Here is a 72,089-nt window from a genome sequence, read left to right as displayed (position 1 = left end):
TTCCCTCATTCTTGGTGACTTCAACATCCCTCTTGACAATCCCACTGCCTCCTCTGCAAAACAACTTCTGCAACTCACTTCCTCTTTCAGTTTGTCACAATAGACTGATTCTCCCACTCTCAAAGATGGTCACTCCCTTGACCTGATCTTTAGCTATCGATGCACTCTCTCAAACTTCACAAACTCCCCCTTTCCTCTTTCTGACCACCATCTCCTTACTTGCAACATATCATCCCTCCCTACAACTCTCCCTCCTTCTGCTCCTCACACCAAACTTCACAGAAGCATTATGTCACTAGATCAACAACAGCTTTCTAATTCCCTCAAACCTCTCCTCTCATTCTTCTCCTTTTCCTGCCCTGACCAATCTATCTGCCACTATAATTCCACCCTTACATCCGTCCTTGACAATCTCGCCCCTCTTACCATAGCTCAGAAATCAAACACTCATCCTCAGCCCTGGCATACTCCTCTGACACGATACCTACGCAGATGTTCCCATACTGCTGAGCGGCACTGGACAAAATCTAGGAGTTCAGCTGATTTTCAACATTACAAATTTATCTTGAACTCCTACTACTCTGCCCTTAATTTCCATAAGCAACACTACTTCTCTACTCTTATCTCTAATTTTTCTTCAAACCCAAAACGTTTGTTCTCCACTTTCAATACTCTTCTCCGCCCTCCCCCACCTCCTAATACAACTTCTCTGTCAGCTCAAGACTTTGCCAACCACTTCAATAACAAAATCGACTCCATCAGAAATGAAATCAGCTCTCAATATAATTCCATTCTCTCACCCCCTCAAATGCTCTCAATCAACCACAACCCACATAACCTTAAACTTAGCTCATTCTCCCCTGTTACTGAGGAAGAAGTTTCGGCACTTATACTGTGCTATCACCTCACTACCTGTCCCCTTGACCCTATCCCCTCACAGCTACTCCCCTCCCTCTCTGCCACCCTTACCCCTATACTCACACACACTTTCAACCTCTCCCTCAGCACCGGTATATTTCCCTCATCGCTGAAACATGCACTGGTCACACCTATCCTCAAAAAACCTTCCCTTGTTCCTACCTCCCCATCCAACTACTGCCCTATTTCCCTCCTCCCTCTTGCATCAAAGCTTCTCGAAAAACTAGCTTATGCACGCCTATCCCATTTCCTTACAATAAACTCCCTCCTTGACCCATTGCAATCTGGATTTCGTCTCCATCACTCCACAGAGACAGCAATTGTTAAGGTTACCAACGACCTACTTACAGCAAAATCAAAAGGCCACTTCTCTCTGCTTATCCTTCTTGATCTGTCCGCAGTCTTTGACACTGTTGACCACCCTCTTTTGCTCCAAACCCTCCAATCCTTCGGCATCTGTGGCACAGCTCTCTCATGGCTCTCTTCCTACCTGTCAAACTGCACCTTTAGTGTAGCCTTCTCTGGGGCCTCCTCTGCCCCGTCATCACTTTCTGTCGGAGTACCGCAAGGCTCTGTCCTCGGTCCCCTTCTCTTCTCAATCTACACGTCATCACTAGGTTCCCTAATAAAGTCCCACGGTTTACAATATAATTTATATGCCGACGACACCCAAATCTACTTCTCTGCACCAGACCTATCTCCTTCCTTCCTAACCCGTGTCACTAACTGTCTCTCTCATATCTCTAACTGGATGTCCTCTCACTACCTCAAGCTAAATATCTCCAAAACTGAGCTCCTTATTTTCCCCCCTTCTTCTAAACTCTCCACCCCCAATCTCTCTATAACTGTCGACAACTCCATCATTACCCCTACCCCGCATGCCCAATGTCTCGGCTCATATTTGACTCAGATCTTTCTTTCACTCCTCACATTCAGTCATTGGCTAAAGCCTGCCAATTCCACCTTAAAAACATCTCTAAAATTAGATACTTCCTTACACAAGACACACCTAAGATTTTAATCCACTCTCATTCTTTCCCGCCTCGATTACTGCAACTCTGTCCTCTCTGGTCTCCCCACCTACCGCCTAGCTCCTTTACAATCCTTAATGAATGCCTCTGCCAGACTCATCTTCCTTACACATCGCTCTTCATCTGCTGCACCTCTCTGCCAATCCCTTCACTGGCTTCCTCTAGGATCAAACACAAAATTCTCATTCTGACATACAAAGCCCTCATCTGCACTGCTCCCCCCTATATCTCAGACCTTGTCTCCAGATACTCTCCCTCCCGTCCCCTTCGCTCTGCTCACGACCTCCTACTCTCCTCCTCTCTTGTCACCTCATCACACTCCCGTCTACAGGACTTCTCCAGACTGGCTCCCATCTTGTGTAACTCTCTACCTCGCTCCACAAGACTCTCTTCTAGTAGGGACATTAAACCCAAAAAATTTATTTCATTATTCAGATAGAGAATACCATTTTTAAAAAGTTTCCGATTTACTTCTATTATCAAATTTGCTTTGTACTCATGTTATTCTTTGTTGAAGGGATACCTAGGTAGGTAGTGTGCACATGCCTGAAGCACTACATGACAGGAAATAGTGCTGCCATCTAGTGCTCTTGCTAATGTATAGCATTTTTGGAAAAACTGCTGCCATATAGAGCTTCAGACACATGCACACTCATGAGCTTACTTTACTGCTTTTCAACATAGGATAACAAGAAAACAAAAAATGATAACTTAAGTATATTGGAAAGTTGTTTAAAATTGTATGTTCTATCTGAATCATGAAAGAAAAAAATTGTGTTTTATGCCCCTTTAAGAGAGATGGGCTAATGAGCAGTGCAGGTGATGAGGGGTAAGGAGTAATTGAGTAAAGTAGTTTGTTAAACAGACAAAAGGTGGCAAAATGGATATTAAGAGTGTGCATTTTTACAAAATAGTGTATAAAACTCAGTATTAAAACAGAACTTGCCTTGTCCAATCATTGTATAATTCGTTGTGCCTCACTTATAAATGTTCACTTAAAGGGACAGTCAAGTACAAAAAAAACTTTCATTTTTCAAATAGGACATGTAATTTTAAACAACTTTCCAATTTACTTTTATCAACAATTTTGCTTTGTTCTCTTGGTATTCTAGTTGAAAGCAAACCTAGGAAGGCACATATGATAATTTCTAAGCTCTTGAAGGCCGCCTCTTTTTTATTTGCTTGTCACAGCAGGGGAGAGCAAGCTCATGTAGGCCATATAGATAACATTGTGATCACGCTCGTGGCTAGTGGCAGACACTGCACTAATTGGCTAAAATGCAAGTCAATAGATAATAACTAAAAGTCATGTGATTAGGGGCGGTCAGAAGATGCTTAGATACAAGTTAGTCACATAAGTAAAAAGTGTATTAATATAACTGTGTTGGTTTTGCAAAACTGGGGAATGGGTAATAAAGGGATTATCTATCTTTTTAAACAACAAAAATTCTGGTGTTTATTGGCCGTTTAAGAGATGTGAACAGATGATCTTACAACACTGCTACCTAAGCCTGGATTGCTACCCCTGCATTGCTTTCCCCATAGCAGTGTTTACATTTTTAGGCCAGAACATTCAGCTGAATGCAATAAATTAGGTAATGACATGATCAAAGACAGTCAAAGGCCAATTGGGAAAATTTGATTCAGGGTGAGATGAGTTAAAAAAAGACAATAGAATTTGGGATAGTCTTGGGTTATACCATTAGTGAAATGATAAATTTATGAATCATAACAAGTATTTGCAAGGTTTGAACATCACATAGATGAAGACAAGATATCAGCAGGGTAGATACAAAAATTATTATACAGACTACAGGCAAATGCAAAAAAACATAATTTATGCTTACCTGATAAATTTATTTCTCTTGTAGTGTATCCAGTCCACGGATCATCCATTACTTGTGGGATATATTCCCTTCCCAACAGGAAGTTGCAAGAGGATCACCCACAGCAGAGCTGCTATATAGCTCCTCCCCTCACATGTCATATCCAGTCATTCGACCGAAACAAGACGAGAAAGGAGAAACCATAGGGTGCAGTGGTGACTGTAGTTTAATTAAAAATGTAGACCTGCCTTAAAAGGACAGGGCGGGCCGTGGACTGGATACACTACAAGAGAAATAAATTTATCAGGTAAGCATAAATTATGTTTTCTCTTGTTAAGTGTATCCAGTCCACGGATCATCCATTACTTGTGGGATACCAATACCAAAGCTTAAGTACACGGATGATGGGAGGGACAAGGCAGGAACTTAAACGGAAGGAACCACTGCCTGTAGAACCTTTCTCCCAAAAACAGCCTCCGAAGAAGCAAAAGTGTCAAATTTGTAAAATTTTGAAAAAGTGTGAAGCGAAGACCAAGTCGCAGCCTTGCAAATCTGATCAACAGAGGCCTCATTTTTAAAGGCCCAGGTAGAAGCCACAGCTCTAGTAGAATGAGCTGTAATCCTTTCAGGGGGCTGCTGTCCAGCAGTCTCATAGGCTAAGCGTATTATGCTTCGAAGCCAAAGGGAGAGAGAGGTTGCCGAAGCTTTTTGACCTCTCCTCTGTCCAGAGTAAACGACAAACAGGGCAGATGTTTGACGAAAATCTTTAGTTGCCTGTAAGTAGAACTTCAAGGCACGGACTACGTCTAGATTATGTAAAAGACGTTCCTTCTTTGAAGAAGGATTAGGGCACAATGACGGGACAACAATCTCTTGATTGATATTCCTGTTAGAAACCACCTTAGGTAAAAACCCAGGTTTAGTACGCAGAACTACCTTGTCTGAATGGAAAATCAGATAAGGAGAATCACAATGTAAGGCAGATAACTCCGAGACTCTTCGAGCCGAGGAAATAGCCATCAAAAACAGAACTTTCCAAGATAAAAGTTTAATATCAATGGAATTAAGGGGTTCAAACGGAACTCCTTGAAGAACTTTAAGAACCAAGTTTAAGCTCCACGGAGGAGCAACAGTTTTAAACACAGGCTTAATCCTAGCCAAAGCCTGACAAAAAGCCTGGACGTCTGGAACCTCTGCCAGACGCTTGTGCAAAAGAATAGACAGAGCAGAGATCTGTCCTTTTAACGAACTAGCTGATAAGCCTTTTTCCAAACCCTCTTGGAGAAAGGACAATATCCTAGGAATCCTAACCTTACTCCATGAGTAACTCTTGGATTCGCACCAATAAAGGTATTTACGCCATATCTTATGGTAGATTTTCCTGGTAACAGGCTTTCGAGCCTGTATTAAGGTATCAATAACTGACTCGGAGAAGCCACGCTTTGATAGAATCAAGCGTTCAATCTCCATGCAGTCAGTCTCAGAGAAATTAGATTTGGATGATTGAAAGGACCTTGTATTAGAAGGTCTTGCCTCAGAGGTAGAGTCCATGGTGGACAGGATGACATGCCCACTAGGTCTGCATACCAGGTCCTGCGTGGTCACGCAGGCGCTATCAGAATCACTGATGCTCTCTCCTGTTTGATCTTGGCAATCAGTCGAGGGAGCAGAGGAAACGGTGGAAACACATAAGCCAGGTTGAAGAACCAAGGAGCTGCTAGAGCATCTATCAGCGTCGCTCCCGGGTCCCTGGACCTGGATCCGTAACGAGGAAGCTTGGCGTTCTGGCGAGACGCCATGAGATCCAGTTCTGGTTTGCCCCAACGATGGACCAGTTGAGCAAACACCTCCGGATGGAGTTCCCACTCCCCCGGATGAAAAGTCTGACGACTTAGAAAATCCGCCTCCCAGTTCTCCATGCCTGGGATGTGGATCGCTGACAAGTGGCAAGAGTGAGACTCTGCCCAGCGAATTATCTTTGAGACTTCTAACATCGCTAGGGAACTCCTGGTTCCCCCTTGATGGTTGATGTAAGCCACAGTCGTGATATTGTCCGACTGAAATCTGATGAACCTCAGTGTTGCTAACTGAGGCCAAGCTAGAAGAGCATTGAATATTGCTCTTAACTCCAGAATATTTATTGGGAGGAGTTTCTCCTCCTGAGTCCATGATCCCTGAGCCTTCAGGGAATTCCAGACTGCGCCCCAGCCTAGAAGGCTGGCATCTGTTGTTACAATCGTCCAATCTGGCCTGCGAAAGGTCATACCTTTGGACAGATGGACCCGAGATAGCCACCAGAGAAGAGAATCTCTGGTCTCTTGATCCAGATTTAGTAGAGGGGACAAATCTGAGTAATCCCCATTCCACTGACCTAGCATGCACAATTGCAGCAGTTTGAGATGCAGGCACGCAAATGGCACTATGTCCATTGCCGCTACCATTAAGCCGATTACTTCCATGCACTGAGCCACTGACGGGCGTGGAATGGAATGAAGGACACGGCAAGCATTTAAAAGTTTTGATAACCTGGCCTCCGTCAGGTAAATTTTCATTTCTACAGAATCTATCAGAGTCCCTAGGAAGGAGACTCTTGTGAGTGGTGATAGAGAACTCTTTTCCACGTTCACCTTCCACCCATGCGACCTCAGAAATGCCAGAACTATCTCTGTATGAGACTTGGCAATTTGAAAGCTTGACACCTGTATCAGGATGTCGTCTAGATACGGAGCCACCGCTATGCCTCGCGGTCTTAGAACCGCCAGAAGTGAGCCCAGAACCTTTGTAAAGATTCTCGGGGCCGTAGCCAACCCGAAGGGGAGAGCTACAAATTGGTAATGCCTGTCTAGAAAGGCAAATCTTAGGAACCGATGATGATCTCTGTGAATCGGTATGTAAAGGTAGGCATCCTTTAAGTCCACTGTGGTCATGTACTGACCCTCTTGGATCATGGGTAGGATGGTCCGAATAGTTTCCATTTTGAATGATGGAACTCTTAGGAATTTGTTTAAGATCTTTAGGTCCAAAATTGGTCTGAAGGTACCCTCTTTCTTGGGAACCACGAACAGATTTGAATAAAATCCCTGTTCTTGTTCCGTCCGCGGAACTGGATGGATCACCCCCATTACTAGGAGGTCCTGTACACAGCGTAGGAATGCCTCTTTCTTTATCTGGTTTTCTGATAACCTTGAAAGATGAAATCTCCCTTGAGGAGGGGAAGCTTTGAAGTCCACAAGATATCCCTGAGATATGATCTCCAACGCCCAGGGATCCTGGACATCTCTTGCCCATGCCTGGGCGAAGAGAGAAAGTCTGCCCCCCACTAGATCCGTTTCCGGATAGGGGGCCGTTCCTTCATGCTGTCTTGGGGGCAGTAGCAGGTTTTCTGGCCTGCTTGCCCTTGTTCCAGGACTGGTTAGGTTTCCAGGCCTGTCTGAAATGAGCAACAGTTCCTCCCTGTTTTGGAGCGGAGGAAGTTGATGCTGCTCCTGCCTTGAAATTTCGAAAGGCACGAAAATTAGACTGTTTGGCCTTTGATTTGGCCCTGTCCTGAGGAAGGGTATGTCCCTTACCTCCAGTAATGTCAGCAATAATTTCCTTCAAGCCGGGCCCGAATAAGGTCTGCCCTTTGAAAGGGATATTCAGTAATTTAGATTTAGAAGTCACGTCAGCTGACCAGGATTTAAGCCATAGCGCCCTCCGCGCCTGGATGGCGAATCCGGAGTTCTTAGCCGTTAGTTTAATCAAATGTACAATGGCATCAGAAACAAATGAGTTAGCTAGCTTAAGTGATTTAAGCTTGTCCATAATTTCATCCAATGGAGCTGTGTGAATGGCCTCTTCCAGAGACTCAAACCAGAATGCCGCATCAGCAGTGACAGGCGCAATGCATGCAAGGGGCTGCAGGATAAAACCTTGTTGAACAAACATTTTCTTAAGGTAACCTTCTAATTTTTTATCCATTGGATCCGAAAAAGTACAACTATCCTCAACCGGGATAGTGGTACGCTTTGCTAAAGTAGAAACTGCTCCCTCCACGTTAGGGACCGTCTGCCATAAGTCCCGTGTAGTGGCGTCTATTGGAAACATTTTTCTAAATATAGGAGGCGGGTAAAAGGGCACACCGGGTCTATCCCACTCCTTGCTAATAATTTCTGTAAGCCTTTTAGGTATAGGGAAAACGTCAGTACACACCGGTACCGCATAGTATCTATCCAGCCTACACAATTTCTCTGGAATTGCAACTGTGTTACAGTCGTTCAGAGCAGCTAAAACCTCCCCAAGCAATACACGGAGGTTCTCAAGCTTAAATTTAAAATTAGAGATCTCTGAATCAGGTTTCCCCGGATCAGATCCGTCACCCACAGAATGAAGCTCTCCGTCCTCATGTTCTGCAAACTGTGACGCAGTATCAGACATGGCTCTTACAGCACCAGCGCGCTCTGCATCTCTCCTAATCCCAGAGCTATCGCGCTTGCCTCTCAATTCTGGCAATCTAGATAATACTTCTGACAGGTTATTATTCATGATTGTAGCCATGTCCTGTAAAGTAATTGCTATGGGCGTCTCTGATGTACTTGGCGCCATAATAGCATGCGCCCCCTGAGCGGGAGGCGAAGGTACTGACACGTGAGGAGAGTTAGTCGGCATAACTTCCCCCTCGTTGTCTGGTGATAATTATTTTATAGATAAAGACTGACCTTTATTATTTAAAGTGAAATCAATACATTTAGTACACATATTCCTATGGGGCTCCACACTGGCTTTCAAACATAATGAACAAGTAGATTCATCTATGTCAGACATGTTTAAACAGACTAGCAATAAGACTGGCAAGCTTGAAAAACACTTCACAATAAGTTTACAAGCAATATAAAAAACGCTACTGCGCCTTTAAGAAGGACAAAACCTGTCTCAAGTTGAAATAACAATGAACCAAAGCAGTTATACCAACCAAATTTTCACAGTAAATGTAGTAAGTCAGCAGAGCATTGCACCCACTAGCAAATGGATGATTAACCCCTTAATACCCAAAACGGATAAACAATAGAGAAAAACGTTTTTTAAAACAGTCAAACACACTGTCACAGCTCTGCTGTGACTGATTACCTCCCTCAATATGACTTTTGAAGCCTTTTGAGCCCTCTAGAGAAGTCCTGGATCATGCAGGAAGAAGCAGGAAGTCTGAGTCTGAATTTTTACTGCGCAAAAAAGCGCTAAAATAGGCCCCTCCCACTCATATTACAACAGTGGGAAGCCTCAGTTAACTGTTTCTATGCAGAAATTAAGCCAGCCATGTGGAAAAATTATGCCCCAATAAGTTTTATCACCAAATGTACGTTAAAAAACGATTAAACATGCCAGCAAACGTTTTAAAACACATTTTTTGAAGAGTATATATCTCTATTAATAAGCCTGATACCAGTCGCTTTCACTGCATTTAAGGCTTTACTTACATCTCTATTAATAAGCCTGATACCAGTCGCTTTCACTGCATTTAAGGCTTTACTTACATTACGTCGGTATCAGCAGCATTTTCTTAGTCAATTCCATTCCTTAGAAAAATATTTTACTGCACATACCTTAGTTGCAGGAAAACCCGCACGCCATTCCCTTTCTGAAGTTACCTCACTCCTCAGAATGTGTGAGAACAGCAAGTGGATCTTAGTTACTTCTGCTAAGATCATAGAAGACGCAGGCAGATTCTTCTTCCAAATGCTGCCTGAGAAAAAACAGCACACTCCGGTGCCATTTAAAAATAACAAACTTTTGATTGAAGAAATAAACTAAGTATAAAACACCACAGTCCTCTCACGACCTCCATCTAAGTTGAGGGTTGCAAGAGAATGACTGGATATGACATGTGAGGGGAGGAGCTATATAGCAGCTCTGCTGTGGGTGATCCTCTTGCAACTTCCTGTTGGGAAGGGAATATATCCCACAAGTAATGGATGATCCGTGGACTGGATACACTTAACAAGAGAAAGAGAGACTAATGACACAAGCAACAGGGAAATTGGCAGGATTTGAATGCAGGGACCCAATTCACATACCAGAGAGAGACTTGCAGTACAAATGACACATTCCACTGACTCAGTTACATGCAGACATGGACAGACTGGGGCCTGTAACCAGACATCACAGGAATTGGTGCACACCTGAAGGATCACCTGCTCTTCCTGAGGCGCCACACGCTCCTGTTTTCCTTTGTACTTGATATAATGTAGTGGGACATGCTTACCTGAGGCAATTTCACCGATTTGCTCCTGGCATACACCAAACAGCTAAATTAATTGTATCCAACTGTGTCACCTGTGCACAATTTAATCCAAGGGGGAAATTAAAGGGGCCTCCAGGAGGCTGCCCGTGGGCATTTCATCTCTTTGAAAGACGGCAAATTGATTTTTCTGATATGCCCCATTCAAATGCTCAAAGAACTCATTCCATGCTTTAGTGTCCCCAGAGTAAGATAGGGGTACCCATTTCACTAGTGGTATTGTGCAAGGGACAGCCAAGTCCAAAAATACATTTCATGATTTAAATAGGGAATGTAATTTTAAACAACCTTCCAATTTAACTTTATCACCAATTTTGCTTTGTTCTCTTGGTATTCGTAGTTGAAAGCTAATTCTAGGAGGTTCATGTGCTAATTTCTTAGACCTTGAACGTGAATTTACCGAGGAGTGAGCACTGATTGGCTAAAATGCAAGTCTGTCAAAATAATTGAAATAAGGGGGTAGTCTGCAGAGGCTTAGATACAAGGTAATTACAGAGGTAAAACGTGTATTATTATAACTGTGTTGGTTATGCAAGACTGGGGAATCGGTAATTAAGGGATTATCTATCTTTTAAAACAATAAAAATTCTGGTGTTAACTGTCCCTTTAACTACCTTCCTGATGTTAACTGTGAAGCTCCACTCTCTGCTAAACCCAGAGAGCTCAGAACAGATTGAAAGAATTAATTAAACGTTAAAGTTTTCAGCTGCTAAGCTATGTACAGGCAGTACTAAAATGGGTTGATGCACTCCCATTGTCTTTGTTATATGTAAGAAGTAGTCCTAGGGAGTAAACTCAAAGTCTCACCCTTTTAACTGTTGAGTGGGTAGACCAACTCCTTATACCCCTGCATGTGCCAGCTTTTGCTGTAGCAGATTTGTTGTTAACCTCTTATCTTTTATAATTACAGCAGCAGCTCTGCTTCCTTCACAGATAATCAGAGTTTCCAGCCACTGCCATTGGCTACTGCTGCACAGTTCATCCAACCCAGAATCAAGTGCTAGTGATAAGCAAAGACTTATCAAAGTGTATCTCTATAGCCACTGTAGAAAGGTCCCTACCTTGTGCTGCTAACTCCAAACACTGTCAAGGTCGCCAAAGCTGACTATTGGATCCACTACAAAAGGTGCAAGCATTTTGTCACACCATGAAGTAGATGATGTCAGACGAGGATGAGACGTAGATGACAGTACTGCAACCAAAGCAGCGGGTGACAACATAACAGGATGAGAAGCAGACTGTCATAGCAGCCCAGCCCTAGCGCAGACAAAGAGGACAACAAAAATGGCTCATCAAGACCCTTCCTGGCTTAATTATTAAGCTCCACAAATACAAAGCCACTACCAACCTGGCTGGCCTATAATGTGTACCAAGTGCACACAAGATTGAACATTTGGGAAGTATCTTTCTTTGTCTTACAATTCATGATCACTTTACAAAATCACTTTGAGCCAGTGAGAGTACTTTTGTACTGAGCATGGTTGCTGCAATACTCACTATTGTTTTACTAATATATTTGCTGGATTACAAAGTGTGCCTTTAATTTGCTATTACACATAATAGCATACTGCGTCTAACTGATGCAAACACAACACTCACAGTGTTTTGCTTTGTCTTATCCTTTTTAGCACACTACTCAGTTTTGCAGACTTCCAGATTAGGGTGCCTATTTATCAAATGTCTGTCCGACATGATCCGATCAGCGGATCATGTCCGACAGACATCGCTGAATGCGAACAGCATACGCTCTCCGCATTCAGCGTTGCACAAGCAGTTCTGGTGAACTGCTGGTGCAATGCCGCCCCCTGCAGATTCGCAGCCAATCGGCCTCTAGCAGGAGGTGTCAATCAACCCGATCGTATCTGATCGGGTTGATTGCTGTACGCGGGCTCAGAGCAGGTGGACAGGTTATGGAGCAGCAGTCTTTAGACCGCTGCTTCATAACTTGTGTTTTCTGGCGAGCCTGGAGGCTCGACAGAAACACGGGGCTTCAAGCTCCATACGGAGCTTGATAAATATGCCCCTAGGTCAGAAGATTGTCTCTGCTATAGAGAATTATGCTCAAGTCACACTGGCCAGGTTTATCCTAAAAATGTAACCTCTGTGAAACTTTCTCTGCCATATCCAACCTATAAACATAAACAGCTAATTGGCAAACTCTGTTATACTGGTATGTACACCACTGCTTGTATTACTGGACAATCCAGCTGTGGTCAGCTTATTATAGCCAACATTTCTGAAAGAAAATTGTCCCGCAGTAGGGTACATGCCATTCACATGCCAAATAATGAAATTCCTGACAATAACAAGATTCCTATATCCTCTGCAAACCTCGACAGGACTTAGGGACAGTGTGTTTTATTCCAAACTCCCTAGAGAGGCCAAAAAGCAAAATCTGTAACATGCTTTTCAAAATGCTGCAAATTGTCTAAACTAGTTATTTGATGTATAGTATTTGCAGGTTACAGAATTTGCTTTTTGGTGTCCTAACAAGCAAAAGCAAGATCACATTCCAATTGTAAATTAACAACTAGTAGTAACAAAGATACGGCTAGATTACGAGTTTTGCGTTAGAGGCTATGCGGTGCTAACAAGCAGTTTATGCTCACCGCTCACTTACAGACAGCGCTGGTATTACGAGTTTTTACAAACCAGACAAGAAGTGAGCGTTGAGCAAAATTTTGCTCATTACCGCACTCCAATACCAGCGCTGCTTACGTTAGCGGTGAGCTGGTGTAACGTGCTCGTGCATGATTTCCCGATAGGAATCAACGGGGAGAGCCGGCTGAAAAAAAGTCTAACACCTGCAAAAAAGCTGCGTAAAGCTCCTTAACGCAGCCCCATTGATTCCTATGGGGAAATACATTTTATGTCTACACCTAACACCCTAACATGAACCCGAGTCTAAACAACTCTAATCTTACACTTATTAACCCCTAATCTGCCGCCCCCGACATCGCCGACACCTACATTATAATTATTAACCCCTAATCTGCCGCTCCGGACACTGCCGCCAGCTACATTATACTTATGAACCCCTAATCTGCTGCCCCCAACATCGCCGTACCCTACATTATATTTATTAACCCCTACTCTGCCGTCCCCAATGTCGCCGCCACCTACCTACACTTATTAACCCCTAATCTGCCCTCCCCAACGTCGCCGCCACTATAATAAACATATTAACCCCTAAACTGCTGCACTCCCGCCTCGCAAACATTAGTTAAATATTATTAACCCCTAATCTGCCGGCCCTAACATCGCCGCCACCTACCTACATTTATTAACCCCTAATCTGCCGCCCCCAACTTCGCCGCCACTATACTAAATGTATTAACCCCTAAACCTAAGTCTAACCCTAACCCTAACACCCCCTAACTTAAATAGAATTAAAAGAAATCTAAATAAAAATTCCTATCATTAACTACATTATTCCTATTTAAAACTAAATACTTACCTATAAAATAAACTCTAAGCTATCTACAATATAACTAATAGTTACATTGTAGCTATCTTAGGATTTATTTTTATTTTACAGGCAAGTTTGTATTTATTTTAAACTAGGTAGAATAGTTATTAAATAGTTATTAACTATTTAATAACTACCTAGCTAAAATAAATACAAAGTTACCTGTAAAATAAAACCTAACCTAAGTTACAATTACAAATAACACTACTCTATAATTAAATTAATTCCCTAAATTAAATACAATTAAATAAAATTATCTAAAGTACAAAAAAAACCCCACTAAATTACAGAAAATAATAAACAAATTACAAGATTTTTAAACTAATTACACCTAATCTAATCCCCCTAACAAAAAAATAAAAAAAAATAAAAATAAAAAAAAAGCCCTACCCTACACTAAATTACAAATATCCCTTAAAAGGGCCTTTTATGGGGCATTGCCCCAAAGTAATCAGCTCTTTTACCTGTAAAAAAAATTACAAATCCCCCCTCCAACATTAAAACCCACCACCGACACAACCAACCCTACTCTAAAACCCACCTAATACCCCCTTAAAAAAAACTAACATTAACCCCTTGAAGATCACCTTACCGGGAGAAGTCTTCATCCAACCGGGCTGTAGTCCTCAACGAAGCCGGGAGAAGTCTTCATTCAAGCCGGGCGAAGTGGTGCTCCAGAGGGGCAGAAGTCTTCATCCAGACGGCATCTTCTATCTTCATCCATCCGGCGCGGAGCGGGTCCATCTTCAAGACATTCGACGTGGAGCATCCTCTTCATCCGACGGCTAAGACTGAATGAAGGTTCGTTTAAATGACGTCATCCAAGATGGCGTCCCTTCAATTCCGATTGGCTGATAGAATTCTATCAGCCAATCGGAATTAAGGTAGAAAAAATACTATTGGCTGATGCAATCAGCCAATAGGATTGAGCTTGCATTCTATTGGCTGATTGGAACAGCCAATAGAATACCAGCTCAATCCTATTGGCTGATTGCATCAGCCAATAGGATTTTTTCTACCTTAATTCCGATTGGCTGATAGAATTCCATCAGCCAATCGGAATTAAGGTAGAAAAAATCCTATTTAGTAACTATTCTACCTAGTTAAAATAAATACAAACTTGCCTGTAAAATAAAAATAAAACCTAAGGTAGATACAATGTAACTATTAGTTATATTGTAGCTAGCTTAGGGTTTATTTTATAGGTAAGTATTTAGTTTTAAATAGGAATTATTTAGTTAATGATAGGAATATTTATTTAGATTTATTTTAATTATATTTAAGTTAGGGGGTGTTAGGGTTATACTTAGATTTAGGGGTTAATAACTTTAATATAGTGGTGGCGACGTTGGGGGCAGCAGATTAGGGGTTGATAAATGTAGGTAGGTGTCAGCGATGTTAGGGACGGCAGATTAGGGGTTAATAATATTTAACTAATGTTTGCGAGGCGGGGGTGCAGCGGTTTAGGGGTTAATATGTTTATTCTAGTGGCGGTGATGTCCGGTTCAGAAGATTAGGGGTTAAAAATTTTATTTTAGTGTTTGCGATGCGGGAGGACCTCGGTTTAGGGGTTAATAGGTAGTTTATGGGTGTTAGTGTACTTTTTAGCACTTTAGTTAAGAGTTTTATGCTACGGCGTTGTAGTGTAAAACTCTTAACTACTGACTTTAAAATGCGGTACCAGTCTTGACAGGAGAGGGTGTACCACTCACTTTTTGTCAGACTCTTAATACCGGCGCTATGCAAGTCCCATTGAAAAAAGAGGATACGCAATTTACGTAAGTGGATTTGCGGTATTTCCAAGTCTGGTCAAAAAAGTAAGCGGTACATCTGTACCTGCAAGACTCGTAATACCAGCGGGCGTTAAAAAGCAGCGTTAGGACCTCTTAACGCTGCTTTTTAAACCTAACGCACAACTCGTAATCTAGCCGATAATTTCCAACTCTTTAAAGGGACGTAAAGATGGAATAAGAATTGTACATCATTGCTTTCCAAACTCCCATTTGAAGAACTTTAAGACTTTTCTTATGTTTGCAAAGATGCTTCTTTGAAAAGTTACCAAAATGGATATTAAAAAGCTACCTTCCATTTAATTAATTACCTCTGTCGTTTATTTCATTTAAATAGTTTCCAATCACTTTTTTGATTCAATGTTAGTAAAGGCTCAACAAAATAGGGGCATATTTTGCAGCCTGTCCCTAAGTAGAATTTATTTAATGTCTTGCTACATACAGACTGGATTTGTTTCCTGAATGTATTAAATGTATGCTAAGCTACCAGCATGGTGATCAAGTCCCCTTTGTCTGTGTGTGGACATGGTGAGATTGGTTGCTGCAGTCCCGCCCTCTCTGGCACCTACACCTACACCGTGCCAGCACATAAAGGAGAAGCCCTGGGGAGCTGCTTCACTCCCACTGATGAGCTGGAAGACTGAACACATGATGCTCTGGGCAGTCTGTGAGTGATCTGTTGTTACCTAGATACAGTGTCATGTAACATGCATGATAGCAATAATATCACTATCAACTGAATGACTTAAAGGGTTATAAAAGTCTTTTTTTTTCTTGTATTTGTTGCATTTGTTTTACGATGTATAACAGTTTTGAATTACAAGTTTTTGTTCTTTGTAAAATGGGTGTTACTCTGCTGAGGTTTTTTGTTGTTTGTAAGTTAGATCATTATTTACTAATAAGTCAGTAGTATTTGTGCTTAATGCCTAGTAAGCAATCAGTCCTTACAGGGATAGAAGCGTGGAAATTGAAATGTGTATAGGTACATTTTTAATTTTAAATAGAAGCATGTTTACAATATATCTCCCATTGCAAAAATGCTTCTAGTAAAAGTTATTACTGTTTTTCAGCAGCATATTCACATATGCCGTGAGGGCCCATGCACCAGTATTCAAGCAATATGTCTGCTCAGAGAGGTGGCATTGGGGTTTATTGCATCTGTGAAGAGTAATGCAGGGAAGGCTTGTATCAGTGCAGTTCTATGATATCTATACTCAAATTAATAATAAAGAGCAGCATGTATATTATTACTATTGCTTACTATAGAGTTACCCTTGGGGGGTCCCCCAAATAAATTTGCACATGGCCCTCTGTTGAGTAGGTACCGCATACTACTAGCTATTGCTGACTCTGAGCAGGCATGGTGTTTGCATACTGATGCATGGGCCGCCCTTTAATATTGTGTGTTGTCACCAAGTGTTACTTGATAAATATTTTACATATATCCTTGCAGTTAAAAAGCAAAATCACAGAAAACTACTGGAATAGCATTGTAATAAAAATATACAGATGCATTTTACAATATACTGTGTAAATTAATATTAATGTTTATATTTCAAAGTAAAATAAAACCTTAATTACAGACTTCAGCTTTAAACCAGGCAAAACACAACACAGCATACCAGGCTATTTGTTTATGTGGGCAATATGCTGTCATATTAAGAACTAAATCACCCAGGCCAGTAGGTAAGTCTCTCAATATATTGATTTGAGGGGGTAAAGTCCACTTTGTGTCTTTAGTTGTTTTAAAATGAGTTGCATCTAGTTTACAATAGTGTTGTCCAGTCATTTCAAATGATGGGCCACCTAAAAAAAATATATACTGGGCGCTTGAGCAAGAATTAAAAAAAAAAATATTCAGATCTCTATGAACAGCCTTTGCTTGCACTTGAACAAGTATATTAAACACGGATTCAGAAACATACTTTTGGATAATCCCAGAGGGAATACTAATGAGCAACGTATGTGAACAAATTAAGCCCTTCCACAGTTTCACCTGTTACATACAAGGGTGTAGTGTAAATAAATTACAGATATAGTATTGTGATTACAACCAAATCTTTCACAACTTGGTTGTACATTACAAGATATAATTAGCTGTAGAAAACCTATGTAAAAGTGGTGAACAATCAGTGTCTTTCTTCTTCTACGTCACCTTAAAGGGATGGTGAACACTATGTGATTGCTATATAAAATGCTTAGATATACATATAAGCCAGCTTTGTAATAGACTTTCAATATTTATTTTGCCCACTTTTCCTTAAGTCTGCAAATTTGTAGATTTTCCAGTCCTAAAAACTGAAATAGCACATGGCAGTTTTCACCTTGCCACATACATCTCCCTAATTTGCAGTGTCACTATTTCTGCTAAAACCAAACCATTGAGATTTTGCTAAAATAATGACAGCGACGAGACGTCACCTCCAGACTCAAGTATTGATTGGTTCTTTTTAAATAAGCAAAGTGAAGGGTTAAATTTGACCACTGACAAACCATTGCAGCAAGAAAAATATCAATCTGTTTTACTAGATTTCAAATTAATCTACTGGAAGATTGCAGAAATTGTAGTTACAAGGTGTTTACTTTCCCAGACTAACGTCTGTGTTTTGTGCAGAAAACCTTGATTTATGAATTATGTTAAAATAAATAATAATAAAACCAGGCAACCAGTGACAGTCCTGCTAAATAATTCCATTGTAAAGACAAAGTTTTTATACTTTTTATTTTTTTAAGACTTGAATCTTATTCTTCATATGAAAGGGTACAATTTAAATAGATATTGTATTCAAAAATATATAGCATCCGTATGAAACACTAGACTTTAAATGGGATCATGTTTGTTGCAAGAATAAAGTAAAACAATGTACATTTAAACCACTGGTTTCCAAATCTGTTCTCAGGTCTCTCTAACATTCCAGATTTTGAGGATATCTAAACTAGAGCACAGGTGTAACAATCAGTAAACCTGTTTATTTTACCTGCTCTCACCCACGGTAATCCTGAAAATCTTGACTGTTATGGAGGCCTGAGGACAAGTTTGAAAACATAAACTAACATGCTTTTAAATCTCATAAAATAAAGTTCAACATATTTTGAAGCAGATCTTTGAAATGGATGACAGATATTTATTTATTTTTAAAGGGACACTGAACCCATTTTTTTTTCTTTTGTGATTCAGAAAGAGCATGCATTTTTAAGCAACTTTCTAATTTACTCCTATTATCAATTTTTCTTCATTCTCTTGCTATCATTATTTGAAATAGGCATCTAAGCTTTTTTTTGGTTTCAGTACTCTGGACAGCACTTTTTTATTGGTGGATGAATTTATCCACCAATCAGCAAGGTCAACCCAGGTTGTTCACCAAAAATGGGCCGGCATCTAAACTTACATTCTTGCATTTCAAATAAAGATACCAAGAGAATGAAGAAAATTTGATAATAGGAGTAAATTAGAAAGTTGCTTAAAATGTCGTGCTCAATCTGAATCACGAAAGAACATTTTTGGGTACAGTGTCCCTTTAAGTAATGGAATAGTAAATATGCAATATTTAAAAATAAATAAACTTTGGAAAGTGTATTGTGATCCTTCCCCCTTTAATGTGATCCTATTGATCCATTTTACCTGCTGAATAGTATTAAAGGGACATGATATTTAAATTATTCAGACTTGGCCTCGCACGATTATCTAAGAAATCTTGTCAGTACTACAAGGTCACTTTAAAAGATTTTGGAAAGGCAAATTTTAGCTTGAGATTTGTTTATCTCCCTGTGAAAGTTTCTGGATTTGAAGGAGAGACAACTACTAAGATTAAATAAATTGCGTAATTTTTCTCCATTGCAGTGATTGTTGATCACTGGGTTCTTGATTGGTCTGTGTATACAGTGAGTGATAAGGAGGACTTTAAATGGTCTGTGGTTTCAATAAGTAGAAACAGCTATTTCATATACAAAAATATCAGGACATTCAACTTAAAGGGACAGTCAAGTCCAAAAAAAACTTTCATGATTCAGATAGGGCATTACAGCGGTAAAAAGTATATTAATATAACAGTGTTGGTTTTGCAAAACTGGGGAATGGGCAATAAAGGGATTATCTATCTTTTTAAACAACAAACATTCTGGTTATTAGAAAGAGCAAGAAGGGACTTCCTCTTAATAAGAATACACTGGTTAGCACTCAAGGTTTATAAGTTTCCAATAAAATTCATATGGAACAGCTGATAGTAATGAACTTGTGGAGCTAAAATAAAACTTAACTTTTAATAAGTATACTAGTAAAATTAGGAAATTAATTTAAAAACGCACCTAAGTATCCCTTAGTAGTCAAATTAATTATGTATGATGTGACATTTTGTGTCAAAATAATGAGAACCATAAGTTGGAAATACATAGAGTACCTTAATGATGTAACTTTAATCAAGGGTCTGTATATTGCACAGGCCCAATACAACTGTATACAGTGGTGGCATTTTGAGAGCACAGTACTTTGCTCTTGATATTTATCAATCGGTAAGTAGCCTTTTAGTATTCAAAGAGCAGCTATGGTATGTAACGTTTGGCACAGTGTTGCAATCTGGCTTTATTGTGCTTTACTCTTAATATTGTCAGTTAGTAAGTAGCCTTTAACATTCAAACAACAGCTGAGAGGTATATCGTTTTGCACAATATTTCAATCTGATTGTACTTGATTGGGTTATGTAAGGATACAAATCCAATAACGATTCTAGACACTTAGTCTTATGTTGGTATAGTAAATATTTTTACAAACAACCCTTCTTTAACTAGAATATAGTGCACAAGATATTACTAGAGAGGAACCTCTTATTGGTTAGCTTAAAGAAGGTACTGTATATACGAGGATTTGTAGTTTTATTCCTTCTATCGTTAAGTCTGTAGCACTCAAATAATCTTAACTGAGCCTTAATTACGGCTTGTGACAATTAACTCTTATTTATGTGCTTTAAACAACAGTTTAATGTATTCACTATAGCAAATAGCGTAATGATTCTTCCAACCCACAATGGTATGTTTAGTTGCTATAATTGTACATATATTATCTACAATCTCTTCTCTCTGATATCTTGTAATAGTAATATTGAGGATAATCACCTCTTAATAACTGCCAGTTATTTTCTTACTAGCTTGTTCTTATTCAAATTATGGCTCTGTGCGGATCCTTATTAGTGCTCGATACTTGGAGTGTTTAATATTGGCTCTGACTTGTACTAAGCTCAAGGGCCCCCTGAGTACACTGTGTAACAGTAAGGTTACTTTTTATCCAACCTATACCGTGCCCGTAAGAATGACACTGATAATATTAATAGTAAAATATCAGCATTGACTACAGTAAGAGAGGGATAGCTTAAGGCTAGCTAAAAACACAGGAGCTCCTAGGACTCCTCACCAAGACCCTGACCTTCCTGACATGTTTCGCCGTGGACCGGCTTTATCAAAGGCATTCTGGTGTTGACTGTCCCTTTTTTATAAAGGGACAGTTTACTTGAAAGCTTTTATTGTTTAAATAGATATATAATGCCTTTACCACCCATTTTCCAGCTTTGTACAACCAACATTGTTATATTAAAGGGATAGTAAACCCAAATTTGTTCTTTCATGATTCATAGAGCATTACATTTTAAGCTATTTTCTAAGTTACTCCTATTATAATTATTTTTTCTTTTCGTTCTCTTGCTATCTTTATTTGAAAAAGCAGGAATCTAAGCTAAGGACCTGGCCCATTTTTAGTTCAGAACCCTGGAGAGCGCTTGCTGATAAGTGGCTACATTTAGCCACCAATTAGCAAGCACAACCCAGGTGCTAAACAAAAAATGGGCCGGCTTCTAAGCTTACATTCTTGCTTTTCAAATAAAGATAGCAAGAGAATGACAAAATTGATAATAGGAGTAAATTAGAAAGTTGCTTAAAATTGCATGTTCTTTCTGAACAATGAAAGAAAAAAATATGGGCTTACTATCCCTTTAAATTACTTTATAACCTCTAAATCTCTGCCTGTTTCTAAGCCCCAGCAGGCTGCCTCCTATCTCAGTGCATTAGCGTTTCACAACAGACAATGCTAGCTCATGTTTGCCATATAGATAACATTGTGCTCACTCCCATTGAGTTACGCATGAGACAAAACTAACTTTCTAAAATGCAAGCTTGTAAAAATCACTGAGGTGAGGGGCAGCCTGCAGAGGCTTAGATACAAGGTAATCACAGAAGTAAAAAGTATATTAATATAACGGTGTTGGTTATGCAAAACTGGAGAATGGGTAATAAAGGGATGATCTTTCTTTTTAATTAAGACATTCTAAACAGTGTTTGCTTAAGTGCAGGAGCTCAGTTATTTGTCCCTAAATATCTAAAAAAAAAGTAGTAGTGCTTAGTTATATTATACTATGCACAATATCACTCTTTTGATGTAAATCAATACATATACACAATTCTATCTATTGGGTACTTATAGAGTGCAAAATAATCACCTGTGAGGATCTGAAGGCGATAGGGGAGGGGATGGGCATTCAGTCGAAGAGCCAGGTTTTGAGGTCCTTTCTGAACTTTGTAAGGGAGGTGGATTGTCTGAGGTGCAGCGGGAGGGTGTTCCATGTCTTTGCTACCATGTGGGAGAAGGATCTTTTGCCCGCTGTGGATTTGCTGATGCGGGGGATGACTGCGAGTGCTTGGTCGGCCGATCAGAGTTGTCTGGCGGGGGTGTAGAAATTTACACGGTGGTTGAGGTATTCGGGTCCGATATTGTGTAGGGCCTTGAACGCGTGGGTAAGGAGCTTGAAGGTAATTCTCTTGTTGATGGGAAGCCAGTGAAGGTTCCTTAGGTGTTCAGTTATGTGGAATTGGAGAGGGATGTCAAGGATATGTCTGGCTGAGGCGTTCTGGATACGTTGGAGTCTCTTTTGGAGTTTGATGGTGGAGCCGGCGTAAAGTGCGTTGCCGTAGTCTAACTGGCTGCTGACGAGGGCGTGGGTGACTATTTTCTTGGTTTCAGTAGGGATCCACTTGAAGATTTTTCGTAGCAGGTGGAGAATGTGGAAGCATGTTGAGGTGATGGCATTGATTTGTTGGTCCATGGAGAGTGAGGAGTCCAGGATGAAGCCTAGATTTCGTGCATGGTCGGTTGGGGTTAGAGGGTGACCGAGGGCTGTGGGCCACCAGGAGTCGTCCCATGCGGATTTATTGGGTTTGAGGAGGAGGACTTAGTTTTGTCTGTGTTCAGTTTGAGCCGGTTGTCCTTCATCCAGGCAGCGACTGCTGTCAGGCCTTCATGGACGTTCTTTTTGGCGGTGGTGGGATCTCGGGTGAGTGAGATGATTAACTGGGTGTTGTCGGCATTGGAGACTATGTTGAGGTCGTGGCGTCTGACGATGGCGGCAAGAGGGGCCATGTAGATGTTGAAGAGGGTGGGACTCAGCGAAGAGCCTTGCGGTACACCACAGTTGACTGGTGTGGCTTTGGAGGAGAAAGGCGGGAGTATGACTTTCTGGGTCGTGCCCGTAAGGAAGGAGGTGGTGATCCATTCCAGGGCTTTGCTGCGGATACCGGCATCGTGTAGGCCGGTGTTGTGGTCGACAATGTCGAAAGCTGCTGAGAGGTCTAGAAGGATAAGGGCGGCTGTTTCTCCTCGGTCGAGCATGATGCGGATGTCGTCTGTGGTGGCAAGGAGGGTGGTCTCGGTGCTGTGGTTGCTTCTGAAACCGGATTGGGAGTGGTCCAGGGTGTGGTTCGCCTCAATGTGGTCAATAAGTTGCAAGTTGATGGACTTCTCTATGACTTTGGCCGGGAAGGGGAGTAGAGAGATGGGGCGGTAGTTATTCAGGTCCGTGGGGTCTGCCGACTGTTTCTTCAGCAGGTGTTTCAGTTCCGCGTGCTTCCAGATATCTGAGAAGGTGCTGGTTTTGATTGAGCAGTTGATAGTACGGCGGAGTTCAGGGGCGATGGTGTTGCTTGCTTTTGTTGAATATGTGATGGGGGCATGGGTCCGAGGGTGTGCCGGAGTGGATGGATTTCATGATTCTGACTGTGTCGTCTATGGTGACGGGCTCCAGATAGTCTGGGTGAGGTGGGGCGAATTTGGGAGGGGTGTCATTGGGTGTAGGGGAGTGGGCGGTGGAGGATGATGTGTGAACGTGTCATAGATGTCGAATCTTGCAGTGGAAGTGTGTAGCGAGGGTATTGCAAAGGTCCTGGGATGGTGGAATGTTGGTGGTGTCACTGTTGGGTTTAGAGAATTCCTTGATGACTGAGAACAACTCCTTGATGTTTTGTGCATTAGAGTTGATTCTGTCTTGGATGGCTTTTTTTTTTTTTGGCGGTTTTTATGAGGTGGTGGTGGGTGGTGATTGCTTCCTTAAAGGCAGCTTTATCAAGAAGGGTCTTGCTGGATCTCCAGGTTCTTTCCAGTCATCTGCAGTGGCGTTTGGAGGGCTGGGGTGAACCAGCTGGCTTTGTTGGTGGTTTGGCGGCCAGATGGGTTTTTGAGGGGGCGAGGGTGTTGGAGCAGTCTGTAATCCAGCGGTGGAGGTTGCGGGCGGAGGAGTTGGTGTCTGTGGAGGTAGGTGGGGAGGATTTGTTTAGGGTGCGGTGTAGTTGGTCTTGGATAATGTGGTACTGTCGGAGGTGGGTGGTGGGTTTGTTGAACTAGAAGTGTATGCAGTGGTGGTCAGTCCAGAGGAGTTCGGTGATGTGATTGATTGAGATGTGGTTGCCTGAGGAGAAGATTGGGTAAAGGGTGTGGCCGACTGTGTGGGTTGGGTAGTTTACAAGTTGCTTCAGTCCGATTTAGTTCCGAGGTTTTTCAGGAGGGTGGAGGTGTTGTGATCGTTGCGGTTGTCAAGATGGAAGTTGAGGTCACCAAGGAGGATGTAGTCAATTGAGTTGAGGGCATGGGGTGCGATGTGGTCGGTGATGGAGTCGCAGAAGGCGGGACGAGGTCTGGGAGGTCTGTAGATGAGGGTGCCGCTGAGGGTGGTGTTGGGGTTGACCTGGATCTTGAAATGTAGGTGTTCTAGGCCTGATGAGTGGTTGTCGGAGCTGGTTGTGACTTGGATGGTGTGTTTATGGATGATGGCGATGCCTCCTCCAGGTCGGTTGCTGCGGTCTTTGTGGCAGATCTTGTAGCCGATGGGTATTGCAGTGGCGATGTCTGGCGCTTATGCAGGGTTTAGCCAGGTCTCGGTGAGGAAGGTGACGTCAGGAGAGGTGGAGTCTAGCAGTTGAGGAGGATGCAGTTGAGGTAATTGCTGCTGTTTTTGGGTTGGTTGGGTTGGGGTCCGGAGGGAGCAGTTGCAGCAGGTGAAAGGTCTGAAGGTGTTGGTCGGGGATGCCTGGTGGCAGGCGGATAATCTACCGGTGTTGAGTGCGTGGAGGGTGCTGGTGTCGTGGCGGCAGTTTCGGGAGCCAAGGTTTGTGGCGTTGGGTGCAGTTGGGGTGTGACTGGGCGCTGACAGGCTTGCCTTTGGTGTGCCTTCGGCGCACCAGCGGCACGCCCACTGCGCTAGTCTGCTGCGCAGTCGTGCATCGATCACCATTAAATACAGCAGGAAGGTGGGCGGGCTGGTTAGCTGGGTAGGGGGTAGGTGTGAAATAACAGAGCAAACAAAATACAGAAAGATACAGCACAAATACATAGGGATAAGGGAGAGAGAACTTACTTTAGTGGTGCAGTGATGACCATTAAATACAGCAGGAAGGTGGGCGGGCTGGTTAGTTGGGTAGGTGTGAAATAATAACAGAGCAAACAAAATACAGAAAGATACAGCACAAATACATAGGCATAAGGGAGAACTTACTTTAGTGGTGCAGCGATCACCATTAAATCCAATTAAATAACAATAGTGCTTGTTAGACTCTGTTTACAGAGACTAAAGCTTATATTGATTACATACTACACTGAGATTACTTAGATGTAACACTGATAAAAGTTGTTTATGGCCCCTGCGTGCGCTTTCATTATATATATATATATATATTTATTATTATTAGATATTATTATTATTATTATTATTAGATATTATTATTATTATTATTATTAGATATTATTATTATTAGATATTATTATTATTATTATTATTATTATTATTATTATTTTAGGCAAGAATATAATAACAATATAAAATTATTCCTTTACAGACTGGTGCAGCAACTGAACAAAAAGACATACGATTTTACATGAGGTAAATGACAGTGTATACATATTAATGGTCACAGTATCAAAGTCATTTAATGCATTCTTATATCTAGCTAGCGTATATAAAGATAGCCATGCTATTAGAAGTTGGTATTCTGAATCAGTCTTTTAAGTTTGTATGGCAAAATCCTATATGGCTAGTGAGGCCATATGTAGTTACACCAACAGTTCCAACAGAGAAAACATAAGAGTAAAAACAATACCAGCACATACCAGTTTACAGAAAGCAAGGGGTAAATGCTATATTTATGGCATATGCAGCATGTACGAGCAGATATTGAATTATTGAGCAGAATGAACTGGTGTTCCCTTGACTAGAGTGTGGAAGAGGGAAGGCAAGGGTATAAAGAAGAAAGAAAAAGGGGGACAAGAGTGGGGGGGGAGAGAACAGGGAGAGGAGGGGTCAGGTGGTAAGTATGGGGGGGAATGTACTGCTTCCCAAGAAGGGCACCTCTAAACCTGCACACTGAGGCGCTCTCCCTAATGGGGAAGAAGAATTAATGTCTAGGATAGATCCCTATGGGCTTTGCTTCAGGTAGGCCTCCCAGGATTCCCAGACAAGGCTAAATGTGGCTGACTGGTTCCTCATCCGAAAGACATAGTCTTCCATGGACTTAATGTATTGTAGGTAATCGACTACCGCCTGCCACCTAGGTGGCTGCAGTTTCTTCCAGTTCCTGGCTATCACCATTTTAAGTGCTGTCAGCAGGTAGATGCATAAGTATCTCTTATGTACAGGGAGTTTTTTAATCCCTATGTGAAGTAGGGCCAGGCTAGGATTATCTGGAATTGACCACAGCGGCCTGATTCTATCACAAGACCACCACACATGTAATGGGGTGCCTGTTTCTCCACACTCCCTCCAACACATAGGTGAGTGTCCAGGATACAAAGTCTGCAGCTTAGTCGGCACCAAGTGCCATCTAGTAATAATTTTAAAATAGAGTTTTTACATGGTGATGCAGTGCAAGGTGGATTTGGTCGTCGTTATGGCCCTCGTCCAGTCAGGAATTGTGTGGGTTTGTCGAATTTCAGTCTCCCATGAAGTCATGTGTCTAGTTTTAACAAGGATAGGGGGTCCTAGGAGGGATCTATAGTGGGTAGATAGGGGTTTATATAGTTTCAGTCCCGCCTTCCACCTAACCTCCCAGATAGTGGGGGCCCTGATCTTATCAGTCAGGAACCCCCACGCCTTCATGAGGGATCGTAGCCTCAGATAATCAAATTCCAAGTACTGGGGGAGGGCAACTCTCGCGGTCATGTCTCGGGAGAAAGAAGGTTATCATTCAGATAAAAATCCTCAAGAGATTGAATCTCTGATTCTCTCCAGCTAGCAAGTCTTACGTTAGAAAGGCCTTGTAAAAGGAGCACCACCCGATGGACCGGGGATGGATGTGGAGTGATCAGCACATTATGGCGCAACTGGAACCAAGTCAACTGGCAGTCTTTAATTAGATGATTGGAGATAACTATCTCGGATGCCAAGTGTGAGGGGATCCATAGCAAATCTGAAAGGTCTATATGTGCCGGTAAAGATGCTTGCTCCAATTCCCTCCATCTGGTGAGTGGGAGATCTCTTCCCCAGGCTGAAACATGGGAGATCATTGCCGCCTGATGGTATAATTGAATATTTGCTAGGCCTAGCCCACCGCGCTCAATTGGGGCTTGGAGGGTAGCAGCTGCAACTCTGGGTTTCTTGTAGTTCCAGATATATGCATTGAACAGCGCTTGAAAATTCCTCGAGTTGCGCTGGAACTGGGACGGGAATACACTGCATAATGTAGGTCAATTTAGGGAGGATCATCCCCTTCAGGGCGGCAATCCTACCCATCTATGATATCTCCTCATATTTCTTTGATTTCAGTTGGGCCTCAATCCCCTTTAGAAGTGTGGTATAGTTGTCTTGTAATACCACCCCTTTGTCGTGAGACAAAAATACCCCAAGGCGTCGGATCCCTCTCAGTGACCACTTGAATTCATATTGATTCCTAAGGTCTTTCTGTTCCTTCTGATCTATATGTATCATACGCTTCAGTTTTAGACATATTGACTTTGTAATTCGATATTCTGCTAAGAGTCTATGGTCTCCAGCAGGGGAGGAAGGGACACGACTGGGTTTGCAAGAAAGAGTGAGATCGTCGGCAAAGAGGGCTAGTTTCTGATGCGTGTCAGGTATCTGAAGGCCTTGAATCTCTACATTTTTTCTAATGGCTTCTGCTAGTGGTTCTATGGTCAACGCAAAGAGGAGCGGAGACACTGGGCACCCCTGTCTGGTCCCATTTCTGATATAGATCTTAGGGGAACAGAATCCTAGGCCCTTAACTACTGCTGTAGGGGAGGCATAAAGCGCTGCAATCACCGTGCTGAAAGATTGGGGGATCCTAAAGTGTTCCAAGACACTGAACATGTAGTCCCAACCCACCCTGTCAAACGCTTTTTCTGCATCCAGTGACAGGGTGAGAAGGGGTAACTCCATATCCGCCGCCTCCATAAAAATATTTAATAGCCTGCGGGTGTTGTCTGTACCTTGTCTACCCTGCACAAATCCCACTTGGTCTAGGTGGACCAGCGAGGGCAGATGTTGACCTAGTCTAGTCGCCAGGACCTTTGCGTAGATCTTCACGTCCACGTTGATAAGCGAAATAGGTCGGTAGCTTTCACAGAATGTGGGATCTTTACCCTCCTTAGGGATAGTCAAAATATTAGCTTCTAGAAATTCCGGTAAGAAAGTCCCGCCTTTCGCCACCTCTCTGTAAACACGGAGTAATAGAGGTGAGAGTGTCTGAGAGAGGGTACGAAAAAATAAAGCTGTGAAGTCATCCGGAGCCTTATGGGGCTTCAGAGCTAAAATAGCCGATTTAATCTCATCTAAAGTGAAGGAGGCTGTCAGATCGTCTATCGCATCGTTGCCTAATGTGGGTAGATCCACGGGAGCCTACTTCCGGGGAGTTCCCATCAAGGTTATACAGTGAGGAATAATAGTCGGCAAATGCCTTCCCTATATCTTTAAGAGAGTAGACTGCCCCTCCCTTCATTTTGATGGTAGGGATTCTGGCTTGGACCGCGCGCTCCCTGAGTTTCCTGGCAACTAATCTATCTGCTCTATTTCCTTTATCATAATAAAGCTGTTTAAGCCGGAATAGGTTGGCCTGTACCCGAAGTTGTTCTCTTATTGATTTCGTCTCTCAGGGTGCCTACTTTTTCAGCAAGATTGGGAGAGGGAGCTGCCTTGTTTGCTTGTTCAAGCTGCCTTATATCAGCATAGAGCTTGGTGAGGGGGATCTTAGTGGCCGCTTTCAGCTGGGCACTCTTCTTAAGAAAATACCCTCTAAGGTAAGCTTTAAGGGAGGCCCACAAGATCTCTAGATTTGTGTTACCTGTATCATTGTGTTTCAGGAAGTCTAGAATTACTTCTACCAACAGAGGGACCTCACCTTCAGAGAGAAATCCATCCGGAAGTTTCCAGGCGGGTTTACTATCTGGGGGTCTTAGGGCTGAACAGCGCGCACTTACTAGGTCATGGTCTGACCAGGTGCAGGGTCTGATACGTGGGGTATGGAACTTGTCCAGGGTCCATGAGTCACACAGTAGGTAGTCGATCCGTGAATAGGAGTTATGTGGCTTGGAATGGTATGTATAGTCTCTTTCTGTCGGAGCAAGGCATCGCCATATGTCATATAGGCCATATTGGTACATAAGTTTACGTAGCGCATTAGACTGAGTGGTTACATTTTGGTCAATTGGGTGTGAGTACATTGTTTTATCTAGACTAGGGTCCCAGACTAAGTTAAGGTCTCCCCCTATCAGTAGGTGGCCCCTCTTAAGTTCATCTATTCGTCTCAGGAATCCCCTCAAAAAAGGGATTTGCTTAGTGTTGGGGGCGTAAACAGAGGCTAATGTATAGAGGACCCCGTTTAGTGTGCAAACTATGATGATGTACCTACCCTCCGGGTCACGCTCAGCATACTCTATAGTATAGCAGACATCTATATGTATTAGGATGGCAACACCTCTTTTCTTTTCCGAGTAGGAACCCAATTCACATATCGGGTAATGGGTCGGGTTTCGAAACTGCCGCATGTGCTTGTCCCAGTGTGTCTCCTGTAGGAAAACTACGTGTAGCTTGTGGGAGGCCAGGTAGTTGGACAGCAAGCTGCGCTTGGTGGGGGAGTTTAGTCCCTGAACATTTAGGGTGGCTATGGTTATAGGAGCCATGAGTGTCTATAGGGACTCTGAGGAAAAAGGGTATTAGAGGGACAAAAGGGAGGGAAGAAGTAGATAGGGGACACAATAGATATGATGCTATCTGCTCGTTTAATCTTATTTGTATGTCTCTATATTAAGCTGTCTAGTGAATGGTAATGGGTATAAAACACTATCTCAATGAGTGCTCTCTCGTCTAGTGCCGAGAGGACACAACTACTAAGGTGGGGGGGGGAGGCAGGCACGTGAGGCCAGCCCCCAGTCAGCCGTTCTGACTCGTGCTTCAAATTATTTTTAAGAATGTTACGTTTTTTACTTAATATCCATTACACTGCCCTGGAATCTACCACATCAAACTATTACGGGACTGGTAGGAGGTGTACTATAAGATGATAGTGTGTGTCTAATTTCTGTGGTGCGGCACAGTGTCCAAATTGAGTTCTAAAGGGAATGCCTCTAAGAGGCAATAGTTGTGGATGACATTAACTGCTGTGGGCCCCAGAGGGAGCAAGGGGGTATCTAATTCAGATGTTATGGAGGTAGTACCACCAGCACGCATCATCTCTCCCCCTTTCCCCAAGATCCACAAATCTGTATGGTATGTTACATAGCTTTAAAAAAAAAACAAAAAAAAAAAATACAGGTTGTAACAGTATATGTATATAGAAAAACATTTACCTTTTTGATGTTGACAGGCAACCATTTCCATATCAGTACCTTTTATAAGTGCGAAAACCGGAGAAACAGACTGATCAAAATGGTCACCCCTTCCCCCCCCCCCCCCCATAAACATTTAAATAAAACAATGTCATTTGGTAAATGGACAAACTAAGGCCTAGATTTGGAGTTTGGCGGTAGCCGTGAAAACCAGCGTTAGAGGCTCCTAACGCTGGTTTTAGGCTACCTCCGGTATTTGGAGTCACTCAAAAAAGGGTCTAACGCTCACTTTTCAGCCGCGACTTTTCCATACCACAGATCCCCTTACGTAAATTGCGTATCCTATCTTTTCAATGGGATTTTTCTAACTCCGGTATTTAGAGTCGTGTCTGAAGTGAGCGTTAGAAATCTAACGACAAAACTCCAGCCGCAGGAAAAAAGTCAGTAGTTAAGAGCTTTCTGGGCTTACGCCGGTTTATAAAGCTCTTAACTACTGTACTCTAAAGTACACTAACACCCATAAACTACCTATGTACCCCTAAACCGAGGTCCCCCCACATCTCCGCAACTCGATTAAATTTTTTTAACCCCTAATCTGCCGACCGCCAACTATGTTATCCTTATGTACCCCTAATCTGCTGCCCCTAACACCGCCGACCCCTATATTATATTTATTAACCCCTAATCTGCCCCCCACAACGTCGCCGCCAGCTACCTACACTTATTAACCCCTAATCTGCCGTCCGCACGCCGCCAGCTACATTATCCCTATGTACCCCTAATCTGCTGCCCTAACATCGCCGACCCCTATATTATATTTATTAACCCCTAACCTGCCCCCCACAACGTCGCCTCCGCCACCTACCTACAATAATTAACCCCTAATCTGCCGACCGCAAAGAGCCGCCAGCTACATTATCCCTATGTACCCCTAATTTGCTGCCCCTAACACTGCCGACCCCTATATTATATTTATTAACCCCTAACCTGCCCTCCCTAACATCGCCGACACCTAACTTCAATTATTAACCCCTAATCTGCCGACCGAATCTCGCCGCTATTCTAATAAATGTATTAACCCCTAAAGCTAAGTCTAACCCTAATACTAACACCCCCCTAAATTAAATATAATTTTAATCTAAAGAAATTAATTCACTCTTATTAAATAAATTATTCCTATTTAAAACTAAATACTTACCTGTAAAATAAATCCTAATATAGCTACAACATAAATTATAATTATATTATAGCTATTTTAGGATTAATATTTATTTTACAGGTAACTTTGTATTTATTTTAACCAGGTACAATAGCTATTAAATAGTTAAGAACTATTTAATAGCTAAAATAGTTAAAATAATTACAAATTTACCTGTAAAATAAATCCTAACCTAAGTTACAATTAAACCTAGCACTACACTATCAATAAATTAATTAAATAAAATACCTACAATTACCTACTATTAAACCTAACACTACACTATCAATAAATAAATTAAATACAATACCTACAAATAACTACAATGAAATAAACTAACTAAAGTACAAAAAAATAAAAAAATATTTACAAACATAAGAAAAATATTACAACAATTTTAAACTAATTACACCTACTCTAAGCCCCCTAATAAAATAACAAAGCCCCCCAAAATAAAAAAATGCCCTACCCTATTCTAAATTACTAAAGTTCAAAGCTCTTTTACCTTACCAGCCCTGAACAGGGCCCTTTGCGGGGCATGCCCCAAGAAGTTCAGCTCTTTTGCCTGTAAAAAAAAAAACATACAATACCCCCCCCACAACATTACAACCCACCACCCACATACCCCTAATCTAACCCAAACCCCCCTTAGGTTTATTTAACACTAAGCCCCTGAAGATCATCCTACCTTGTCTTCACCTCACCGGGTATCACACCGATCCGTCCTGGCTCCGATATCTTCATCCAACCCAAGTGGGGGCTAGACATCCACTGAAGAAGTCAATAAGAGGGTCCAAAGTCTTCATCCTATCCGGGAAGAAGAGTAGATCCGGACCGGCAACCATCATCTTTCAAGCGGCATCTTCTATCTTCATCCGATGAGGACCGGCTCCATCCTGAAGACCTCCACCGCGGACCCATCTTCATCCGGCGACGTCCAACTGAAGAATGACGGTTCCTTTAAGGGACGTCATCCAAGATGGCGTCCCTCGAATTCCAATTGGCTGATAGGATTCTATCAGCCAATCGGAATTAAGGTAGGAATATTCTGATTGGCTGATGGAATCAGCCAATCAAGATCAATCCGATTGGCTGATCCAATCAGATTGAGCTCGCATTCTATTGGCTGTTCCGATCAGCCAATAGAATGCGAGCTCAATCTGATTGGCTGATTGGATCAGCCAATCGGATTGAACTTGATTCTGATTGGCTGATTCCATCAGCCAATCAGAATATTCCGATTGGCTGATAGAATCCTATCAGCCAATCGGAATTCGAGGGACGCCATCTTGGATGACGTCCCTTAAAGGAACCGTCATTCTTCAGTTGGACGTCGCCGGATGAAGATGGGTCCACGGTGGAGGTCTTCAGGATGGAGCCGGTCCTCATCGGATGAAGATAGAAGATGATGGTTGCCGGTCCGGATCTACTCTTCTTCCCGGATAGGATGAAGACTTTGGACCCTCTTATGGACTTCTTCAGTGGATGTCTAGCCCCCGCTTGGGTTGGATGAAGATATCGGAGCCAGGACGGATCGGTGTGATACCCGGTGAGGTGAAGACAAGGTAGGATGATCTTCAGGGGCTTAGTGCTAGGTTTATTTAAGGGGGGTTTGGGTTAGATTAGGGGTATGTGGGTGGTGGGTTGTAATGTTGGGGGGGGTATTGTATGTTTTGTTTTTTTTACAGGCAAAAGAGCTGAACTTCTTGGGGCATGCCCCGCAAAGGGCCCTGTTCAGGGCTGGTAAGGTAAAAGAGCTTTGAACTTTAGTAATTTAGAATAGGGTAGGGCATTTTTTTATTTTGGGGGGCTTTGTTATTTTATTAGGGGGCTTAGAGTAGGTGTAATTAGTTTAAAATTGTTGTAATATTTTTCTTATGTTTGTAAATATTTTTTTATTTTTTGTAACTTAGTTCTTTTTTATTTTTTGTACTTTAGTTAGTTTATTTCATTGTAGTTATTTGTAGATATTGTATTTAATTAATGTATTGATAGTGTAGTGTTAGGTTTAATTGTAGGTAATTGTAGATATTTTATTTAATTAATTTAATGATAGTGTAGTGCTAGGTTTAATTGCAACTTAGGTTAGGATTTATTTTACAGGTAATTTTGTTATTATTTTAACTAGGTAACTATTAAATAGTTCTTAACTATTTAATAGCTATTGTACCTGGTTAAAATAATTACAAAGTTACCTGTAAAATAAATATTAATCCTAAAATAGCTATAATATAATTATAATTTATGTTGTAGCTATATTAGGATTTATTTTACAGGTAAGTATTTAGCTTTAAATAGGAATAATTTATTTAATAAGAGATAATTAATTTCGTTAGATGTAAATTATATTTAATTTAGGGGGGTGTTAGTGTTAGGGTTAGACTTAGCTTTAGGGGTTAATACATTTATTAGAATAGCGGTGAGCTCCAGTCGGCAGATTAGGGGTTAATAATTGAAGTTAGGTGTCGGCGATGTTAGGGAGGGCAGATTAGGGGTTAATACTATTTGTTATAGGGTTAGTGAGGCGGATTAGGGGTTAATAACTTTTATTATAGTAGCGCTCAGGTCCGCTCGGCAGATTAGGGGTTAATAAGTGTAGGCAGGTGGAGGCGACGTTGTGGGGGGCAGATTAGGGGTTAATAAATATAATATAGGGGTCGGCGATGTTAGGGCAGCAGATTAGGGGTACATAGGGATAATGTAAGTAGCGGCGGTTTACGGAGCGGCAGATTAGGGGTTAATAATAATATGCAGGGGTCAGCGATAGCGGGGGCGGCAGATTAGGGGTTAATAAGTGTAAGGTTAGGGGTGTTTAGACTCGGGGTACATGTTAGGGTGTTAGGTGCAGACGTAGGAAGTGTTGCCGCATAGCAAACAATGGGGCTGCGTTAGGAGCTGAACGCGGCTTTTTTGCAGGTGTTAGGTTTTTTTTTTCAGCTCAAACAGCCCCATTGTTTTCTATGGGGGAATCGTGCACGAGCACGTTTTTGAGGCTGGCCGCGTCCGTAAGCAACTCTGGTATCGAGAGTTGAAGCTGCGTTAAATATGCTCTACGCTCCTTTTTTGGAGCCTAACGCAGCCTTTATGTGGACTCTCAATACCAGAGTTATTTTTATGGTGCAGCCAGAAAAAAGCCGGCGTTAGCTTTTCGGGTTGTTACCGACAAAACTCTAAATCTAGCCGTAACAGTTTTAAGTGATTACAAGTGTAGTAAACTTTGCTAAACTCAAGTGCAGGTAAGGAAACTGATCAAATACAGTCATCAACATTATCTATGCTAAATAACAGTGTTATAGAACAGAGTCCACGCTAATGGACCTCCTCACCTAACCTCCAGGACAAGAGGTTTTAGGTCCATCAGTTCAAGTGGTGAGATTCTCTGGGAGCAGTCCAAGACCTGAAAACAGCTACAGAGAGGTGACTGGTACCCTGCAGTTCAAGAGTGCACATCTCTTACAGCCTGGTTCTTGTCTTGAGGAAGTGCGGTTCTTTTTTGGGAACTGTTCGCCCTTTGGGGAAGAGGTCGCCACTCTGGGGCCGATGCTCTTAATCCATTCCCAGCATCTCTGCTGTGATGGGCTTCAGGCGGATGTTGCGGCAGCATATTCCATCTTTGCAAGAGTTCTCTAGCTTGTTGTGGGGATGAAGCCGTGAATTGTTGTCTATCTTTTGTGATATGCAGCTTCACTGGGAACCCCCATCTATACTTTATGGCTTTATCCCTCAGCAGCTTGGTGTAGGGTTGATAATGGCGGCGAAGTTGCAGGGTATGAGGTGAGAGATCTTGGTAAATTTGAACTTCAGCGTATTTCTCTGGAAGGTTGTTATTACCTGCAAGGGCTCGGAGTAACTTGTCTCAGAAGGTGTAATAATGGAGGCCAGCTATGACATCTCGTGGCTTATCACCTTCCGTCGTTCTAGGCCTCAATGCTCTATGTGCTCTATCGATCAGCATCTCCTGACCATCTTCCGGGCCCAGTATAGTTGTGAACAGCTCTTTTAGATATTTCTCCAAATCCTGGGGGGAGACGGTTTAAGGGATACCCTTCACCCGAATATTATTGCGTCGGGTTCTATCCTCCAAATCGGCTAGCTTAACTTCCAAGTCGGTGATTTGGGTTGCTAAACACTACGAATAGTCCAGGAGGGACGAATGGTCCGTTATCAAGTCTTCCTGCTTGCGCTCCAGAGCATCAGTTCTTTCTCCTATCACTGCTATATCCCGCTTCAGATCAGCGTGGATCTTTTCAAATTTTTTAGATAGGGAGTCATGATGAGTGGCCAAGAGCGCCGTGATTGAGTCCATCAGGTTATTGTTAGTATTTGTATCGGCTTGTAGTGAGTGTACCACTGACTGGATGAGAGCTGCTCCTTCATGTATCTCATTAGTGCTACTCGCATCTGAGGCTTCCTCATCCGAGGCAACTTGGGAGCCAGAGCTGGGTTTGGTAAAGTGGTCAACAACTGTACTCTTTGGTATAGCGTGTGGCTTCTGCTTTCTCTTAAACGCTTGAGGCATTTTGTGTTTCTGCATAGATGAGCTGTATATTAAAAGGTAAAATAAAGCACTATAGTGGTCGGTTTCTGGTTGGCTGACTGGGGGTTTGGCTTCTAGGAGGGACTTACATATTTATCACCTTCATATGCTTATCATGAAGGGAGGGCTGCAGCAATTATCAACTTCCCCTGCAGCAGAATCCGCAGCCGGGCCCTGGCGTAGATTAGGCTGTTAAACACACTTTATGAAGAGGGGAGCATGTAATGGTTTCAGGGCTCACGGTCTCCCTTTGGTCGAATATGCTTCTGGTGTCCAGCTATTGATCTGGGTCTCCCCCCAGGGGATGTTGCCACCACAGGGCGATGTAGGAGAGGGATTGTGGATATGACCCACCGGTACCAGGACCAGCAGGAAATGGGGGGGGGGGGACCAGTGTCCTGTGGTATACAGATGTAGGTGATACACCAGGCAGCATGAGGGCCAGATAACTAGAAATTGCAGTAAGAATTATTTAGGTGTGCAAACCAAGGGCTGCACAGTGGTCAGGTCCCAGTATGAATGTAATGCTACAGGCCTCACTGCTGATGCTCTATTGAGTATCCCTAATTCACTACAGTGGTGAGGGTGTTTAAGGAGTAGTACAGACCTGTAATTGTTGCCGAGTAGATATGAAAGGGCCTTCTCAGTTCAGTTTATAAGCGTTATGGGTCCAGCTGCAAATCCAGCAGCAGACTCAGTGGATTAGGGTGTAAAAGTTTATAGCTGGTGTACTCAGTAGGGAAAGAGTGGATCAGATTTAGGGAGTCTCACAGCTATCTTAAGGTGGTGCTCCGCTATTAGGGCAGTTGGCAAAGCCCCAGATAGTTATTAAAGTTCCGGTGTTTTCTCTGGTATCCCACAGGTACTGGCCTTATCCCAATATATGGCTTTATTTGTCCCTGCAGGTCGTGCCTCTGACTTATAATGCCCCACGTGTGCTGCAAGTTAAGATGGCGGCCCACTTTCCGGTATCTGTGTAACTCTGAATGTGCAGCCCCGACCCTCCGGAGCCGTTCCTGAGGCCTCAGGTGTCTGCGAGGTGTCCTTAAGCTGGAGACAGTGCTGCGCTCAGGGCCCGGTTTAGTTGTATGCACCCGGGATGTCGGCGGCTAACGGGACCAGCTGGACATGTAACTCACCCGTTCCGGAGCGGATCCCAGACCCTCCGGAGCGGCTATCTATGCAGTCTGAGCTGTATCCGGCGGTCCCGCGTCAATAGGCCTCTGCAGCTCCGTATCTCATTAACAGTCCGGTGCGCAAGTTCAGGGGCTTACTGAGTGTAAGTTGCAGCTCCTGTGTCTTGCTTTTCCCCCAGAAGGATGTAGAGTGCTTTTTAGGTGAAAAAGTTAAGATTGATAGGCTTATTTAACTTGTTAGCCTGCAGAGCTCCTCTAACGTGCGACTGTCCACACCAGCGGTTAACTCCGCCCCCGCTTTCATTATATTTTTATTGAGCAAATACAAATCAAATTGCTCTCTTTCACTGTATTTTAACTTGTATTCGCTTCTTGTGTCTGTCATTGTAATAAGTGTATTGCATATTTTGAGACAGAAATTTGTCAAAATAAAACCATGACCCCTGCAAAATGCATTGCAATTACAAAGACCTGTAAGAGAACTTAAAGGGACATTAAACTTCCATTTTTTTCTTTCATTAATCAGATTTAAACATTCAAATTTACTTCTATGAACTAATTTACTTCATTCTTTAGATGTCCTTTGTTTAAGAAATAGCAATGCACATGGGTGAGTCAATCACACAAGGCATCTATGTGCAGCCACCAATCAAAAGCTTCTGAACCTATCTAGATATGCTTTTCAGCAAAGGATATCAAGAAAATGAAGCAAATTAGATAATAGAAGTAAATTAGAAAGTTGTTTAAAATCGCATGCTTTTTCTAAATCATGAAAGAAAAAAATTGGGTTTAATTTCCCTTTAAAGGGACAGTCAACACAAAAAATTGTTATTGTTTAAAAAGATAGATAATGCCTTTATTTACCAATTCCCCAGCTTTGCACAACCAACATGGTTATATTAACTTACTTTATAACCTATAAACCTCTAAATTTCTGTCTGTTTCTAAGTTCCTAAAGACATGGTCACATGCTTTTGTATTTGCTTTTTACATCAAGGAAAGCTAGTTCAGGGTAGCCATATAGATAACATTGTGCCCATGGATTCTAACAACACAGCACTAATTGGCTTAAATGCAAGTCAATAGATAAAGTCATGTGTTCAGGGGCCGTCAGAAGATGCTTAGAAACAAGATAATCACAGAGGTAAAAAGTATATTAAAGGGACAGTATACACTCATTTTCATATAACTGCATGTAATAGACACTACTATAAAGAATAATATGCACAGATACTGATATAAAAATCCAGTATAAAACTGTTTAAAAACTTACTTAGAAGCTGTCAGTTTGGCTCTGTTGAAAAGGTAGCTGGAAAGCCCACTGCAAGTGGCAAATAAGACACTCCCCCCCCTCCCCCTTCTTTTGCATATGAAAAGACCCTTTACACAAACAGGAGCAAGCTGGAGTAGGTAGTCGAGCGTATTCAAATAAAACTTTGGGGCTTGGTTAGGAGTCTGAAAATCAGAGCAATGTTATTTAAAAATAAGCAAAACTATACATTAATTTTTAAAAAAAACTTTATTGGCTATATAAATAGATTATCTACAAAACATTTATGCAAAGAAAAAATGAGTGTATAATGTCCCTTTAACCTTTTAACGCTGTTACAGCGTTGTATTCTGTACACTTTTTTCTAGGCTTTAACGCCGATGGACGGAATACAACTTCCTAATCGGGTGGCTTTCCTGAAGACACTGGCACTTCCCTGATAGGATTGTGGTCTGGAGGGCGTGCCTAGCATCATAAGGATGCCCCCTGACGCGATCCCATCATTGAAATCTCGTGATCACTTTCACGATCTCGAGATTTCAAATTGTTTACATTGGAACAGTTAACACTTTAACCCCAGCAGGAAAGGGTTAATATAACCATGTTTTCTGTGCAAAACTGGGGAATGGGAAATCAAGGGATTATCTATCTTTTAAAACAATAAAAACATTTGAGTTGACTGTCCCTTTAAGAGATCTCCAAGGAACAATAAAGATCAGCCCACTCGTCAAGGCTGTGTGACTTCATTTCAGAACAAAAATAACTTATGATATCAACAGAATGAAGCAAACTGGACAATTAGGAATAAAATGGGAAAGTTGTTGAAATTTTTTATTTTTTATCTGAATCATCATGAAATAAGTATTTTGAGTTTCCTGCTTCTTTAAATTCAATTTTTTAGCTTCATACTTTAAGAATTTTTCTCTATACTAATTCTGTATACTTTTTTTTTTTTTTTTTTTTTGTAATACAAATTTTATTGTGTACTATTGATATGTGATATTTTTACCTTGTGCCTTTTTTAAATTAAATTGTTAAAAATGTAGGACTGATTGTTAACTGTGAGCTCCATTTATTAAACTGCAGAGCAAGTTAACCGTAAACAACAATAATAAAATATGAGACCAATCCAATATTAAAGGGACACTGAACCCAAAATTTTTTTCTTTCGTGATTCAGATAGAGCATGCAACTTTCTAAATTACTCCTATTATCAATTTTTCTTCATTCTCTTGCTATCTTTATTTGAAAATGAAGGCTTCTAAGCTTTTTTATTAGTTCAGGACTCTGGACAACACTTTTTTTTATTGGTGGATGAATTTATCCTCCAATCAGCAAGAACAACCCAAGTTGTTCATCAAAAATGGGCCGGCATCTAAACTTACATTCTTGCATTTCAAATAAAGATTCCAAGAGAATGAAGAAAATTTGATAATAGGAGTACATTCGAAAGTTGCTTAAAATGTCATGCTCTATCTGAATCACAAAATAAATTTTTTTGAGTTCAGTGTCCCTTTAACCCCTTAACGACCGAAGACGTGCAGAGTACGTCCTAAAAAAAAAAAAAAAAAAAAAAAGACAGTTAACATCTGCACGCCCTTGGTGTGGAAAGCAGCTGGAAGCGATCCTGCTCGCTTCCAGCTGCTTTCCGGTTATTGCAGTGATGCCTCGATATGGAGACATCCTGCAATAACCTTGCATGGCCATCTGATGCAGAGAGAGCCACTTGGGAGGCCATCGATGGGCCCTGTAATGCGGGGGCGGGGCCAACAGGGGCGTGCGCGTGCACAGCGGGCTGCGGGCGGGAGCAGGTGGGAACCACTACACTACAGAAAATCTTTAACTAAATAAGTGGGAGAAAAGGGGGGGGATTTTAAAAATTTAAGGGATCCTGGAGGGGTGGGAGGTTGGTCTTGGGGGAGCTACACTACTGAAAAGGGATTAAAAAAAAAAAATGATTTTTTTTTCTGGGTACTGGCAGACAGCTGCCAGTACCCAAGATGGCGCCCATTTAAGGCAGAGGGGAAGGGTTAGAGAGCTGTTTGGGGGATCAGTGAGGTTGGGGGCTAAGGGGGATCCTACACAGCAGCATATGTAAATATGCTTAAAAAAAAAACACACACACAAAAAAGCCCAAATATACCTTTTTTATTTTAGTACTGGCAGAGTTTCTGCCAGTACTTAAGATGGCGGGGACAATTGGGGGGGAGGGAAGAGAGCTGTTTGGGAGGGATCAGGGGGTCTGTTTCAGGTGGGATGCTGAGCTCTACACTAAAGCTAAAATTAAACCTGCAAGCTCCCTACAAGCTACCTAATTAACCCCTTCACTGCTAGCCATAATACACGTGATGCGCAGCGGCCTTCTAATTACCAAAAAGCAACGCCAAAGCCATATATGTCTGCTATTTCTGAACAAAGGGGATCCCAGAGAAGCATTTACAACCATGTGTGCCATAATTGCACAAGCTGTTTGTAAATGATTTCAGTGAGAAACCAAAAGTTTGTGAAAAAGTGAAAGATTTTTTGTATTTGATCGCATTTGGCGGTGAAATGGTGGCATGAAATATACCAAAATGGGCCTAGATCAATACTTGGGGTTGTCTACTACACTACAGCTAAAATTACCCCAAAAAGCTCCCTAATTAACCCCTTCACTGCTGGGCATAATACACATGTGGTGCGCAGTGGCATTTAGCGGCCTTCTAATTACCAAAAAGCAACACCAAAGCCATATAAGTCTGCTATTTCTGAACAAAGGGGATCCCAGAGAAGAATTTACAACCATTTATGCCATAATTGCACAAGCTGTTTGTAAATAATTTCAGCGAGAAACCAAAAGTTTGTGAAAAAGTGAAAGATTTTTTGTATTTGATCGCATTTGGTGGTGAAATGGTGGCATGAAATATACCAAAATGGGCCTAGATCAATACTTTGGGTTCTCTACTAAAAAAAATGTATACATGTCAATGGATATTCAGAGATTCCTGAAAGATATCAGTGTTCTAATGTAACTAGCACTAATTTTGAAAAAAGAAATGCTTTGGAAATAGCAAAGTGCTACTTGTATTTATGGCCCTATAACTTACAAAAAAAAGCAAAGAACATGTAAACATTGGGTATTTCTAAACTCTAAAAGGATGGGTGTGTTTTGGTGGTTGTAGATGTGTAACAGATTTTGGGGGTCAAAGTTAGAAAAAGTGTGGGTTTTTTTTTTTTTTTTTCCATTTTTCCTCATATTTTATAAAAAAAATTTATAGTGAATTATAAGATATGATAAAAAAAAATGGTATATAATATGTGTGGGTACAGTAAATGAGTAAGAGGAAAATTACAGCTAAACACAAACACCGCAAAAAATTTAAAAATAGCCTTGGTCCCAAACGGACAGAAAATGGAAAAGTGCTGTGGTCATTAAGGGGTTAAAGGGACTGTGAACCTAAATATTTGCCTCCTTGCAAATAAGTCTCACTTTACTGTGCAAGTTGCCAAAACCCCACCACCTTGTGTGTGGGGTGTTGTTTTTTTATAAAAAAAAAAAAAAAAAATCAGACAAGTTGAATAACAAATAAGATATCGTAGTTACATCTGCCTCCTAGACACACATGCATTTGCTCTCTGTACTCTATAATGAAACAATCCAATTAGTTGACTGATACTTTTATAATTTAGTAAAAGTGATTGGCTTTTAAAGGGATAGTAAAGTCCAAATTAAACTTTTCATGATTCAGATAGGGCATGTAATTTCAAGCAACTTTCTAATTTACTTTTATTATTAAATTTGCTTTATTCTCTTAGAATTCTTAGTTGAAAGCTAAACCTAGGTAGGCTCATATGCTAATTTCTAAACCCTTGAAGACTGTGAATGCATTTGTCAGTTTTTCACAGCTAGAGGGCGTTAGTTCATGAGTTTCATATAGATACCATTGTGCTCATGCACGTGAAGTTATTTAAGAGTCAGCACTAATTGCCTGTAATGCAAGTCTGTCAAAAGATCTGAGATAAGGGGGCAGCCTGCAGAGGCTTAGATGCAAGGTAATTACAGAGGTAATAAGTATATTTCTATAACAGTGTTGGTTATGCAAAACTGGGCAATGGTAAATAAAGGGATTATATATCTTTTTAAACAATACAATTTTTGGTGTTTTCTATCCCTTTAATAAAGGTATTTATAAACAGAAGGTTATAATTCAAATCTTTAGAAGTTCTTAATTTAATTTTTTTCTCTCCTTTTTTTTATATTTCAGCCATTCTGGATTGCAATAAAAATGTGTGAAAAGGTTAAACTTTACTACTTCAATGGAAGAGGCAAAATGGAGTCCATACGCTGGTTGTTAGCCGCAGTGGGAGCTGAGGTTAGTAGAACTTAGGGCATTTGTATTATTATGCTTTTCTGCATTTGCTTGTGTGGCAGGAAACAAATGTACTGTGTGCACCCACCAGACAGACAGTCCTGTGTAATCTGATATCTGCACTGGGCACGTAGTGTTGAAAATGCTAAATAGCTTCCTTTTTTTTTTTTTTTTTTTTTTAATTGGCTTGTAAACGAACTGAATGCGCATTTATTGGTAACTAGTATCAATCACAAGACTGCATTTGTGATTGCAAATCCTCAAGAGGGCTGCATTTTACTCATATCCCTTATACTGAACCTGAGGATTTAAAACAACAAAAATCACTGTGTGTATGTTGGGTGGGGTAGATTAAAGGGCCAATAAGTACAATATATTTGCACAATCAACAAATGCATAATAGAAAGACAATGCAATAGCACTTAGTCTGAATTTTAAATGAGTTGTAGATTTATTTTTATTTTTTTCCAACACATTTCAAAGTTATGTCTATTTCCATTCCTCCTGTATCATGTGACAGCCATCAGCCAATCACAAACGTATATACTGTGAATTCTTGCACATGCTCAGTAGCTTCTGGTGACTAAAAGTGTGAATATAAAAAGACTGCACATTTTTGTTAATGGAAGTAAATTGGAAAGTTGTTTAAAACTGCATGATCTATCTGAATCATGAAAGATAATTTTGACTTGAGTATCCTTTTACTAAATAAAGAATAATTAAGGAGCTGGAATGGAGAAACACTGCTTTTAACAGGCCAGGCTTAAATAATTTCTTGCTTTAGTACAGGTGAGATAGTTACCTTGGCTGTGCCACTGCTCAGTCAAAGAATGTTAGGTTACCTAAGGACTGACCTGGGTGAAAGGTAAGTGTAGTGCAATAGAATAAAGATAGATAAAAAAAAAAATTTGGGGGGGGGGGTTGGGTTATAATGGGATATTCTTTTGGGTTCACAAGACCGGATTCAGGTCATCATTGAAGCCTTTGAGGAGTTCACTCAGCCTCCAGATCAAAACTTGCTCCTTACCTCTGTAGTGAATGGAACCATCAGCTCTGTAAAGACTCATTATGATGACAATTTGTAGTTCATCTGAACAGTTGCACAACACTTTGTTAAAATATATATATCATTTAAATCTGTTTTTAAAGAACAATTCTCACCTGCTGCATATATTTTTTTTCTTTCTTTTTTACAGTTTGAAGAAGTGTTTTTAGAAACCAGGGAACAATATGAAGCATTAAGTGGTATGATTTATTGTCACTAGATTTGGTTGTGTCACTTGTGATGGGAAGGGTTGAATGATGGGGTATGTGCAGGGTAAATGGCAACAGGACTGTGTTTAGGAATGGCTGCAGTGGGAGCATGAGTTTAAGGAAACCTGTATGATGTAGGTACCAGTCTTATAGCAGATGGGGTCAGAAGCTCCTCACTTTTTTGGGGCATAGCAACCAACTATATAAGTAGTTACTGCTGTTGGGTTTCATGCTATCAATTAATAGTAGCAATTTTATTGTGTTACAGCCATACAAAAGGAGATGTTACAAATCATCATGTCGCTAGGCAGGCACAATCATAGATCTAGTCAAATAATTACTTTTTGAAGATTGTTTGACACATACAATATAATAACTTTTATCAATAGTGTGACATTTGCTAATTTGCCATCTAGATGAAGAAAAAAAAAACCTGTGGCTCCTGTTCTAGAGCTAATGTTGCAGATAAAGTATAAAACTTTATTACACATAAACAGTGTGCAAACAGAATTTAGGTCAGATTAGCAGTGAATAGGGGATTATATGTGGACTATCACACTGTAAATGATCACACAAACTTTTTTTTTTTTCGTTGTCAGATAAAGCTTTGCCATTTTGTCAGGTGCCAATGGCTGAAATTGATGGAATGAAGTTGGTCTATAATAAAGCTATTCTACAATACATTGCTGGAAAACACAATCTTTATGGGAAGGACCTAAAGGAAAGAGCCTTGTATGATTTGTATATATCTGTTATGAGTAGCATTTCATTGTTGATATGAATGAAAATATAGCTGATTCAAAGTGTATTACGTAAACAAAAAAAATTATATATATATATATATATATATATATATATATATATATATATATATATATATATATATATATATATATATATATACATACACACACACACACACACACACATTCCAGCACCCCCATCCCGTGTTCTGTATAACACAATTTTTTTTTTTCCAACCTTGTGGAGGCGTGTATATGTAATCAATACAGGAGTAAGAGTTGTCCCTATCAGCCAGTAAGTATGTGTACTCCATTATCCTGTTGCTAGCTGTAATATAAACACCTTTACTAAATATATTATTATTATTTTTTTATTTTTTTTTTGTTCCTTAAATATTATATACAATTAAAGGGACATTAAACTCTTATTTACACTTTTTTACTTGTCAAAGCAGAGGAAATAACTTAAAGGGCCACTAAACCCAAAATCTTTCTTTCATGATTCAGATAGAGAATAGAAAATTAAACAACATTACAATTTACTTCCATTATTTATTTTGCTTCATTTTTTAAATATCCTTAGTTGAAGAAAACACAATGCACATGGTGAGCCAATCACACAAGGCTTCTATGTGCAGCAACCAATCAGCAGCTAGTGAGCATATCTAGATATGCTTTTCATCAAAGACTATCAAGAGAATAAAACAAATTAGATATTATAAGTAAATTAGAAAGATGTTTAAAATTGCATTCTCTTTCTAAATCATAAAATAAAAAATGTGGGTGGTATGTCCCTTTAACCCTAGAGTTCACTGGTGGGGAGGGGGACCTGCAAACTTTGATAACAAAATTAGTTTTAAAATGTTTATATATTAAAAAAAAAAAAAAAAAAATATGCTATCATGGAAAGGAGCTAAAGGGATAGGAAAGTCAAAATTAAACTTGCATGATTCATATAGAGCATATCATTTTGAGACACTTTTAAATTCATTTCTATTTTCAAATGTGCTTTATTCTCTTGGTATCCCTTGATCAAAAAGAGTACGCAAATATCTTACACTAGTGGGAGCTGGCTGCTGATTGGTGCCTGCACACATTTGTCTCCTGATTAGCTAACAAGATATGTTCAGCTAGCTGCCAGTAGCGCAATGCTGTTCCTTCAGCAAAGGATATCAAAAGAATGAAGCAAATTTGATAATAGAAGTAAATTGGAAAGTTGTTTAAAATGATATGTTCTATCTGCATCATTATAGAACATTTTTGGTGGTTCCTGTCTCAAGTTTCAACACAAAGGAAGAGGTAGATTAGCTAACCGTAAATTTGTATCTGATTTATTTTGTACTGTGCATTAGTTAGATTTTTTTACTTCCATGTCCCTTTTAAAACTATTTTACTGCAGGTAAAAATCACAAAATGAGAGATTTGATCTGGGGGACAAAAAGGAAACCGAGCTTGTCAGTTTATTATACACAATTGCAAGTTAGCAGTAAATGCTTTTACAAACCAGTCATGGGGTGCTTTGTTTTTTATTTATTTAAAAGAGGCAAGAGGCTTTATTTCAATATACTCCACTCCTTCTCAGGATTGAGATATATGCAGAAGGAACTAATGGCCTGATGGAGATCATTATGAGCTACCCATTTCTGCCGCCTGAAGAAAAAGAGACGCATATTGATGTCATTGTAGAGAAGGCTAAAAAGGAATACTTCCCTTTCTATGAAAAGGTAAAGACAATTTGCTGTCTTCATATGCAAAATGGGCATACTCACCTATTATCCCATAGTTATAATTGTAGACCTATTACAGACGATAAATGGCACTGGTCTGGCAATGCCCTATTGGTATGGATCAAAACACAGGCTGCCAGAGCCAATCAGGGGCTGCATATGTGTGTAGCTGCAATCATTGCCTGTGTTCTGCTTAGGATCACCAGTGTATTGTCACTCTGGAGTTGCCTTTAAGTATGTTAAACCCTGTTGTGTGTGTGTTAAACGCATAGGCAAGCAATAATGCAATAAGAAAATGTTATTGCATTTTAAATATTTTCCCTTGACTGGGTAGTGACCATTGTATGAGCACATTTAGCTACTGAATAGACTAAACCACAAACAATGCATACTAAAGAGTAACAATAAGGCTGGATGCTAAATTCTGTGTCATAATGCCTTGCGACTTTACAACAAATGATAAGGTCTCTTTGCTCCAGATAGAGTGTGTGTGTATATATATATATATATATATATATATATATATATATATATATATATATATATATATATATATATATATATATATATATATAATGAAATGTGTAAATCTCTGAAAATAATGCTGTATTTCAGGTTTTAAGAGATCATGGTGAGAACTTTCTTGTTGGAAATCAGTTCAGCTTGGCAGATGTGCAGCTGCTGGAGGCTATCTTAATGGTGGAGGAGCATTCTCCTGATGTCCTTTCTGACTTTCCCAAGCTACAGGTAATTAACAAATACCCATTACACTCTGTGTAAATAATGTTGTTGCTAAAGAAGTTAGTTATGTTCTATAAAACATTTTGATAAATGTGAGAGCCCTTTCATTTTCCAGTTTCAATGTTACAAAGCAAACTTAAATAGACAGTCTAAAAAGATAGATAATTCCTTCTAACCATTGCCCAGTTTTGCATAATCAACATAGTTATATTAATATACTTTTTACCTCTGTGACTTCCTTGTATCTAAGTCTCTGCAGACAACCCACTTATATAAATTAGCCTATTAGTGCTGACTCATAAATAACTCCAAGAGCGTGAGCACAATGTTATCTATATGGCACACATGAACTAGTACTGTCAAAATAATAGGCTGTCTTTAACGGTTTAGAAATCAGTTTGAGCCTACCTAGGTTTAGCTTTCATTAAAGAATACCAAGATAACAACAAAGCAAATTTTGATTATAAAAGAAAATTGGAAAGTTGTTTAAAATTGCATGCCCCATCTGAATCAGGAAAGTTTCATTTTGACTTGACTATTCCTTTAAGGGAGTAAATATGCTTAATAATGGCAATTGCAACATGGTTTCTGTTACCAAAGCTCCATTTATTAAGCTGCAAATGCAACAAAAATGCTGTGTATCCTCTACAACACCATTTAGAGGTGGCAGAGTTAAAGGGACAGTCTAGTCAAAAGATAACTTTCAAGGTTCAGATCAGGCAAAACATTTTAAGCAACTTTTGAATTTACTTTCATCATCAAATTTTGCTTTGTTCTCTTGGTATTCTTTGTTGAAGGCCACCTTATCTCAGTGCATTTTGACAGTTTTTCACAGCGAGACGACACTAGTTCATGTGTGCGATATGGAGAACATAAGCTAATTCCTGTGATTGGTTAAAATGCAAGTCTGTCAAAAGATCTGAGATAAGGAGGCAGTCGCAGAGGCTTATATACAAGGTAATCACAGAGGTAAAAAGTACTATCCCATTTCCTTACATTAAACTCACTCCTTGACCCACTGTAATCTGGATTTCGTCCCCATCACTCCACAGAGACAGCAATTGTTAAGGTTACCAACTACCTACTTACAGCAAAATCCAAAGGTCACTTCTCTCTGCTTATCCTCCTTGATCTGTCTGCAGCCTTTGATACTGTCGATAACCCTCTTTTGCTCTAAACCCTCCAATCCTTCGGTATCTGCGACACAGCTTTCTCAGGGTTCTCTTCCTATCTGTCTAACCGTACCTTTAGTGTAGCCTTCTCTGGGGCATCCTCTGCCCCGTTACCACTTTCTGTTGGGGTACCGCAAGGCTCTGTCCTCGGTCCCTTCTCTTCTCAATCTACACGTCATCATTGGGTTCCTTAATAAAGTCCCAAGGGTTTCAATATAATTTGTATGCCGACATCCAAATCTACCTCTCTGCACCAGACCTATCTCATTTCTTGCTGACCTGTGTCACTAACTGTCTCTCTCATATCTCATCTTGGATGTCCTCTCACTACCTCAAGTTTAATCTCTCCAAAACCGAGCTCCTTATTTTCCCCCCTTCTTCCAAAATCTCCACCCCCCATTTCTCTATAACTGTTGATAACTCCCTCATTACCCCTACCCCACATGCCCGATGTCTTGGGGTCACACTTGACTCAGATCTTTCTTTCATTCCTCACATTCAGTCCTTGGCTAAAGCCTGCCGCATCCACCTTAACATCTCTAAAATTAGACATTTCCTTACACAAGACACAACTAAGATTTGAATCCACTCTCTAATCCTTTCCCGCCTTGACTACTGCAACTCCAGTTGAATGGATAATAAAGGGATTATCTATATTTTTTAAACAGAAATTCTGGAGTAGACTGTCCCAGACCATTTTTTGTCTAGGATGCTTGACAAGCCCTGCAGGAGAGATCAGGGGGGGGAGCTGGAGCTGCACAGACACTTGTTTGTGCAATGTTAAATGTAGGCAGCTAATGCCACCTTGCAAGCACCAAATGCTGGCTGACAGGTTTCCTGACTGGGTGCCTACATTTAACTATTAACAAGTGCCTAATAGTCAACTTGTTGGCTGGTGATGTGATAAAAAAATAAAAATTGCAAGATTTTCCCCATCCTCATACGTTGTCTACTGTACAAAGCCATTCAGATATACTGGGCACTGTATAGGTTGTAGAGAATATTTTGGGCTACCAATTGTAAATATGTCAGTGGTAATCTTGCAGAAAACTGATAGTTTGGAAAGACAGGGTCTATTTATCTAAGCCCTGACCTAAGGTATTAAGTTTTGAAGCCAATAAATGGGTTATGATCAGTTAATTTATTTATTACATTATTACTTCTGAGATGAGTAAATGCTAAAAATGTTATAGTGTCTCTTAATATATGAACTTTATGACCTAGGACTTTAAAGAAGGAATAAGTGATATCCCTACAATCAAATCATTTCTGCAACCGGGCAGTCAAAGGAAACCTCCTCCAGATGACAAATATGTGGAGAGTGTGAAGAGTGTTATGCACATGTACAATAAAATTGCTTTTAATTAGCTATACATTATAGTTCTTGTTCAGTGAACACGAGTTAATGCAGCAAATACAAAAACCGTCTCGGTTTAGCACTCTGTTAGCACTTCTTACTGTGAAATACTGGAAGCTGGTTCTGCTGGAAAGATCCAATAAAATTTTGTCTACATATGTAAATGTATGTATTTTGTCTGCTATTCTATTGGAGGGAGTATTGCATGTATGGGATTATGTAGGTTTAAGAATTTTTTTTTTAGAGAAAATGTCATGTAATTTTATCATGTAAAAGAAGCTAAATACACAGAGGGAAATGAACTCACAAGAACGAACAACCAGTGCAATACCATTGCTAGCCTGTTCTATGGGGATTTTACTACCTGGTTGCAGCTTCTTTTTATCCCAGTAATGCTTTTCACAGAGTTGGAATGGAAGGCTATTTACAGCATTGCCTGTTAACCTGAGCAGTTAGATTTTCTGATCTATTACAGCATTTTTCAAAATGCCAACGTAATTAACAGGACTGCTATAGTAAAAAGCCTCTGCCAACTGCCTAACTATACATATGTTTGATGAACATGGCAGGAGGTACAGCCAATGAGAAGTTGTGCTGCACACACTATTGGACAGAGTTGTGCTCACTTCTGCATCTCTGCCACTGGGGCAAAGATCTATGAATACAGTGTGCGCATGAGCAGTTATGCTGGGAGACCCACCACACATGCACCAAAATAAACAATCTCAGCAGCTGCTGTGCGTCACTGTTTGTTGTGTGACCATTTTGCATATTATCTGGTGAAAATTCAACTCCCAGAGACTTGCATATATTTAATTTATAGACCTTGCAGCACAGGAGCATGTGCAGCTCTGTTCAATGGTATGGGCAGTATGGTGTTTCATTGGCTGTACAATACCACCCACTGTTTCATTAAAAAAAAAAAAACTGTACATATGGGTGACTGATTCACAATGCTATGTAATATAGATGTTAAAGGGACAGTCAAGTCCAAAAAAACTTTCATGTTTTAAATAGGGCATGCAATTTTAAACAACTTCCCAATGTACTTTTATCACCAATTTTGCTTTGTTCTCTTGGTATTCTTAGTTCAAAGCTAAAACTAGGAGGTTCATATGCTAATTTCTTAGACCTTGAAGACTGCCTCTAATCTGAATACATTTTGACCACTAGAGGGCATTAGTTCACATGTTTCATATAGAAAACATTGAGCTCATGCACGTAAAGTGACCTAGGAGTGAGCACTGATTGGCTAAACTGCATGTCTGTCAAAAGAACTGAAATAAGGGGGCAGTCAGCAGAAGCTTAGATACAAGATAATTAGAGGTAAAACGTGTTATTATAACTGTGTTGGTTATGCAAAACTGGGGAATGGGTAATAAAGGGATTATCTTTCTTTTTAAACAACAAAAATTCTGGTGTTGACTTTCCCTTTAATCTAATATGATCACTTTTAACAAAAAAAAAATATTTTTTTTGATAGGAGAAATATTGAATTTTTATATCTACTGCCCCCCCCCAACAATTGTTGCTCATATTTGCCCAATATGTTTAGAGAACATATATATAAATATATACAATGTGTGTGTGATATATATATATATATATATATATATATATATATACGCAACGATTCAAAGGTATATGCACTCTCACCAGTGTCCTGCAGCTGCCAGGGTGCTCTAGAGGAGTATACAGCAAAACTAAGCACTCACTGGACTTTGGACATCAATTATAAACATTTTATTTGTGATGTTTCGGGAGCTCAAACGTCCCTTCTTCTGACAACCAGAGTGTACAAATGAACAAACTTAAATAGGCCTGTAGGCCCCTCCCTAAGTCAGGTCACCAATCCTTGGAGACCGTGTGCAAAAAACATGGGGCTAAACCATCTAGGTAGCCCAAAGAAAAAGTAAGGTGTAGCATGATAATGTGCAACATAACATATGTCCGTATAAAAACATCTAGCGTGATAATAGAGTCAAGTGCATATAAGTACAATAAATCAAACTAGTGATCCCACCGTGCTCCTAATCCCCAGTACACGCCCCGGGTTCAAGAACTCATGGAATAATCTATCTGCACTATTCGTGATTCAATTGAATCATAAACACCGCCCACCCTGTGGATTGTGTGCTTTCAAAACATCGTCATGGCAACAACAGTAATCACTACGGGGGTGTAGCCATCGCTCTCAAGGAGGTAATCAATAGAACACTCTCAGTCCCTGTAAACCGCACACATCAAAGTCGCCCATCATGCTACCCGTGATGACGTCTGGCTTACATCTGAGTATATAGCCTGTATAGCATATAGTGTATCAAACCGCGGATAGGGAATGCATTTTTAAGCAACTTTCTAATTTACTCCTATTATCTTTATTTGAAAAAGAAGGCATCTAAGCTTTTTTATTAGTTCAGAACTCTGGAAAGCACTTTTTTTATTGGTGGATGAATTTATCCACCAATCATCAAGAACAACCCTGGTTGTTCACCAAAAATGGTCTGGCATCTAAACTTATTCTTGCATTTCAAATAAAGATACCAAGAGAATGAAGAAAATTTGATAATAGGAGTAAATTAGAAAGTTGCTTAAAATGTCATGCTCTATCTGAATCACAAAAGAAAAAATTAGGGTTCAGTGTCCCTTTAATCAATGGAAATAATGAAAATATATATATTTTTTTAAATATTTAAAGGTTAATCTCACACATGTAAATAATGATTTCTCTTATACACTGTACACAGGGGTTAAGTCCGTACAACTGTAATGTAACTTAGGAAACTGGGTAAACTGCCATTGTCGGTTTTGGCTAGATTCCCAGTTTCATTACCCAATAACAAGTAACAACCAAAAATACCTTATTTTAAAAAAAAATTGTGAGCCTTTTGGGTTAAAACTCATTCATGGCTGTAAAGTTTCAGTGGCTGAATCCATTTTGGATGGTGCTTTTAAGAAAATAAAACTTCCCTTATAAACCAAAACGAAAACCTCGTTATTGGGAGCAGAAATCACAATGATTGTGATCGGCCCCTTAGTTAATTTAAGGCTATCCAATGAACTAGTTAAGGTTACACATAGGAAATCTTGGAAAACTTATTGTCCCTGTGGTTCTTATCTGCTGTCAAAATCTATATTTCTATGTTGTAGCCGAAATGGGAAAAGCTACTTTATACGGATATAAAATAAATAGAAAACTAGCCTGAAATAATATGTGCACAACTAAAGTCCTATGGACACTTGGTGGAACCCTGGAAATGACATGAAAGTTCAGGTGCTAGTAATCTGCAGCTAGTGTCCCTTACGCATAATTCTGGAGAACAGATTTCATAGAACAATACAATATTACAGGCTAGATTACGATTGGAGAGCTATTTAGTGCTCCTGCTCGCAGGTTAACTCTGCTAGATGCAATTTTTTTGCAATTGCGCTCACATAACAATTTAAAAGTTAGCACAAGAGCAAAAACTCAACAAGAGCAAAAAGATGAACTTCCAATATTGTGACCACGTCATTGCATTCTCCCATAGATGTCAATGGAGAGTGAAAACTGCAAAAAAACAAACAAAACAACTAACACCCATACCCGCATGCTAACCCGTCAGGTTAAGACCAAATGTGGTCGGGTTAGCGCACATGAAGAATTGCTATCTTTAATGTGCATTATTGAAATATTACATATAAAATATTAATAAATATTATTAAAGATTATACATACTGTAAAATATTCTAAATCCATAAATATATGAATTTTAATTAATATTTTTTTAAATATTTTATATGTAATATTTTAATAAGCACATTGAAGTTAGCAATTCTTCATGTGCGCTTACCCAACCGTTAGTCCTAAATTGTGAACCCTGATGTGCGTTACACATATTTTACATTCCTATATCCTTCATATGGAAAAATAACTTTTTATTATTATATATTTATTTCTATATATCTAATAATGTTCATGTAAAATACATATCTATACCTATACATCTTTAGCAATAGATATACAGGTATAGGTATATATATAGAAATAAAAAGTACATTATCCTGTAAGTGAAGAACATTGGAATGTGAAATATGTACATTACATATACAGTAAAACACAAATACTTAAATACATGTACACACATCTATGCATATATATGTTAAAGCCCTTTGCAGCCATCTTTTTTTCAAACACCTTATACCATTTATCTTAGAACCCTTAGAACTTTTTAAATATTGTTTTCATTAAATAAGTTTTATCAGACAGTTTGAGTGTAACTGTACTTTTAAATGTTTTTTTTTGTGTTTAATGCAACTTTTTTTCTCCCCTTACCTTGTACACAAGCTTTGAAGTTGCGCTAACTCGACGAGAGGAAATCTTAATTGATCTCGAGCAAATGAGTTTACTTTCGACTCGTAATATGTGTGCTATTTCCGTTGTACGCAAAAAGCTGAGAAAAACCCGATATTGCTTGTGCGCTACAGTTAGCACGCCACTTGTAATCTAGCGTATGGTGTGAAATTTACATTGGGTGTTTTGGGATGGAAACCGTTAGTAGATCAATGCTGCTAACCTAATCGCCCTCCAGCAAAGTCTGGAATTTTTTTCAAATGTTGGCAACTATGCTGTTTGATAGACATGACACATTTTACTAGGTTAGTTCTAGATGGTCCATAAAATACAAGGTTGCATCAATAAATAGCAAAGCTATTGGTGTGAGACATTATTTTATGATACATGTTCCTACTTGTATTTTTTTAATTTTAAACCACTCTACCCCTCCTTTACCTTTCTCGTTGCTCTGTGTAAAGCATTGTAAAAAAACATCTGTGAGCTTCAGGGTGTTACAATAACATATTAAAGGGACAGTGTAGTCAAAATTAAACTTTCATGATTCAGATAGGGCATACAATTTTTTAACAACTTTCCAATTAACTTTTATCAATAAATTTGCTTTGTTCCCTTGGTGGTATTTTTGAAAAGCCAAACCTAGGTAGGCTCAAACTGATTTCTAAACCATTGAAAACCGCCTCTAAGCTCAGAGTGTTTTGAAAGATTTTCACAGTTAGACAGTACTAGTTCATGTGTGTCATATAGATAACACTGTGCTCACTCCCGTGGAGTTATTTAGGAGTCTGCACTGATTGGCTAAACTGCATGTCTGTCAAAAGCATTGAGATAAGGGGGCAGTCTGCAGAGGCTTAGATACAAGGCAATCACAGAGGTTAAACATATATTAATATAACTGTGTAGGTTATGCAAAACTGGGGAATGGGTAACAAAGTGATTATCTTTTTAAATAATAACAATTCTGGTGTAGACTGTCCCTTTAAGACAAATAATAGCATATATCTGGAACCATTACTGCTTCAGAGACCCATTGGATAAGAAAAGCATTAGATATACCTGTAGACCAGCTGTGTATAGGGCATATGATAATTCCATGAGGAAACATCTGGTAACATTCTATTTATGCAGAAGTTTTGCAAAATCTGATTGTTATTGAGTTTAACATCATCTGGAAACTGTTTAATATTCTGAGCACTTACTTATGCATTTTTAATTTGAGGGTGAAATCTTTTTTGGTCACAGCTTGGAATATATATTTATTATTGAGCAAGCCAATGACGAGGTATATATGTGCGGCCACCAATCAGCTGCTCCCCAACCTATCTAGGTATGTTCTTCAACAAAGGATACCAAGATAATTAAGCAAATTAGATAATATGGGGTAAAATGAAACACATTGATTTGTGTGTTATATTTGCAGAACTCCCAATTGTCCCTATTTGAGAGCTTTGTCCCACTGTAATTTATTTTTCCTTTTTTTTTTAATTTATATATAATTCTTTATTGTAACAAAATGTTCTTGTTAAGTCCTTGTTATCTTGGATTGAAATGAAGAAGAAAAATCACAAGATTTGTTTGGCCCTCCAAGGATACAGAAAAACGTCATATCCATGTTGTTGTGAAATGCTGGAGTTAAATGTCCATGATTAAAATGTGTCAGATGAGTTATAAATATGAATAATGATGTAAAAGTATTCAATAAAAATAGTTTGCATTTTTAACATAACATATTTAACATGTTCATTGAGTAAAGGTAGGTAATTGGGACATTGTACACTAGATTTTTTTTTGGCATAGATATTTTGTAGCCCATCTGGGGGTGTTTTTGTAACAACGTAAAGTTTTGCTTATTTTTAAAAAACATTGCTGATTTTCAGACTCCTAACCAAGCCCCAAAGTTTTAGATGTACAGGTGAAACTCGAAAAATTAGAATATCGTGCAAAAGTTAATTTATTTCACTAATGCAATTTAAAAGATGAAACTAATATATGAGATAGACTCATTACATGCAAAGCAAGACAGTTCAAGCCGTGATTTGTCATAATTGTTATGATTATGGCTTACAGCTCATGAAAACCCCAAATCCACAATGTCAGAAAATTAGAATATTGTGAAAAGGTGCAATATTCTAGGCTCAAAGTGTCCCCCTCTAATCAGCTAATTAAGCCATAACACCTGCAAAGGGTTCCTGAGCCTTTAAATGGTCTCTCAGTCTGGTTCAGTCGGAATCACAATCATGGGAAAGACTGCTGACCTGACAGTTGTGCAGAAAACCATTGTTGACACCCTTCATAAGGAGGGAAAGCCTCAAAAGGTAATTGCAAAAGAAGTTGGATGTTCCCAAAGTGCTGTATCAAAGCACATTAATAGAAAGTTAGGTGGAAGGGAAAAGTGTGGAAGAAAAAGGTGCACAAGCAGCAGGGATGATTGTCAGGAAAAGGCCATTCAAAAGTGTTGGGGACTTTCACAAGGAGTGGACTGAGGCTGGAGTCAGTGCATCAAGAGCCACCACACACAGACGGATCCTGGACATGGGCTTCAAATGTCGTATTCCTCTTGTAAGCCACTCCTGAACAACAAACAATGTCAGAAGCATCTTACCTGGGCTAAAGAAAAACAGACCTGGTCTGTTGCTCAGTGGTCCAAAGTCCTCTTTTCTGATGAGAGCAAATTTTGCATCTCATTTGTAAACCAAGGACCCAGAGTATGGAGGAAGAATGGAGAGGCACACACTGCAAGATGCTTGAAGTCCAGTGTGAAGTTTCCCCAGTCTATGTTGATTTGGGGAGCCATGTCATCTGCTGGTGTTGGTCCACTGTGCTTCATTAAGTCCAGGGTCAACGCAGCCGTCTACCAGGAGATTTTGGAGCACTTCGTGCTTCCTTCCGCAGACGAGCTCTATGGGGATGCTGACTTAATTTTCCAACAGGACTTGCCAAGAGAATGGGGCATTGCCAAGAGAAAGATGAGAGACATGAGACCGAATGCAGAAGAGCTGAAGGCCGCTATTGAAGCATTCTGGACTTCTATAACACCTCAGCAGTGCCACAGGCTGATAGCTTCCCTGCCACGCCGCATTGAGGCAGTAACTGCTGCAAAAGGGGCCCAAACCAAGTACTGAGTACATACAGTATGCATGCTTATACTTTTCAGCGGTCCGATATTGTTCTATGTACAATCCTTGTTTTATTGATTGCATGTAATATTCTAATTTTCTGAGATTGTGGATTTGGGGTTTTCATGAGCTGTAAGCCATAATCATCACAATTATGACAAATCACGGCTTGAACTATCTTGCTTTGCATGTAATGAGTCTATCTCATATATTAGTTTCACCTTTTAAGTTGCATTAGTGAAATAAATTAACTTTTGCACGATATAGTAATTTTTCGAGTTTCACCTGTATACTGATGTATACAGACTTCAGATTGTTCTGTTTGTAATGGGTCTTTTCATATGCAGGGGAGAGGGGAAGATCTGCTCTCAGCCCCGTGCAGTAAGTGTCCCAGCCTTACCTAATCAACAGTGCTAAATTGGGAGCTTCTAAGTAAGTTTTTAAAATGTTTTATACTGGATTTTTATATCACTATCTGTGCATAGTATTCTTTATAGTAGTGTATATTACATGCAGTTAAATTAAACTTGGTGTATACTGCCCTTTTAAATGTTAGAGAGGGGAAAGACGAAGAAAAAAAATAAAAATGTAAAGATTTGTCCATAGTCATAATCTTTATGTTTTCTTTAGGCTATTTGTTATTATAAGTTGGTCAGACTGTCAGGCATGGTGTTGCTTATGTGCTTTACATATTCATGTATTTGCACCAGTATATGGAAATTATTATTTTTTTATGTCCACATTTGCAGCATTAACTCATGATGTTCTATTGTTCCTGTCTTAAAATAGTGATACCTCTCTAACTGGAGAAGGAGTTTGACTTGGGAAAACCATTAAGCTAGGGTTGAAGACACTGGGAATTTCCAATGTCTAGGAATGAGCATCTTTATACTATTAAGCACAAGGAGAATTAGTTTATATTTGGCCTTATTCTTTATTTTAGGAATTACTACAAATAGTAATATCTTGGGATTGCTGGGAATTATTACCTTTAGAGTATTACTCATTGTGGCGATTACTTCTGTCCAAAACTTCTCCAAGCCTCTGCAACCCCACTAAATATGAGTTATGGTGCCTGACTCATCGCATCCACTCCAACATCTACCCATGGTGTTAGGGTAGATTTTCCTTAATCTTCTTGACGTTAGACACCACCTTGTCAAAATGTATAATTGGTCTCCTAAACTTTAGCCGAAATAGAGGGAGTATGCTGCATCAGACAGAGTTGTTCAAAAACAATCAATTGTCTAATGATCTGATGTCTGAGAGGGTGTGTTTCTAGGTAATGTTTTACTTGTGCAAAAGCTAGCGAGTTTGGTAGAAGCCCAGGATCTTTGTTATTTAGTTCTGTATAATATTTTATCTTTTATTGATCTAAAATATAATCGAAGACCTCTTTTTCAAGAGTGAAAGACTATGGAATCCAGCCTCTCATCAAAAATAATAACACTTCTTTATTTCTTTGACATCATGAGAAAAAATACCTTTCAAGCCCTATGTTGGGCTCTTAGTCATGTCTCATGATAGCATTTGAATATATTTTTCAAGAGTGAGAAATGACTTATTGGGATTGCCAGATTGTGCTTATAGGTAGTCAGAGGTGACATTTTAGTTGAGATATCAGATGATGCGCTTATAGTTTTCAAACTGTGTAAAAATCCTATAGTATGGAGTAATTTTGAATGATTGTGTGCCTGTGCTTCATGGGTAACCAAGCATGTAAGCCTATGTTGTTCTCAATGAGAATTGTCCCATCTAATTGGACCCAGTGTTTTTCTTGGTCATTGTTTTGTCATTTATTTTATCCCTTTTAATGTTTTCCCAATTAACTATTTTATCTGCTTGGGTGTATTAAATTGTATACAAATATCTCCTTTACGCGGCTGCCCTGGTGGAATTATCATATAAAAAGGGGCAGTCTCTGCGAGTGACGAGATGTCTCCTATTAAAAGTAATGGAGCTCGCTGGAAAGGGACACTTCTCTCCATAGAGTGAAATTAGCAGGGGGTGCACCTTAAAAAGTAAATCCTGCAGCCAATATAAATTACATTACCCTGCTTTCTGCATATAGCATCTTACAATCGCCTATATTTTAGTATGCATGTGTTTTTCTATTAGGATTATGTTTTTTAGGAGTATTTTTTTTATTATATTTTAATTTAATATCAAAATAGTAAAAAACATAAACACAAGGTAATCAAGACTTGTCAAATCAATCAAACCAAACTTGATTTTTATAAACTTTTCTTCATTGCAGCAATACATTATAAAATCAAATAGTAAAAATAATATTTAAACAATATCTACGAACTGAGTAACTAGTGTAACAGCTTGTGGTAAAATAGCTGTAGTCAAAAAGGGTGCTTGAAACAAGATTATCGACATAGGGATTACATGGTCTCCCCAATAGGTGAGGGAATAAAAAAGGAAAGGTACAGGTCCCGTTCAGCTCCCCTCCATTGCGCAATATGGATGTCTTTTTGTATGAGCTGTGAGAGCCAACGCCACCCAATGGCGCTTAAGGCTCTTTGTGGCCCATACCGCTCCTAGTAGAGGCTGCTCTCTAAGCAGCCTCGGGAGCCAATCAGTGGTCCGTCGTGCTGGATTCACGTGACTCTGTCACTGTCTCTCTCTCTTCTCTTTCATCTAGGTCTGGGTGGGAAGAGAGAGCCGACAGCTGAGTGAGTCATGTGAGGCTAGCCTGTGAGGACAGCAGAGCTGTGAGTTAGTGCATGCGTTTGCGCATAGTTGTTACAGTTTTATAGACATTGCAGCAGCACAAGCAGAATGTATGGTGATCTGTAATGTTTGCTGGTGCCTGGTGAAAAATCTGGCTTATCTGCCTGTGTGGGAGTAAGTAGAAAATGTTACTGCCATGATCATCTCAGTACCGGCCCTGATTAAAATGCAAATTTGCTGTCCAAACATGGGGGTCGATCCGATAAAAATCGTCGCCCGCAAAAGCCGGCGACGCCAATATTTGCGCGGGTTTGGTATCCTATATACGGCGTAACCTAGAAGTTACGCGCGTATATTTCTGCCGTCGCCCGTAGTTTTTTGGGCCATAGGCAGGTATACCAAACCCGCGCAGTTTGGTATCCAATATGCAGCGTAAGGACTTACGTGGCGAAAATGGAGAAAACTTACTCCATTTTCACCTCGCCACAAAAAGCAGCCGTAAGAAGCCTTACGCTGACTATTGGAGACCCGTAACTTCCTAAACTGGCTGCTAAAATAAACCTAACGCATGCGCAATGTCTATCTCCCTGTCAACCGCGATCTTCTAAAATAAACCTAACACCTAACGCATGCGCAATGTCTATCTACCTGTCAACCGCGATCCCCCCCCCCCGAAATCCCTAATAAAGTTATTAACCCCTAAACCGCCGCTCCCGGACCCCGCCGCCATCTACATAAACTAACCCCCTACTGTGAGCCCCTAAAACCGCCGCCATCTACCTTATCTATCCCCTAATCTGACCCCTTACACCGCCGCCACCTATATAAAAATTATTAACCCCTAATCTAATCCCCCTATACCGCCGCCAGCTATATTAATATTATTAACCCCTAATGTAAGCCCCTTACACCGCCGCCATCTCTATTAAAATGATTAACCCCTAATTTAATCTACCTACCCCGCCGCCAGCTATATTATCTATATTAACCCTAAGTATATTATAGTTAATATAGGTATTACATTATATATATTAACTATATTAACCCTAATTATATTAGGGTTAATATAGTTAATATAGTTACTATAGTATTTATATTAACTATATTAACTCTATCTAACCCTAACACCCCTAACTAAATTTATATTAAATTAATCTAATTCATTTATAAACTAAAATATTCCTATTTAAATCTAAATACTTACCTATAAAATAAACCCTAAGATAGCTACAATATAATTAATAATTACATTGTAGCTATGTTAGGGTTAATATTTATTTTACAGGTAAATTGTTAATTATTTTAACTAGGTATAATAGATATTAAATAGTTATTAACTATTTAATATCTACCTAGTTAAAATAATTACCCAATTACCTGTAAAATAAATCCTAACCTAAGTTACAAATACACCTACACTATCAATAAATTAAATAAACTACAAACATCTATCTAAAAATACAATTAAATTAACTAAACTAAATTACAAAAAAAAACAAACACTAAATTACAAAAAATAAAAAAAAGATTACAAGATTTTTAAGCTAATTACACCTATTCTAAGCCCCCTAATAAAATAATAAACCCCCAAAATAAAAAAAATTCCCTGCCCTATTCTAAATTAAACAAATTTCAAAGCTCTTTACCTTACCAGCCCTTAAAAGGGCCTTTTGTGGGGCATGCCCCAAAGAATTCAGCTCTTTTGCGTACAAATACAATCCCCCCCCCCCATTACAACCCACCACCCACATACCCCTATTCTAAAACTATTATACCTAGTTAAAATAATTAACAATTTACCTGTAAAATAAATATAAACCCTAACATAGCTACAATGTAATTATTAATTATATTGTAGCTATCTTAGGGTTTATTTTATAGGTAAGTATTTAGATTTAAATAGGAATATTTTAGTTTATAAATGAATTAGATTAATTTAATATAAATTTAGTTAGGGGTGTTAGGGTTAGATAGAGTTAATATAGTTAATATAAATACTATAGTAACTATATTAACCCTAATATAATTAGGGTTAATATAGTTAATATATATAATGTAATACCTATATTAACTATAATATACTTAGGGTTAATATAGATAATATAGCTGGCGGCGGGGTAGGTAGATTAAATTAGGGGTTAATCATTTTAATAGAGATGGCGGCGGTGTAAGGGGCTTACATTAGGGGTTAATAATATTAATATAGATGGCGGCGGTGTTAGGGGCTCACTTTAGGGGGTTATAGATATAATATAGCTGGCGGCGGGGTACGGGAGCGGCGGTTTAGGGGTTAATAACTTTATTAGGTTGCGGCGGGGTATGGGAGCGGCGGTTTAGGGGTTAATAGCTTTTTTATTGTTAGGATAGTGAGGGGGGATAGCGGATAGAGGGTTAGACAGTGTCGGGCTATGTTAGGGAGGTTTACCTATAAAATAAACCCTAAGATAGCTACAATATAATTAATAATTACATTGTAGCTATGTTAGGGTTAATATTTATTTTACAGGTAAATTGTTAATTATTTTAACTAGGTATAATAGATATTAAATAGTTATTAACTATTTAATATCTACCTAGTTAAAATAATTACCCAATTACCTGTAAAATAAATCCTAACCTAAGTTACAAATACACCTACACTATCAATAAATTAAATAAACTACAAACATCTATCTAAAAATACAATTAAATTAACTAAACTAAATTACAAAAAAAAACAAACACTAAATTACAAAAAATAAAAAAAAGATTACAAGATTTTTAAGCTAATTACACCTATTCTAAGCCCCCTAATAAAATAATAAACCCCCAAAATAAAAAAAATTCCCTGCCCTATTCTAAATTAAACAAATTTCAAAGCTCTTTACCTTACCAGCCCTTAAAAGGGCCTTTTGTGGGGCATGCCCCAAAGAATTCAGCTCTTTTGCATACAAATACAATCCCCCCCCCATTACAACCCACCACCCACATACCCCTATTCTAAAACCACCCAAACCCCCCTTAAAAAAGCCTAACACTACCCCCCTGAAGATCTCCCTACCTTGTCTTCACCACACCGGGCCGAACTCCTGATCCGATCCGGGCGATGTCTTCCTCCAAGCGGCAAAGAAGAATTCTTCCTCCGGCGATGTCTTCCTCCAAGCGGCAAAGAAGAATTCTTCCTCCGGCGACGTCTTCCTCCAAGCGGCAGCAAAGTCTTCATTCTTCCGGCGGCATCTTCAATCTTCTTTCTTCGCTCCGCCGCCGCGGAGCATCCATCCCGGCCGACTGCTGTACTACGAATGAGGTACCTTTAAATGACGTCATCCAAGATGGCGTCCGCCGAATTACGATTGGCTGATAGGATTCTATCAGCCAATCGGAATTAAGTTAAAAAAATCTGATTGGCTGATTGAATCAGCCAATCAGATTCAAGTTCAATCCGATTGGCTGATCCAATCAGCCAATCAGATTGAGCTCGCATTCTATTGGCTGTTCCGATCAGCCAATAGAATGCGAGCTCAATCTGATTGGCTGATTGGATCAGCCAATCGGATTGAACTTGAATCTGATTGGCTGATTCAATCAGCCAATCAGATTTTTTTAACTTAATTCCGATTGGCTGATAGAATCCTATCAGCCAATCGGAATTCGGCGGACGCCATCTTGGATGACGTCATTTAAAGGTACCTCATTCCAAGTTCAGTAGTCGGCCGGGATGGATGCTCCGCAGCGGCGGAGCGAAGAAAGAAGATTGAAGATGCCGCCGGAAGAATGAAGACTTTGCTGCCGCTTGGAGGAAGACGTCGCCGGAGGAAGAATTCTTCTTTGCCGCTTGGAGGAAGACATCGCCGGAGGAAGAATTCTTCTTTGCCGCTTGGAGGAAGACGTCGCCCGGATCGGATCAGGAGTTCGGCCCGGTGTGGTGAAGACAAGGTAGGGAGATCTTCAGGGGGGTAGTGTTAGGCTTTTTTAAGGGGGGTTTGGGTGGTTTTAGAATAGGGGTATGTGGGTGGTGGGTTGTAATGGGGGGGGTATTGTATTTGTATGCAAAAGAGCTGACTTCTTTGGGGCATGCCCCACAAAAGGCCCTTTTAAGGGCTGGTAAGGTAAAGAGCTTTGAAATTTGTTTAATTTAGAATAGGGCAGGGAATTTTTTTTATTTTGGGGGTTTATTATTTTATTAGGGGGCTTAGAATAGGTGTAATTAGCTTAAAAATCTTGTAATCTTTTTTTATTTTTTGTAATTTAGTGTTTGTTTTTTTTGTAATTTAGTTTAGTTAATTTAATTGTATTTTTAGATAGATGTTTGTAGTTTATTTAATTTATTGATAGTGTAGGTGTATTTGTAACTTAGGTTAGGATTTATTTTACAGGTAATTGGGTAATTATTTTAACTAGGTAGATATTAAATAGTTAATAACTATTTAATAGCTATTATACCTAGTTAAAATAATTAACAATTTACCTGTAAAATAAATATAAACCCTAACATAGCTACAATGTAATTATTAATTATATTGTAGCTATCTTAGGGTTTATTTTATAGGTAAGTATTTAGATTTAAATAGGAATATTTTAGTTTATAAATGAATTAGATTAATTTAATATAAATTTAGTTAGGGGTGTTAGGGTTAGATAGAGTTAATATAGTTAATATAAATACTATAGTAACTATATTAACCCTAATATAATTAGGGTTAATATAGTTAATATATATAATGTAATACCTATATTAACTATAATATACTTAGGCTTAATATAGATAATATAGCTGGCGGCGGGGTAGGTAGATTAAATTAGGGGTTAATCATTTTAATAGAGATGGCGGCGGTGTAAGGGGCTTACATTAGGGGTTAATAATATTAATATAGATGGCGGCGGTGTTAGGGGCTCACTTTAGGGGGTTATAGATATAATATAGCTGGCGGCGGGGTACGGGAGCGGCGGTTTAGGGGTTAATAACTTTATTAGGTTGCGGCGGGGTATGGGAGCGGCGGTTTAGGGGTTAATAGCTTTTTTATTGTTAGGATAGTGAGGGGGGATAGCGGATAGAGGGTTAGACAGTGTCGGGCTATGTTAGGGAGGCGTGTTAGACTTGTCGGGCTATGTTAGGGAGGCGTGTTAGACTTGTCGGGCTATGTTAGGGAGGCGTGTTAGACAGTGCGGGTGTTTTAGACTTTAGTCAGGTTTTATAGGCGCCGGCAGTTTCTAACGTGCCGCAAGTCACTGGCGACGCCAGAAATTTGTACTTACGCAGATTTCTGGACATCGCTGGTTTGTCAGACTTACGGCACGTTAGCATCTGACGGCGACTTATATGGGATAGCTCGAGTTGCGAGCTGAAACTGCGGATCGCGCCCATGGTTTTTAAAAGCTTTCTGTAGACAGTGTGTGTATTATTTGTATAGTGCACTTAGATAATCAAATTAGAGTTGTTGATTAAAATTCAAATTTGCTGTCTAAAAAAAGTTTTCAGAGCATTCTGTGTATTATTTGTATGGTACACTTAAATCACAGTGCTGTGATGTTATGCTGTTGTTTACCTGTATTTACATAAAAATACAACAATATTCTTAACATTTGACAATGGTTTTTCAAGAGCAAAGGGACAACACAGACAAACAAAGTGTTCATGGAGTAATATATTCATAAACTTTATAAAGCAGTTTGTAAGAATAAAATGATCACTTTCATTAAAGAGCACAGCGAAGTGATGATTGTAACACATTTATTGGTAAAGGGTCAGTCACATGAAAATCTGACATTATTAACGTTAGTACCATGATCTAGAAAATATATCTAATGTACTCATTGTATGAAAATAGCATGTGGAAATAATATTGTTGTAATTTTTGGTGTGTTTTTTTTTTTTAATTTTATTTTATACTGAATGCAGGAGGTTAAAGAGACTAACAAGTGCAACCAAAAAAAAATAAAGCTGTCTAATGTGCTTAAGCATTTTATAATTGCTCTATTCCTTGCATATAACCGTTGTCCATCTCTCTCTCTTTCTCTCTCCCTCCCTCTCTCTCTCCCTTTCTCCCTCTCCCCCCCCCATCCCTCTCCCTTTCTTCCTCTCTCTAATTAATTAGGGGGAGCCCTTATAGTTATAACAATACAATATGTTATTATTACAATTATCAAATAATACAATCCAAAGTTTATTTAAATGTGGATCTATCCACTCAATTACCAAAACGGGCTATTACCCAATTCTTAAACAAACTATTTGGTGAAATATTGAAACAATTGGTATAATACCACAAATATATATGGCACAATTTTTGAGAGAAATATATATAAAGAGAGAAAACAGTGTGTCACCATAGATAATTAAATCTACAGTATATATAGAAACATGAAAGTCTCTTATGACGTTGATGAAATCGATGGAGGCAGCAATCTGTAAAGGACCCGACCTACATCCAAGGACAGCAGTCTAAAAATACAAGAAGAAACAGATGCGCCACATGGCCCAATATTGTTTGATCCAAAGATATAATAATGGTGTATATGGTTACACTCACATGTGTTGTAGCACTCCAAATAGTGCAATAGGAGCAGTCTGGGATCTATAACAGTCACCCAGAAGACCGGCCTCTTAAGGTGGATGTGTGATCTGTGATAGAAAGATACAAAAGACACAAAGGTGCCTATATGGCCTATTACAGTATAGCCAAGGGATATGCAGATAGATGGTATAATATGCACTCACATTTGTTGTAGCATCTCCAATGATGCTAGTAAAGCAGGATGGGATCAATACAGTCTCCCAACAGACTTGTTCAGGGCAAGCAGGAGACACCAAACCTCCAGAAGATCCAGGGGGCCAAAAAATTGGTCCAATAAATTAAAATATAGGCAGCAAGTGTTTAAACATAATAAACTTACTTTATTAAAACAAAGTTAAAAACAAGCGACGCGTTTCTCAGCCAGTGGCTGTTTCATCAGGCTTAATAAAAATAGTATAAACACTTGCTAAATATACCAAACAAATAAAGATAATTAGCAACACTTGTTGTAGGAGTGGACTAGGAAAACTGTGGACTCTGTTATAGCCAATCAAAATTCATTAACAGTCTGTTACATGCATATATCAACCTTGTGGACATAGCAACATATAAACATACATTTATCAACATTGTAGACACAGTAAGAAATCATCATATCTCAAAAGATAAATGAATAGTTAATACATTGTACATAATCATATACCCTCTATACAAAAGTATCCAGCGTAAGGTCATTAAATTATTATAGCAACCTGCTACTAGTGGACTCGATTTCATATTTTCAATAAAAAAGCAAATGTAAATGCCTTATTCAGTACAAATATGTTATACGCTTTTTTGGCCAAAAGATCTTATTTACCTTACTCTGTCTGTTTCAAACTTTAGTAGCATCATGTATCAGATCAGTGGCGTCCATCTAGTTCTATTACGCATGTCTGAAACTAGCCTATAACTCAACTACGTATGGAGCTGTCATTGGTCTGTTGAGAAACCGTTATCGTCAACCAAATAAGAATCAATGGAGGACGTCATAAAGGGACTATAACTATAGTGACAAATGACGGCATCTAACTACCAACAAAAGTTTTAGCATAGTAGTAAACGAGAGTAAGTTGATTCTAGTAGAGGATATGTAAGTAAATATAATCTTATAAAATATCAACAAGATCGTCAAGTGGAGAGCAGATCTAATTCAACCTGTCTAAATATTTCTGTAATGACATACTGTTCTATACCAAGTGCAATTAGTGTTGGTAAATTAGAATCGACTCCCAAACGTACAAATGAGGATGCAGACATCAGCAACAGCACTGCACATGTATAATATAGTAACAGCGCAAGTCATCATTAAATCTTAATACTGACATACTGTTCTATACCAAGTGCGATAAGTGTTGTCCCTCTCTTCCACTTTCCCTCTCTCTCCCTCCCTCTTTCTCTCTCCCCCTCCCTCTCTTCCCACCTCTCTCTCCCTCTGTCTCTCTCCCCCTCCCTCTTTCCCTCCTCTCCCCCTCCATCCCTCTCCCCCTCTCTCTCTCTCCTCTCTGTTCCACTCTCTCTCTCTCCCTTTCTCTCCCCCTCCCTCCCTCCTTCTCTCCCCCTCCATCCCTCTCCCCCTCTCTCACTCTTCATTTCTCCCCCTCTCTCTCTCCCTCTCTCTCCTCCTCGCCTCTTTCTCTCTCTTCTTCTCTCCCCTCCCTCTCTCTTCCTCTCTCTCATCCTCTCTCTCTCTTCCCTTCCATCCCTCTCTCCCTCCCTCTCTCCATTTCTTCCCTCTCTGTCTCATCCTTGCCCCTTTCTCTCTCTCTTCTTCTTCTCTCCCCTCCCTCTCTCTTCCTCTCTCTGCTCCTCGCCCCTTTCTCTCTCTCTTCTTCTTCTCTCCCCTCCCTCTCACTTCCTCTTTCTCATCCTCTCTCTCTTCCCCTCCATCCCTCTCTCTCCCTCCCTCCTTATCTCTCCCTCTCCCCCTCCATCTCTCTCTCTCCCCCTCTCCCCCCTCCCCTATCTCCCTCCCTCTCTCCCCCTCTCTCTCCTCGCTCTCTCTCTCTCCCTCCCTTACATCTCTCTCTCCCCCTCTCCACCTCCATCCCTCTCCCTTCCTCTCTCTCTTCCCCTCCCTCTTCTCCTCCCTCTCTCCCTCCCACTTCTCCTCCCTCTCTCCCCCTCTCTCTTCCATTCTCTCTCTCTCTCTCTCTCCCTCTCTCTATCTCTCATGTGTTGTAAAGAATGATAAAAGTAATTGAGCAATCTGCTAATTTATTAAAAAATGTACGCTACCTCTATTGGGATCATATATGTGCTTATCGGGCGTATAATAGCCAGTGCCTCACCAACCTCTGACCTCACTGCATGTCACTTCAATACACGTTAACCTTTCCTACCTCACTTCCTCCTTTGTCATCCAACCCCCTTCAGGCATGTAAGCCTACGAACCCAGCTGTTTTGTAGATCACATTCATAAGAGCTGATTTGTAACAGTGCAACTCTTGGCAAGGTCCTCTACGGATTTTCCTCCTATAAATGATACCTTTGCATATTATTCCTATGTTTATAGTGCTGCAAAATCTGTTTGCGCTCTAAAATAACTGATAACAATAATAACCCATTTTACAGTACACTGTCCCTTTAAATTTACCAAAATGATGCTTCTTCAATCCCTGCGAACCCACACATCAAATTAAGTTCTTTACTGCATAATCTAGTCTTCAGCTTAACCGTGCTACATTTTACACAATGGTTGTTTAGCACATTTATATATGTGCTTAACTTTTGCAAACAAAATGACAATTTTAAATTAGTTCAAAACATATTTTGTATGCATATATTTGGAATGTGGTTCTTAGTTGCTGGTGTATATGGAACTAGAATTGTTTCAATTTTATGAGCTTTGCATGACTATAAAAATACAGGGAAAATATTTCATGAAAGTCTCTTCCAGATAAACATGAGCTTAATTTGATAATGAGGAAAACTGTAGTCAGAACTGGGGATTTAGGTAAAATAAATCTCTGCCTCATATCTTCAGCTGGCACAACGTTCACCTTCCCCCCCAATTCAGAGCAGGGAATTAACCCACTTGTTCCATCAAAGTACAATTATTTTACATATTTATTACCTGCCAGTACAACATGGAGTGCCAGTTTAACCTCATAGTACCATTAACATACAGATCTGTGATTTGTATTACCTTGTGTGCTAATAACAATGTAATACACAGAGCTGACAGCATAACACACATTTTACTCTATTAAATAGATTCCAGTAGCACATAAAGCAATGAAGGGGCAGCAAACACTTTCTTCTTACAAGACATTTATGTTGTTTTGCAATAGAATATCAGTGAAATATAGGGCTGGGTTGCCTGGTACCCTTTGACATCATAGCAAGTTTTTTGCTTTTTTTAAATAAAATATTTTGATGGTTTGAGCCATAAACTGCTTCATGCTTGCTGAATGCTGTCCTTCATGAATGCAACTTAACTGTACATCTAGAGTGTGAGTTCTTAAAGGGTTTAAAACAGTCTGTTTCCTTGTAATAAAAAACATTAAGCGGTGGTTATACATTATAGGAAGCATTGCAATATTTATTAATACCTTTTATTTAGTTCTTTAACTTAATGTGTGCAGGGTCCATTACTTGTCACAACCCCTCAAGGGGGCTGGGGTCTTCTACAGGAAACCATAAGAGAGACACCATAAAATTGCTGCAGTCAGTTTATTGCCAATTCTCAGTAGAGGACTTTTGCTGCAAAAATCACATGACAGAACAGTTTTTTTTCCATTTTGTCATTCAGACAGAGCATGCAATTTTAAACATTTTTACAATGTCCTGTTAGACCCAGGTGTAGAGATGCACTATCGGGAGCTAGCTGATGTGTTCAACTAGCTCCCAGTAGTGGATTGATGCTCCTTCAACAAATAATATAAAGAGAAGAAAACTAATTTCATAATAGAAGTAAACTGGAAATCCGAATGATGAAATATGATCACCTCTTTCAATCAGCTAGTCACCCTTAAACACTGTCTCACTCACCCAGTAGCCCCTAGGCACCTATATTCTTCACATAATAACTTCTCTCCTCCCACCCACCCATTGGCACCTATCTCACCCTGGCACTTCTAACGTTTCTCTGCTCGACTCTAAGCACCTATTTTACATAGGCATTTTTCTCACTTTCCCTAGGTAGCCCCCTAGGAATGTATTCCTCCTCCAGTCACCACTAGACACCTATGTCACTCACCAGTTGCCGTTATCTCACTCAGCATGTCACTTCTCTCATTTACCCAATAATCCTTATGTACTTATCTCACTCATCCAAGTCCAATATATATAAAAAAAAATTGCTGCAGGGTCAGCAACAAACTGTAAAATGTCAAAATGCAAACAATCAAAATGGTAATCATCTAAATATGAATTGAATAAAAGGGCATTGTTTATTTTATTTTAATGTAAATTTAAATAAATATCTGAGTAAGTTACAGATTTTTATAATAAAATACAAAAGAAAGGCATACTGCCACATGCAGCGCCTAACTTGGATGTGTCTGCAGACTTGGAGCTTGACTACCCTACGTTTCTCCTACAAAGGGACCCGTTGAGCTTGTTTGAAGGTTCTAGCAGGGGAGCGCAGCTATTCGTATACCCTTGGACCGAAGATCCATGTATCTCTACCGGGAATGGCCATCCTCTGCGACCGAGCGCACAGCTTCGGGAGGGACGCATATGGAGCGGTGAGGGAGGAAGGGGACACCCGCCTAGCCAACCAGATCAGCCGAATCAACCCTAGCGATCAATGGGGTGACAGATGTCGCAGCCAGATCGCCCTCACATCCAAAATCAAATAGTGCCTTACTTGTATTTATATGTCTCAATCTAATGTTCTTAGTATATTAGGGTGACTTTTATATTGAAGTCATACATGCACAAACCGACTTGTTTAATATTTATTTGTGATATGTATCAGCGTTATATGCTCGACCCATTGTATTATTTACCTATTTGTACAGGAATGTTAATATTTTAAATACTCCTTAACAATTTGCATACTATCGCCTGATTGGACCACACAACGCAAAAGTTCTGCCCACTTGCTGATTCCGTTACCACTACCAGGCCCGCCTTTCACTATGTAGCTGCGCATTGCACACTTCTGACAGCATTTATGTTTCTACAAGAAGGAATGTGAGAGAAGATACCGTGCACTCGCGAGATCCTGTGACTGGCGACACAGTGAATGTTGTGATCAATAGAGTTTTTCTGATCCTGTGACTGGCGACACAGTGAATGTTGTGATCAATAGAGTTTTTCTGATCCTGTGACTGGCGACACAGTGGATGTTGTGATCAATAGAGTTTTTCTGATAAACTAAACAAGGCTTCTCGCGGTCACTGCAAAATGTGTAATTTCTTTATTCGAGTAAAGCAACTCCGTATAAAAGTTATGTTCCGCTAATTTGTATCTCATCTAGATGCGCCTTTTTAGCAAGAGGGATGTTGCTTACACAGTTACATGAGCTGGCTTACATAGTTATCAGTGTTTCCTACATAGCGTTTTGATGTTCAATGCAATTATTTAAGCAATTCCATTACTTTTATTAGTCACCTTATAGGCTCTT

At 39.8% G+C, this 72,089-nt stretch overlaps 1 protein-coding gene across 1 annotated transcript; it reads left to right on the top strand.

The window, feature by feature from the left end:
- The first annotated feature begins 15,940 nt into the window (after positions 1-15,940).
- LOC128655447 (glutathione S-transferase A4-like) lies at positions 15,941-50,021 on the top strand. The gene is made up of 8 exons (XM_053709070.1): positions 15,941-15,975; positions 25,452-25,495; positions 42,755-42,862; positions 44,056-44,104; positions 44,713-44,845; positions 46,439-46,580; positions 47,199-47,330; positions 49,721-50,021. The coding sequence occupies exons 3-8, from the start codon at positions 42,776-42,778 to the stop codon at positions 49,862-49,864; spliced, it is 687 nt and encodes a 228-aa protein (XP_053565045.1). The 5' UTR covers positions 15,941-15,975; positions 25,452-25,495; positions 42,755-42,775; the 3' UTR covers positions 49,865-50,021.
- The last annotated feature ends 22,068 nt before the right edge of the window (positions 50,022-72,089 follow it).

Source organism: Bombina bombina, chromosome 4 (genome assembly GCF_027579735.1).
Source record: "Bombina bombina isolate aBomBom1 chromosome 4, aBomBom1.pri, whole genome shotgun sequence".
Classification (NCBI taxonomy): Eukaryota; Metazoa; Chordata; class Amphibia; order Anura; family Bombinatoridae; genus Bombina; species Bombina bombina.
The sequence above is the reverse complement of the archived record's forward strand: the minus strand, read 5'-3'. Positions and strand labels throughout refer to the sequence as shown.

Excerpts from the sequence above, each read along its gene's own strand:
- LOC128655447 (XM_053709070.1), top strand. The coding sequence starts at position 42,776 with ATGTGTGAAAAGGTTAAACTTTACTACTTCAATGGAAGAGGCAAAATG. Across the intron at positions 44,105-44,712 it reads ACAATATGAAGCATTAAGTG|ATAAAGCTTTGCCATTTTGT; the intron begins GTATGATTTATT and ends TTTCGTTGTCAG. Across the intron at positions 47,331-49,720 it reads CTGACTTTCCCAAGCTACAG|GACTTTAAAGAAGGAATAAG; the intron begins GTAATTAACAAA and ends TTTATGACCTAG.